This window comes from Clinocottus analis, unplaced genomic scaffold (genome assembly GCF_023055335.1).
Source record: "Clinocottus analis isolate CAN_PGR_092001 unplaced genomic scaffold, fCliAna1.0.p SCAF_6, whole genome shotgun sequence".
In the NCBI taxonomy this organism is placed as follows: domain Eukaryota; kingdom Metazoa; phylum Chordata; class Actinopteri; order Perciformes; family Cottidae; genus Clinocottus; species Clinocottus analis.
This window is the reverse complement of record NW_027176218.1, coordinates 3219931-3292019: the sequence shown is the minus strand read 5'-3', so window position 1 is coordinate 3292019 and position 72089 is coordinate 3219931. Positions and strand designations below refer to the sequence as shown.

At 45.1% G+C, this 72089-nt stretch overlaps 1 protein-coding gene across 1 annotated transcript; it reads left to right on the top strand.

Moving 5' to 3' along the window:
* Window positions 1–30145: 30145 nt before the first annotated feature.
* cspg4 (chondroitin sulfate proteoglycan 4) lies at window positions 30146–71731 on the top strand. Its single transcript, XM_068602420.1, has 12 exons — window positions 30146–30232; window positions 30323–30464; window positions 41958–42121; window positions 43756–47304; window positions 48495–48683; window positions 48850–49125; window positions 55590–55766; window positions 64110–64308; window positions 64424–64555; window positions 65451–65611; window positions 67395–67578; window positions 68545–71731. Exons 1-12 carry the CDS (start codon window positions 30146–30148, stop codon window positions 70398–70400), a joined length of 7116 nt encoding a protein of 2371 aa, XP_068458521.1. The 3' UTR covers window positions 70401–71731.
* The last annotated feature ends 358 nt before the right edge of the window (window positions 71732–72089 follow it).

Sequence of the window (72089 nt, the reverse complement as noted above, 5' to 3'; positions counted from 1 at the left end):
TTAATCAACGTATCTTGATTGCAACACTCACTCATAATAATAAAACCATTTGTGATCATATGCTTGTTCACCCTCTCATCTGTTCAGGCTATTCCACGAGTGTCATTGATTTAAAACAGATAACATTTTCAAAGTAACCTTCTTCGCCCGTATAGAATTAATATGACCATGAACTTTGCTTCTCGGTGGGACGCTTCTTCGCACAGCTCCCCATCACTGTTTACCTGTGCTGTTAAATGGCAGAGCGGCTGCAACCTGCAGCCTCTTCAAAAAGACTTTTCCACTCGTAAAATTCCTGTCCAGCAACCACGCTCGAGGCAGTATTTACCTCACGGGGAGCCTCGATGTCATGCACGTGGTTTCAGTTTATTCTCAATCAAGGATGTTGTGGAAAGGGAAAAGAAAACTACTCTGGAGTCATGGAATTATATTATGAATGGAGTCAAACATCAGCACGACCATGTACTAAACTGTACTGGAGAAACATTAGCTGTGATAGAGTGATATCTTCTGGACGAAATTAAGAATCTGTTCCAATGCAACTGTTGTAGATTTCACACAGCAGGATCCTGCCAATGCCAATAAAGCTCTCCGTCCAGAGACTTCTTCATTATGGTAGTGTTGTTTTTTTAAAGCAGTAAGACATGGTGATCAAAACAGGCCGCTGTGAGTATCTGCCATTTGGCTCACGTTCTTATCCTGACAGTGGGGGGAAAAAAAAGGTTTACAACGTTGAATTTTGCGGTTTTAATCAGGTCTGGAGCTTTGACGGCATCGCGGCGGTCTGGTGAGACGGCGGCAGCGACACACAAAGGTGATATTTGAGACCGGGCGGTGAAAGCTGAGCTGCTTTCGCTCGGATCCGGGATGACTTGAGAGGTGATGTGTCGTCGAAACGTCCCGGGACCCCGCTGCGTGTGGAGATTACATCAACACGGAGGGAAATGAGATCTGATAAGGATTCCTCCGAGCTCGGGAACGTTAGTGAGCTACGAAACTGTGAGGTGATATGGCGAGATGATAGAATCAAGACAAATACCACGGCGTCTCTTGGTGCAGAAGCAAGAGGTCAGTCTGAGTAACTGAGATCTTGTTCATTTACAATATATTGTGTCTTTATAGTACAAGATGTCTGCTTCATGTTTCAATATTTTATAATCAGGAAGCCAAAGTGTTCGACTGAGAAGCTCTTTTGTTTTTTTTTACACCTTGAGTTGTGGTGTTTTGTGGAGATTTAAATTTAGAATTTTTTTAAGTCTGTTGTGTGTCTTGTTGTCTTGTTTCATGCGGCATGTTCTGGTGTTAGTTCTTGTAATGTGTTTTTTGTCTGTTGTGCACTGTGAACCTTTTCTGTCTATTGTGACAAATGAGTTTCCCCACTGGGGATTAATAAAGGTTTCTATTTCTATTCATCTGTCTGTCTGTCTGTCTGTCTGTCTGTCTGTCTGTCTGTCTGTCTGTCTGTCTGTCTGTTTCTTGATTAAAGAAATGCAAGAGAGAGATAGTAACATAAAAAGGTTATTCCATGGTGAGGAGCTTTGAAAGATACCACCTTGACTGCTTAGGCCTTGTGGCCTTTAGGTTTAACGACTGATGTTTGTTTACTTCTCAAAGTCACATGATAGGGGCGTGGCCAATCAAGGAAGGACCTGCTGTGACGGATAAGACCCAACAAGGGAGCAAACGTGGGCGCTACCGCGTCATCCACTTCAAAAAGTCTTCTTTTCTTCGCCCGTCCGGACTAAAACGCAACCTCAGAGTCTTCAAACTGAAACGTGGTCGGCGGCGGCGGCGGCGTGTTCAAACGTCTCCGTGTTACGTCTCCAGGTGTTGGGGGCTGAACGCCATAGGTGTGAACGTGCCAATGCGTTTATCACAAACAACACACTCGTGTGAACGGCGCCTCGGACTCTACAGGTGGACAGAAAAGTCCACGTGGCAGATGTTTCCTCACCGGCTCGCAACAACAACTTCAAATGTCCGACCTCTGCAGCGCGTTGTGCGTCCTCCCCCAAAATTGATACTAAAAGCTTTTTTGTTGTGTGTTGTGTAAGTGGATAATCATTTTGTTTTCATCATGAGGACGAGGTTAACTTAAAGCTATAAAAAAAAAGAACGAGAGGGAGAAGTAAACACAGGTTTCAAAAGATCCCAAAAAAAAAGGATTTACAGATGTTTTATTAGGCAGGAAATGCCTTCCACGTGTTTAAAGACACTTACAACACATTTTGGTGTTTTATAATTTAATAGTAGTGGAAACAAAACCTTCTTTGTTTACAAAAGATACTCCACAGGACACCTTTTATCAAAGCACGTCTATGCATTATTGAGCCACCTCCCCAAAAAATATCATGAATTGCATCATCTTGCTTTGATAAAGGCGGGTTCACACACACACACACACACACACCCACACACACATCTACTTGCATCAGCTGAAGTGCTTATGCTAAGGGGGCTGCATGTTGTTTTGTGGATTACATAAGGCAGCTTGTGCGCCCGCATACTGCAGGAGCCCACTCGCATCAGTGGGTGACAACCCTCCAGGGCAATTTATGCATCCCCCAGGGAGGCGAGGCTACGTGTCATCGATGCAAACGCTTTGGCGTCGGCTCACAGGGAGCATTTTAATCGTAGCTCGTGTCACGCTGAAATAATCAGGGGATGCTGCGGTGTCAGAAAAGGTGGCCTGGAATACACGGCGTCGTGTTACAGGCGCCACGTCTTAGTTTACAGGTTTCCTTTCAGCTACACACACACACACACACACACACACACACACACACACCCTTTAGCGAAGCAAAGAGACGAGCCGTCCACTTAATTTTCATTGTGTTTGTTGTTTTTCCAGCAAATGAAGGCGACCTCAGTGTGGTGCCGTTACGCCGGCGGCCACTAGAGGTGCTGTTGGTCCAAAAAACAAAAAGATATTCAGATTTAGTTTGAAAGAGAACCTTCCTGCACAGATCAGAGGAGTCAGATGAAAGCCTATATTCCTGTGTGGGATCTTTTTTTTTCAGTCATGAGTGAGAAAAAAAACTTGTTTTTGGATGTGTTTCTGCTACAAATGTGCAAGTTTCTGAGAGCTCCACTTTATTTTTTTTAATGTAAAAATGCTCCTCATTCTCACGTGATCATATTTTATCTGCAGCCAGTAGATTTGTTTGTTCAGTCGAAGAAGAAAAACACTCCTATTGCACTGCGAGGGGCGAATCACTGTCGCGAAGTTCTTCCACAGACGAGAGGAAGTGATTAGAAAATTCTAATTGTGTTCCCATTTCAGCTGTCGGAGACAACGAGCAATAATTTGCCAACCGGCTGACTGTGAGACAGGTGAAATTGAACGTTCAGGCTTTTCGAGAGTGAACTTGAGGTTTAATCTTATAGCATCCAACCAGAAAATATGAATCCTCGCGCGTGTGTGTGTGTGTGTGAGGAGTGTGTGCATGTTCATTACAACAGCAACACAAGTGGAAAGCCAAGTGGCACCACAGTCGAGTCTCTCTGCCTGAGAGAAGTTGAGCCGCGAAACTTCCCCCTTGTCCGCGACCTATCGATTGATCGGGCAGCGAATCCACCGCCGCCACGCCGCCACGCCACACTGCAGTGGGCGTGAATTAGCTTCGGGGAGCGGGGTTTTTTTTTCCGTCGAACACAAAAAAACGTAAAGAACGAGACATTGATCGAGGAGAAACTCACACAAGGATGAAGCGCGGGGAGAGTTGGGCCACCTGATTTGTCTTTAATTAAAAGTAAAAGGTTTATCCTCGCAGAAGCCGCCGCCGGTCTCCAAAGGCCACTCCAATTACTGAGAGACACACACACACACACACACACACACACACACACACACACACACACAAAGGAGAGAGTTCCACAAGTCCGGGAGTGGTCAGACTGAGAGAGACACGCAGGGAGGTAGTGTTGCTATGGGGAAGTTTGGTTTGAGATGTGTGTGTGTGTGTGTGTGTGTGTGTGTGTGTGTGTGTGTGTGTGTGTGTGTGTGTGTGTGTGTGTGTCCTAACATGTCTTGTTCTTGAGAATGTGTAAGTGTAATGTTTAGGGACAGGAGGGAGAGAAGAGACAGGATATGATTTCCAGTCCTTGAAGATGTGTGTGTGTGTGTGCGTAGGTGTGTGTGTGTGTGTAGGTGTGTGTGTGTGTAGGTGTGTGTGTTTCTTAACAGGTCTAGTTCTTGTGAATGTAAAAGTTTAGCGACAGGAGGGAGAGGCAGAGTATGATTTTCCAGTCCTTGAAGATGTGTGTGTAGGTGTGTGTGTGTGTGAGTGTGTGTGTGTGTATGTGTGTGTGTATGTGTGTGTGTGTGTGTGTAGGTGTGTGTGTGTGTAGCTGTGTGTGTTTCTTAACAGGTCTAGTTCTTGTGAATGTAAAAGTTTAGCGACAGGAGGGAGAGGCAGAGTATGATTTTCCAGTCCTTGAAGATGTGTGTGTAGGTGTGTGTGTGAGTGTGTGTGTATGTGTGTGTGTGTGTGTGTGTAGGTGTGTGTGTGTGTAGCTGTGTGTGTTTCTTAACAGGTCTAGTTCTTGTGAATGTAAAAGTTTAGCGACAGGAGGGAGAGGCAGTGTATGATTTTCCAGTCCTTGAAGATGTGTGTATATGTGTGTGTGTGTGTGTGTGTTGAAGGGAGGGAGGCGGGGGGAGGGAAGGGGGGGTGAAAGAGGGCGTCCCTCTCATGGTCCCTCCCTGGCCCTGCCCCTTCACAGAGTATCCTGTAGCAGGTCCCAAAACTGGAGCCTCATTCAGTCCCCTTCTGAATGGAGTGTCTTTAACGTGAGAGTGGAGGACTTAACTTTTCAGCAACGACACACACACAAAAAAAAGAAATGAGAGCCACGCGTCCGGTCCTTTTCGGTGCCTTCCTGGCCCTGCTGCTCTGCCTCCCCAGTCCAGGTCATGGAGGTAAGTGCCACTGCAAATCACTCTGTCGGTGTCCTGTCCCCCTCCTGCAGCCTCCTCTTCTCACTTTCTCTCCTCTGTCAGAAATGCACAGGAGGGCGATCAGACAGCTGTCTGATGCTTCCTCAATGCATAAATCAAAGCTGATGAGTTAATGCCTCTCACTTAAAAGCACAAGAAACTTTACCCTGCACCCACCTCGCATTAAGCAGAAAAAAAAGTTAGAGTGAACTCTACTCCACATCCGATTTTTTCTTTTCTTTACTTTTTGTTGTGTTGTGTCCTCTTGCCATCTATTGCTCAGCAGTGAAACCTCCCTCGTCTTGGATGAAACTCAACACAAGAGGGGAAAGATGTGCCAGGGGTCTGACCCCGGTGCGTGGTCTGAGACAACATCTGTCAAATATTATCACTTTTTTTCCTTCGCCTTTCAGTCTGTGCCCGGCCGTGCGTGTGAAAGCATTTACCTTTTTTTTTCTCAAATGTTTGCATTGTGACCGCGTTGCCAAAAGGCAGGAGGCAGTGAAGATGAAGCCCTCTGTGGACACAGTTGGAGGTGAGCTGAGGTCCCTCTGCCGGCAGCAATGAATGGCTCTTTCAGAGGAGTGCACAGTGGCAGGCAGAGCTGCTCCTTATCCACCCAGAGGGGAGAGATGAAAGTGTGCCATGAGAGAGAAAGAGGGAGAGAGAGAGGAGAGGGGGGCTAGTAAGGGAGTGAGAGAGGTAGTGTGCTCTTTGGGGAAAGAGGGGGGATGCAGAGGAGGCCAGAGCTCGTACAATGGCCCCATAGTGCATGAGTAAAGTCGGCTACAGATGTACCTTTCCTCAGATATGATGATTCCCTCCCCTCCTCCCTTCCTCCCTTCCTCCCTTCCTCCCTCCTCCACGAGTACAGCTCCAGTCCCGTACAGTGTTTGGGGCGAGGCGAAGCCAGCACGAGGATGAGGGGTTAGTTGAAACACTGAATCCGAAAGCGGCTTAACCGACTCACCTCGGCTGCGGAAAAAAAGTGTACATATGGCGAGTTGGCGGGATGGGCTTTGGACCCAGAGCAGCTGTTGAGCCCATTGTACGCCGCACGGCTGTCAGATATTCAAAACTCTCTCTCTCTCTCTCTCTCTCTCTCTCTCTCTCGCTGCAAATTCCACTCCAATTAAGTCCGGGGCGAAAAAGCTTCTCGGCGAGAGTCTCATTGGCAGCTAAAGTGAAAAAGTGTCTCTTGATCGTGTGAAACGGGGGGGAAGTGCCGCTTTGTCTCAGTGGCACAGAATCAAAGCTCAGCTGGGGGATTCAGATCGTCTGCACTGTGATCTGATCGCTACGAGCACGGGGAGAAGAAAAGAAAGTCATCTACCCTTCTGTTTGCTCGTTCATAGATGAACCACACTGAGGACGAATCACAGAAACCTTTATTGCAGCACCTCAACGTAGACGCAGACCCTCTTCACAGCCCACGTCATCACAAATATGTCTCAGAATGTCGGCAATGAAAGTGAGGTTTTTTTCTCCCGGCTATCCAGCGAGTAAGCAACCTTTCCACACTCATTGATAGCTGATGACAGCATGATGGTTGGTCAATGTGTGGTTGTCCGAACTGATAATCCAACAGTAAACACTTTTAATGTCTATGTCGTGGTGTTTTGTGTGCGTATGTTCCACACAGATAGTTGTAAGCATGTAGCGGCATGTTTCTCCACCAAGCACCTGTGTATATATTATATATATGTACATATTGGGCCACTTGCTAAACATATTTAACCAATCCACAGACGGCGAACACATCTGGAACGTCAGTTTGTTTAGTCGGCAATCGCAATCTTTCGCCGCTTAATGCCCTCGCACATTTTGACAAGATATTGAACCGCTGGCTGTGGACGGCTCTTCACACATTACAGCAGAGTGAGCGTGAGAGGTTAGAGCTGAACGTGGTGCAGAGGGAGTTATTCTCCACTTATCGAATAGCAAACGGTCTTCTCGTCGAAATAAAATGTATAGAATATATGTGAAGAAAACGTAAGGAGGCTAAAATGCCTTCTTACCTGTTTGGAAGACTCCAAGATATGCGTTTTTTGGGCCTTTTGGTGATGTCACGGCCCTCAATTTCACCTTGTACACGTGTTTGAGTGCACCATCTTTCACCGACCCAGGCTTACAGAACACCCACCTTTAGTGACTATCATTTGACCATGGATTTTAAAAGAGACATCTCTTGTTGGCATTGGAAATAAATGCGACGCTCGAGCCTTTTTGCGTTTCTCAAATCAAGAGGTGTTCCAAAAACCGTGCAAGGGAACAATTCATCCTCATCTAATAATCGTCCTCGGTGTGAACAGCACTCATCCACTGACCCTGGAGACCTAATTGCTAATGTTGACCAGATGTACAGAGTCACTAACTAGATTTTGGCCCCCTCCCCAGCGCTCAACTAAACGCCCGCCACAAGCTGCTGGGGGACTCTTCCACACTTCCCCCTCTGTGTTTACACCCTCAGATGTCACGGGGCCACGCCCCACATGACGTCCAGATCTCGGGGCATTCGTCACCTTTCTTCACAGAAGCTCAGTACAGTTGTTCCCCAAGTGTCATCATGACACCGGGGGAAAGTCTTGAGCTTTTGAGTCAGATCGTGAACGCGGCGAGCCTTCCCCTTTAACGACATTTTCCGTTAGTTTCCTTCAGTGATGCTTCCTCTCTCTTATGTCACCGTATTCCTTCCGCCCACATGAAAGCCTCGTGAACAATTATGATGCATTGTGAGCATACGCAGCTCACCGGATCAATTCTATGATTCCCTTTGCATGGAGAACATATATGAAGAAAATGTAAGAAGGCTCAAATGTGACGTTACCCGTGTGGAAGGCTGCGTTTTTTGGGTCTTTTGGTGATGTCATGGCACTCAATTTAACCTTGTACCTGTGTTTGATTGCACCATCTTTCACCAACCCAAGCTTAAAGAACACCCACCTGCAGTGATTATCATTTTACCAGAGTATTTAAAGGAGACATCTCTTTTTGGCATTGGAGGTAAACGACTCGTGTGGTCCACGCCAGAGGCCTTTTTTTATTCCTCAAATCAAGGGACGTTCACTCCGTCATGCCTCTATCAGACATTGGACACGACGTGTCGTCTGTGTCGAGTATTCAAAACAGCCGGCAGCTCTGCAGCTCTTCAGCGGCCAGTGAGGCTGCACTTTAACCGCCACTTTACCACGGTTTGGAAACAATTGGCGGGGCAGTTATTTTCAGACCATGAATTGCTCTGCAGTGCTTACATGTTGTTTGGTTGGCCTGGTAATAGAGCGTTTTTTTTTTCTTCTTTTCCTTGATAGTTTGAAGTTGTTGTGTAAATTTATTTGAGAGTTGTGCGCTCTTATGGAAGCCACACCCTCCGTTGGTCCAAAGCTAATGACTTCTCTCTTGCCCCATTACCGGCGTTTCCACCCAAAAAAATATCCCGTTTCTTCTTTTTTCTTTGTCATTCATAACATATCGACAATTTCTAAAATCCAAACATGACCTGACGGCTGAAGAGACAGACAAACAGACTGAATGGAGAGAAAACTAAACTTCCTGTCCAGCCGTGCTGATGTGAAAAAGCTTCTCGAAAGCACCGATTGAATCTTCCCGCGCGTAATTGCGGCTGCTCGTCTCAAATTGCTCAAATAACATATAAGACTACGACGTCTACTTCAAACACTGTATAATGGTTTATGCATATTTGTGAGCGCTTTAGAGACGCCTTTGCTACCGAATGTGTTTGCATTTTCAATTGCTAAGCCTAACGAGGGGATTTGCATCCCAAGACTGCACACGAGCCCGCTATCTCCCCTGGAGTATAATGTCACTATGGTAACAGGAGGAAAAAATAAATATGAAAAATGTTCCTGCGCTTTGTGAAGTGTCTGGATACAAGACCTCCATGTGTTCCTCAAGAGTTGGCAGAGAAAAAACGGTGTGAGTACAAGTGTCTGCACAGAGGATTAATATGTCCAATATTTGCGTTGGGAAATTGATGAGATTAGTGTTGTGCTGGTTGTGCTGGTCCCACAGACACTCGCTGTGACCTCCCCTCACCCCTTAGTTTAAACACACAAGCGTAATGTTAGGACAGATTAAAAATGGGGCGTTTGCAGTGAATCTAAACAAGAAAACCTGTGTTTAAAAAATGCAGAGCCGAATGTGCAGGCACTTGCTTGCTTTCTGTTTTGGGAAACTCCTCATAATGTGACTGAATGTCCTAAAAAAAAAGAAGCGATCGCTCTCTAAGGAGAGATTTAAAGATTATTTTCAATCACTTCTGTCTACAAGTGTAATCTGTAATGAAATACAGTAACACACATTCCTTGATCGAAAGGGAGGAGGAAGAAAAAATGTCATTAGATTTACACAAAATGTGCACAAACGTTGGTTCTGTAATGGGAGAAAATCTGTGATTGAGGGATTGCTTCCACATGGCTCTCAACATGGCGATAGCTGGTGGCTAGAAGCTAACTGTGCTAACAGTGTGAACAGTGAAAAACAACTACATATCCATTAAAATTATTATATCACAAAGATCTTCCTTGTTGTCAGCTTTCCAGTTCATTTTGTAAAAAAGAAAATAGCGTTAGCTAAATAGCATTAGCTAAATAGCATTAGCTACAGCGTGTGGAACAGGCTACGTAAACGAAGCACAGAAAAGCTCGGATTACAACACGCGCAGAGGGAGAGCGACTTTTTTTGTCCGCCAACACGTTCTCATCCAAACTCGTCACTTGGTCGGAGTCTTCGGCGTCACTTTTCTGACACACTGGGTCGACCGCGAGCCGCGACCTCCACTGCTGAGAAGTGGAGCCAAAACAAGTACCAGCGACATGCGAGTGCCGTCCCGAGCCGCCATAGCTGCTAGCTATCTGCTGTGACGCGTCACCCGGAAAGTCCCGTGTCCGTTTGACCCACAACGAGAACGTGCCACCTCGGCTCAGCTCATCTATACATAGCAAAACGTTTCTTTTCTTCTACTGCATGAATGTTCTGAATGTTGTGTAGACTAATGGTTTCATAGCTCCTAACCAGCACAAAGCATTTTGGGTTGAGAAAAAATATGTAATACACAACCATCACGGTCTTAATATAGAAGATATGCAGTTTTTGAACTTGTACTTTATTGAATATTTATGAAACAACTATCTTTAAAGGATTTTTGAATGGATGACATACCCCCAGGTGTACACGTACCCTCACTTGAGAACCACTGGTGTCGAGAACCTCTAATAGAGGATTGACTGTGGTCGCTCTGCCGCAGAACAAGGGCGTTCCTTCTCAAACTTCGGTGGCAGTACGCGGATCCTTCCTGTCGGCTGGAAGCCATCCCGCTCATTTACAATCTCGTCCTTTGGGCTGCATGAAAATTTGACTTTTCTGAGCATGGAAAGACCATCAATATTGATAACATTTATAATATGATATAACCTTCCCTCACTTCTGCCAGCCTGATGTTTTATCCTGCCATGTTCAAAGGGAAACTTGCAGTGAGTCATAGTTTATTAACAATTTTTTAGAGAGAGGGGGGTTTCTGGCCCGAGGCTAACATCATTGCGAGAATCCAAAGTTTGCTGTACGGGCAGCCTGCTCCTTTCCCCTCAATACCTTCATCTTGTAACTACAGGTGGGGTTTTATATAAGACCTGCAGCAGCAGGGTGGGCAGCATGTCTGCCTGGTGATTACAGTGTCGCCCCCCATAATGGATACGAGACAGGTTTGCCTCCCGTAACATCAATAACTCCTGTCAAGACACTGGGCCATTGCTGCTCCTTCGCAGTGAGCTGCTGCGGTCAGATAAGCATGCCAGCTGAAAAAAGCCAGTAATGGGAAATGCAAGGGGCTGGCGAAAGAAAAGACAGCAATGAGGGCAATTCCACCATTTTATTTCACTGAATAGCAGGACGTCCTCACCAAATTAACTCCTCAGATCTGGGGAAGAAGAGTCAACGGTCCAACAATCAGTCGGCCGATATTTTAGCCACGTGGTCCGATAACGTTATTTGGATTTAAAACTGAAAGTGAACGCATACGAGTACGAGTTGTTGGTGTGATGGATGTTAACAACGGATAGTTTGGGTTATCATTTTAATCCGTTTCCTATATTTCCCTTCTAAATATAGTTGGCTAACCTTGGGGCAAGGCTATATAAGACTATCAGAAAGTTTTCCGCCAATGAGTAGGCTTTACGCTATTTTACTGTACTTTTCTTTCGGTACTTCGGTAATGCCAAGTTACCAGCGTATTTATTTTAACTCAAACCACAATCTTTGTTAAAATTCATAAACTTTGGTTTCCCCTTTAACTTTCACAGCGTGGTAGATGCAGTTTGGCCCATTTGTAGTATTTTAATGGGAGTGATAACCGATGATAATGACCTTTTAAACATTTGATAACGATCAAAATAGGTGCTCAGAAGTATTACTTTGTGGTAATTTGATAGTTTAAGAGTGCATGTGCCTTTAAATACAATATAACGACTCTTTTATTCCAAAGATTAGAGGATACAAATACTAGATGTAGGAATGGGGGTCAATAGGAGCCCACTCGCACATTTTTACCCTTAGGCCCCATTGTTAGTTAACGTGGCCCTGTTTAAGTTTGATCATCTGACTGCTCATGTTTTTCCCTTTTTTTAAGCCTGCCAGATCAAAGCAAATGACTTGAAGAGTCTTACGGTATAATTACGGACAGGAATAATGACCCAAAACTATTAAATTAAGTTGTAAATCAGAACCCTTTATTGCAGCAAAGCATGTGATGAAGCTATCAAGATGTCCTTCACAGGGCTGCAAATGCGCCAGACACATAAACCCTTTCAAAATAAGAGCATCTTCCTCTTTAGATGCATCACTGAGATTATTGTCACACTTAAGGCAACTCCAATACACATATAACAAGAATAATACAAAAAAAGACTTGTCTCTTGACTTGAGGACTCTGTAGTCCGCTGGCAGACGATCTTTCCCACATTGCTCTCTCTTTGAGGTTGCTGGCTGCCAACGGCAGGCTGCTCAGATTATATTTTAGGGCCATGATCTGCTTACAGCAGGCAAACAGCCCACACACAAACCTCATTTAGCCCTGGGGGGTGTACAAAAAAAGAGTTTCTGTACATAAACATAGGCCCAGATTCTCTCCTTAGGTGGAAGGTCAAAAGCCACCTCGTGGTGTTGTTCTAACCCCGGCCATGTCGATCAGATAAGACGGTGGAAGGTCTTTTTTGCTGCCATTTAATGACGAATGTTCAGTCCTCCGCCCAGATTTCAGGTCTCGCAGGTCTGTAAGTGGCAATTTGGGATTTCAAATTGTTGTTAAACTGCGATCGGCTTGTCGCCATGTAATTTGAAGGCAGTACTCGGACACAGTCTGACCTACAGCAGCAGAGAGAGAGAGAGAGAGAGAGAGAGAGAGAGAGAGAGAGAGAGAGAGAGAGAGAGTGGGGCTAAAGCTGCATGAGCGAAGGAGGAAAATAGTCACATTCAAGCATTCTCTCAACATATGTTAATACTTGGAGTTTTACAGTTACAGGCCTTGGAGACAGCCAGGATTTTTCATACGTACATATTTTGTGTTGACCCAATGAGGAGGATAATAATAACATTATAAAAATAGAACAGCTGCTGGGTTTTTTTTGTTACCAGAGTGTGGAGGTGTTACATAAATATCTATGTTCATACCGCTCACTATCGAGCTACATTCATACGATTAAGAGTCTACAGTCATGCTAGCTAAAGGTTAACTTGAATACGCTAACATGCTTGGAATGGCAATAGGTCACTGACACGCTTACGCGACGTTTGCCGTGTTTTCAACCTTAATTTGGTTAACGTTTTTATGAAATAGCGCGACATACGAAGTACGGATTACCACAGCAAAAGTGCCGAGGACGAAGTCCCATTAAATGTGCGTCCTTGACCAAAAAGCTTGACATTCTCGGAAATCTGGAAAGTAGATTTGATTTGGTTCATGATATCTTGGGAGGATATTGGATCTTCGCAGCCGCAGGAAAAAAAGGATATGAATGCATGGACGAATGAGATTAATGTCAATTACTGAACATAACGATAAAATACAACAGTACTGTGAAAAAAAAGAAGATGAAAGCGACAAACCGAGATGCGCCATCGTGCACGTCGTGCACTTTGCAGGACCACAATGGAGCCGCGACCTGAAGTGGAACATTTCAAATCCGAGTGTGGCGCTAAGAAGGACGGGCTTATACCCCCCCCCCTCTACCCCCCCGCCACACACACACATACACAAACACACACACTGCAGCAACTGAACTCTGAGTGTTTATTTTTGATAAGAGCTGTTGGGGGAGTTTTGTGCCCAAAAATGAAAACTCCAGAGAAAATTCTCATCATTGCAGAACTGCCAACTTTTCAATAAGCAGGAATTATGCATGACCAGATGTCTCGATACGAGTGGCCTTTTTTTTTTTTTTTTTTTTGACTGAGCAGTCAGTTTTATCATTTTTGGTTGAATAGGAGGGGGAATCAGTTCTATTCTGGCTGCCATTGTTTCTCTTATCCATTGGAAAATAAATTAAAAAGATGAAGGAACTCTTCCTCCCCAAAGGGCTGTTATGGAATTACTCGGTTTACTCCTTAAAAATCAACCCTCCAGATCTTCCCCTTCCTGTTTATCGTGAATGTTATCGACTCACAATATCAACAGATTGTGTTATCGCACATCATCATATGATATGTATTAATGCGTAAATCAGATTACGGGCACAATGCTTGCTTTGTTGAACACTCGCCGTCGCATGTAACTCGCATGCCCCGATGAGTGGAATCAGACGCGATGTGGCCAATGCGGTAAAGGGGGGAAAGGCGCTGGAAAAGCAGCGTGAATCATGGGAAATGTTTCCAGTGTTGGGGCTGACTCATCTGAGACGCGTTATGAAAAAGCCTGAGCTTTCCACTCCAACATCTGGAGTAGGCTTGGTGAGTTCGTAGCGAGCCAAAGCTGGAGGCTTTAATCAAATTGTCCCTCCGCTTCTCTTTCCCTAATATAGACAAAACAACGGCGGTGAAAGAATGCGTGCGCGCCACAATTAGCCGGGTTCAGACGAACGCTCAGCGTTAGATCTGAACTAGCGCTCTTGAAACAGCCAGTTTATCAGATGAGTTGCTCACAGCAACCCGAAAACCGTTGGGAACTTTATTTTCTTTGAGCTCTATAAACTGTAAGTCCAACACACACACAGTCGGGTCTGTGTGCATCAAATTAAAAATGGAAATGAATGAACTTAAATGGTGAAACGTAAATATTCATGCGATGTATATTGCATTTTACATGTGTTAAGTTCCTTTTCTACATAGCACTATCCCTGAGAAAACGTCCAGCGGGGACAGGAGCTCTCACATGAATATGAGTCACTATGTTAAATATAGAGGGATCCACTAGGGGTGCGAGGACTCCCTCCAGCCTTAAGGGTGCATGACTCATGAGCACGAGGCCGCTGCGGTTAATCATGAGACATCTGACTCCAAACTAATAGTTTTTTGTGCTTCTAATTAGTTCTCGACGCTGAGATGTTATTAGCCTTTGCGCCAGGACTAGATGACTGAGCCCCGGCCTCGAGGGGCTGCGGTACGTTAATCCCCTGAGGGGAAATGAAATGTTTTTTATTGCGTTCGGTCACGGACAAAGTTCTGACACGCTCGAAGTTTACAGACACGAACGAAGTTTACAGATCCTGGCACCTGAAACACGATGGTTCACTTCAAGCTCCTGAGCTAATTGTCTTTATTCAGCACTGTAATCTGAAGCCTGTACATCCTCCCAAAAAAATGCAATTTGTATTTATTCCGTGTGATCGTGTAAAAGTGTAAAGAGCAACAGATATCTCAGGGTGGATAAAACCAGATTTCCATCCAGGAGACTGCTGTTCGAGTCCAACATCTTTAGTTATTTTACTTTTGTTGCCTAAACCTAACAAATGTGTATTTTGAAAAAAACTGCGCAGCCGTAACAAGCGGAAATTAACACGTGTTGCTGGACATTCGTGGGAAAACGCACAAATTATAAGCGGTAACTTTTGGTAGGATAGCCAACGAAGGATGAGGATGAGGATTCACGTAAAACTTTATTAGGCGGGTTTTAATCCAACCAGCTCGTCTCCTGCTCTGGCGCTCGCACAGCGTGGCACCGGGAGGCTGCAGTCACAGTAGCCGTGCCACTTTTCACGGCACGCTGACACGAAGGCCGATCGGTGCCAACTTCCGTCCCGTTGAAGATCTTCATCGGCGCCGCCGAGGGACCGTGAAGCGTTTCGGAGTAATTCGACGCCAGGCGGCCTTCGTTGCCGGCCGGGTTCAGACGGAATCACAGGCGCTCGTGGGGCTCGCACCGGGCCTGGGAGGAGCCGCCAGATGACAAAGTCTGGAGGATAAATATAGCTGGAAAAGAGCATGTTGCTTCACATGGGGTTGACGAAAGGGGATCCAGGGTGCGGCTGTGTGTGTGTGTGTGTGTTATGTATGCACTGCGGTTCACACAAGTCCCAGTGTGTTAGGGAGCCCGAGCAAAATGTCGTCATCCCGCCGGTTATGCAGGCTTAAAATAACCGTTGGGGTGGAGGGGGGGAAATGATGTGTCACATGGAGTTTGGTTTGACTGTAGCGTGGAGCGGAGAACAGCTGCAGCAGAGGAGCCGAGGAACACGTCACTGGTCTGCACGGCCAGACAACCGAGCTCCTTGTGCAATGGCGGGGTTCGACTCTTTCGCACACTTGTGGCGAAACAGATGTGAAAAAAAGCGCTCCGCGTAATTTCACGGGATATTGTGAAGTGAGCGAAGACTCGGATCTGGTGTGTTGTGGGCGCGACGGCTCTACTGTGACCGTGAAGTTAACTTCCTTCATGTGAAGAAATGTAGGTCGGGAACGTGTTCAGGGATGTAGAATAGTGGCAGCTGTAATTGTAAAGTTCAATCGAGGTGTACGTTTGATGTAGCAGTAACAAGCTAACGTAGCAGATTGTTAGCTTAACTTAGCACGCCGGGAGCTAGCTGTTTCCTCCATAATTCCAGACTACTGTTAGTTCGCTTTATATTCGCTCCACAGATGGGAGATCAGGACCAAACTTCTCACTAACTCTCTGCAAGAAAGTATATATATATATATATATATATATATATATATATATATATATATATAAACCACTGCAGTAAATAAAGGAGCAGAAAATAGGCCTGTTCATGTTGAGTGCACTGTGAACACAGTGATTTAAAAATCCACTTATACACAATATAAGACGTTATGTCAATCAAACAATAACTGTGAGTGTCTCATCTTAACAACTCTGTTTCTTCAGCATCAAACCCCCGAACCTGAATGCATGAGGAAAATTCCCATTTCATGAGATATTGGAGAGACTACGCTCAAAAAGTGATTACATGCCCAATTAAACACACGGAGGGAGTACTCTATCTTGTAGACGAGAAAATAAATATTGTGAGAAACGTGAACAAGAGACCCGGGGATCTTTTCAGGCGACTGACGACAGCAGCTGAAGTCAACAAATGATCAGCCAAAACAGAAGAAATGCAGATGTCGGGCGCGACCGGTATTCCCGTGGCCGACTGTGCAAATCGGACGTATGGTACGGGGCCAGACGGGGCCATGGGAATGGACCCTCGGGAGTGCACAGATACGGCGTAGGGAAGCTGACCACGCGTGACCCCGGGGCATCCTGTCACTCCGGAGCGCAAAAATGCATTCCCAAACGTCTCACAAAGTGAAAACGAATCGACGTTGTTGAGTTGAGTTCAGATTTCATGAGCTTAACGTGCAATTTCTTCTTTCTTTGGGCCTCTGCAGTGGGATTTAGACTCTTTTAAAGCCAAGCAGTGACACATACGGCCTGTTCAGGTATTCCAATCCAACAGAAATGTTGTCCGACCCTTGTTTAGTGCAGCAGCCACCGGAGGCTGTGCAGCTAATTTGCAGTCTGAGAGAGCATTTTTGCAACACATAAGAATACCAATAACCTTTGGGTGGCAATTAGCATAGGTCCAGCCTACGGGGCGGCAATTGGACTTGCTTTTTTTCCTCTAATGCACATTAATTTATGAGAAAAATGAGCATGCTCCCGGTGTTTCTTTGCCCTCTTTCCATTATTCGCAAAAAAACTACTCTTATAGATGTGTGGGAAGAGAGAACTGGTGAAGTAAAAACAAAAAAGCGTTTCGTAACCGCGAGGCCACTTTGTTTAAGTTCATTTAAAAGGCAAAGTCTGGTGTGTGGCGTTAACTCTAAATACTTTAAAGTGGTCCAGGTCCCCTCAACAACACATTCTCCCTCTCACAACTTGTCCAACACCGCCGCTTGGTCAGCGCTATACGCTGACGTAGGTCTGGGACAGTGTGTGTCAGTTCACACTCATTACATGCAGTTTCTAGACAGAAGACACGTCGTGTTCACAGGAGCACGCCAGTAAATCCAGAGGCTGTAATCCTTTATTGAATTCATCCACTAATAAGCCTGCGTTCAGTCCCAAATTGGGAGAGTAAGTAAAGAGGAGACACTTTTAATCAGGTTTATAATATGACTCGCTTGAGACGTGATGGATGGGGAAGCCTTTTTTTAAGACTTTAAAAGCTTTTAAACACACCAGCGTCGACTCTACTGTAGCGGACAGTGGAAGGGAGGTCCGCGGTTTAAAATAGTGTCGTCTGGTCCCTGGAAAGGTGTGGGTCAAACGTTAACAGAGATTACATTTCATTGTCGTCTTAAAAAAAAGTCTCAACAGAATAAAGGTTTTGCAAGCCAGACGTTGTCAAAGCAGATGGCGCGACAGGTTGTTGAGGTGGAGGTCAGAGAACAGAGGGGACTAAATAAGGTTTAATACTAATCAATCATAGTAAGAGAGATATAGAAAGTTTCAATAAGGGTTTTCCTCTCTCGGAGTAACGATCTGCCTTGGGTAATTTGTGTATCTTAGTGGAAGTCTTAACAGTAACTCTCACAGCAGCTGTTCCTGCAGAGAAATCCTTCTGTCATCCGGCAGGCAGGTAGCTGCGAGCGCAAATATTTTCCTGACAACCGAAAGTGGAATTAACTGGGTTCACTTTCTTGCCAAAACGTGGATTTAATTTCCAGGCTCGAGTAGAACATGGTTGTCAAGAGGTAGAGGAGACTGCCGTGTTATCTTAAAGGTTGCGTGTGCCTGCATTTCTGCTTCTGCAATTACATGAAGTCAAAAAATAAAAAAAACAGGAATTGCAATTATCCTGGTAATTGAAAGTAAAACATCTGAAGCCAGTAAAATGAATCAGCTTGATAACAATGATTGAAATTGCACACAATCAAGAATGCGCCGGAACAACAGATCATTGATTAGGTTTTAATCATGGATGTCCTTATTAGAGGCGGGATAATCTAAAACAGGCCCACTCCAGGCTACCACTTCTGCTCTGCAGCCTGTGACAAATGACAGGAGGAAACCATGCGTCTCTTTCTCGTTACGGACTCTTTTTTTTAAAAACACGCTTCTGCTGAGCAGCCAAGTCCACCTCGCCAAAAAGAAATGTCTCTCGGGAACGCTCGCCTCCAGATCGCGCCGCAGGAGAGGCGGCACACCCCGTATCGCTGTGCCGAGAGGGGGGAAGGCCGACGCACGTTTGAATATGAAACGCGATTGGCTTGTCTTTGGACATTTGAAAAGATGTGCGTTACTGCCAAGGAACGTTCAGCGGTTACTTGCTGCCTGTCCTGAAGCATGCAGGCGAGCATTCCTGAGCCCGTCGTTGAGCCGACGGGGGAAGCAGTTTGAAAGTTACTGCAAAGCTAATTCCCCGTATCGGCTCCCAAAGTGGAAATTGGACGTAAAACAGCTGCGTGGAAGTGACAGCGAGGTTAGTTGTTGGTCTGGCTGAGAAGTCTTTGTTGTAGACGGCACTTGGCCTTCTGAAACGATGAATAAAAACTATGTTTTCTTACTGGCCGTAGAAATGATGATTCCACTGTAAGAGATGTGGAGCGAAATCATCAGTTTTTGAAAGGTTACGGGATACGCTAATTATTTAAGACAATGCAGAAATAATATGTACAGCAATACATTTAGCTTTTGTTGATGAGAAATGTGTACCAAAAGCAAAGCAACTTTACATTTTGGACAGCGAATAAAGGCATGAACGAATCGTGGAATCAAGGATTACCGGATTATTTAAAATAATGCACAATATGTACAGCAATACAATCGTTTTTAATTTTTGTTGAAAAGAAATGTATGAAAAGTAAAGCAACCTCACATTTTGGACAGCGAATAAAGGCTTGAACAAATGGTAGAAAGAGCTCCTTATTGACATCAGGATAGCAGGAAGTCTCTACATCTTCCGTCGCAAACTAAAAACACATCTTTTTCGACTACACCTTGATAAGGAAGGTAGCGCAGTAGGAGCACTTTGGCAGCACTTAAATGTCTCTGGCTGATAGCACTTTGTAGTTTGACTTTAATGAAGAAATTGCACTTTCCTGATTCTTGTGGTGTTGAGTTTGTACTCGCAGTTGAATGCACTTATTGTAAGTCGCTTTGGAGGAGAGCATCAGCTAAATGTAATGAATCACAAAAAAACTACATTGTGAGTAGTGCAGCCAAGGGTTATGAGTTGTGCCAACACATATGAGGATTATTAAACTGCAACGTGGAGGCTCCGGGGTTTGAACCGAAACGGTAAACTGTATTACGTCCTATCGACTTTGCATTTTAACATAGTTTATTCTCCGTCACGCCCCTGGTGAAGAAAGGCCTCAACTTTCGGATCGATGATTAATTCCAGAGCAGACACACTCGACCTCTCATTGAAAAGTTATAAACTATTGATGGTGGTCTCCATGTGAACTCACTGCTGACTCCTGAATTGCTTCACGGTGAGGTCATTTGGAAACAACTTACTGGCCCCGGAAACAGACCGTCTGCGCAGAGAATTAGATTAGTTGGATAATATATCCAGTAACAGGCTGTTGTACTGGATTTATGAATGAGGGTTTAACTGGGAGCAGGTGTGTTGTAAGTACAGGTTTCACATCCTCCTTCCTGGGAGTCGTCAGCTACAAAAATATATTACGGTCCCGTAGCACTGTTGAGTGAAATGTTGATATATTATGTTAAACCGCTGAAACTCAGACGTACCAAAAGTCTCATACGGGCACACGGTGCGATCGTAGTGAGTCACTGTGGAGGACACGTTGTGTGAGGAGGATGTTGTGGTGGACTTTTTTATTGCCAAATCCAACGGGAGCGCGCCCACGCTGCCCGGCGGCTCCACCCTGCCGCGCCCTTCTGAGTCGGCGTTCCTCCTCGCACGCCAAGAAAAAACCCAAATATATGTCGCCATCTGACTGCAGTCACTTGATTCCATATACAGTCCCTAATAGTAACTTTGACGTACATGATGGAGTTTAAAAAAAACAACAAAGACACCTTTTGACTTTAATGAATTCGGCGAGACAGACCTCATAGTGAAAGCTACCTTTCTTGTTTTTCTTTTGACTTTGTCGCTGCACTTTATTCCAATGACTTCGTCCCACATTAGGTTTCGCCTCATCTCATGATGAAAGATACTAATCGTTAGTGTCTTTCATCATGAGATGAGGCGAAACCTATTTTTTTGTGAGAGTACCAATGTTGTCACGCAGATCGCTTCGAAAATTCAGAGTTCATTCTCATTTTGGCGTACATGGCCGATATTTTCGATGCTCTCAATCATCCCAATCGACAGCTGCAGGGCGGAGGAGTGAACATCATCGAGGCGGAAGAACACCTGAAGGCGTTTAAAAAAAGATACCTTCATGGAAACGACGAACAGAGAATGATAACTTCGCAAACTTTCCCCATTACGAAGGGTTCGGTGAATGCACTAATGAAGCTGGCGGGGTTCAGTACCTCCAATGAGGTTAAGAGGACAAACTTATCTTATGAAAAGTAATCCCTCATTCATCGTGTGTTTTACCAGGTAAATCCTGCTAAGAAGATAGCGCAGAGTTAGGTTAGGATGACACGGCTAGTTGGTAAAGATCGTGGTTTGAGAGACATACCAAAGAAAGTGTGGGAACTAAAGTCTGGAAATTTCGTGATGAATAAATCAATGTTGACTTCCTGTTTTGCTTAAGGCGTAAACAGCGGTCTTCTCCCTCCCGCCTGCCTGACTTTCTGCAGTCTTTATACTTTCCGGTTAACGATGACTTTTGACTTTGTCGGGTATCTAAAAATAAGAAGGCATTTATTTTATGTAGCCACGAAAGCTGTGTGAGAACAGCCAGATCTAAACTCTGGTCGCCTCATTTGACTTCATGGGAGCATAGCATGAACTAAAACATCCGGACGACCCAACAAATGGGCTATTGTCTCTCTGAAGTGTTGGCTTGGAAGCCACGCGGCCAAGAATATTTTCTAAACTGCATCTTTCATGCATTCCTCATCGTGCATTACGGCGCTGTGGGTGCTTATATTTTATACGGGCCCTATTCTCAGTGAATCAAACGCATCTGTAGAACATCTGAATGCCAGCTGGATGGTATCGGATGCCTTTGGCAGGATTATCGAGAATCAGTGCAGTTAGGAACAGCGTTCATATGTAGTCAGAATATAAATATATATATATGGGTCGCTTCATTTAGCCTGTGGAAGTCAATTCCTCAGCCTCATTTAAATTCTAATAAACAACTGTGAATGTATTCATCACTAAAGGCCACAACTCATTTATGTTGGATTTACAGGGCCAGTGGAATGAATTTTTGAAGAGCCTCAACATACACACGTGTTTAAAACACATTATGATATCTGAGAACCGCTGAGGGAAGTTATCGGCTTTAATAGGTCTTAAATTTTCATCAGCGTGTAAAAAAGAAACGCGAGACATTCATTTGAAAGCAGATGTTTGTGTTGTACGACGGAAACGTAGTTATTTCTGATTTACGTTTGTTTTTGACGTGTCGAAAGTCAACGAGGATCGACGCCTCGAACAAAACAGCAGACTGTCTCAATGGATACTTCCCGTCTGTAACTTAAGTTATCAAACCTATATTTTTACGCGATTCACTCAGTACTTTCCGTTGGAAGGGGCAGCGCATTGCGTCTTCGTGACAGCTCTCGGCATGTTGTTAAGTGCTCCGAGAACAAAAGGCTTGAAGGTGCATGTATATAATTTTCTTCTACATGGCTGCAGTGCTTCAAAAGGGTTTTTTCCATAGTCGCATGGCAACGACAGACAGCATGAAATGTCTATTAGCAGCTAAGAAAGAGGTGCACGGGTTTATTCCTTCATGGACAAAACAGAACAGCGCGACTAAAAGCTTGTCGTTTTGTGTGTGTGCGCCTTAAGTTTAACTGCAGCTTCTCATTCAACGTGACTGTTGCAGTTGGCGCTGCCACATCAGATAACCGAGGCAGTTAAAAATGAAACGCATTATTAAGGTCTTGTGAAGCCGCCGTCGCACAGAGAGTGACGCTATTGGAAACCAGACCAACGCCCTGACACAACGCCAAGGCCTCCTGGTTGAAGCCTGCCGAAGAAGCTCTTTTTTTTTTTGCCCAAAATACATCTTGTGCTTGCTCACCAGAAAATCCCCCTCCTCCCACTGGGTACACTGCGTACTTTCTCGACGAGTCTTTCTTTCCATTTGTACTTTCCTCTGCTGCGCTTTAGTCAAGTGTCGGTTGGAGCCGATTCTCGAGGACACAAAGGCTCCTTTTACAGTAGCCGTCTGAAAAATAACTTCCAGTGCCATTTGTTTGGTTTTCTTTTCTTTTTTTTTGGAGGAGGAGGACTGGGGGAAGGCGGTTTTCTCCACAGCTTCTGGGTTGGACGGCCCCTCCCTTTTTTTGCAACACTCACCCCACAGCAGCTTATGAATGTTTAAAAAAAAAAAAGGAGTATTCTTCTTAGTCCGTCCAAAACCACTTCAACGGTTGCCAGAGTCAGAGGACGACCGCAGGAAAACCCAGCTAACGCATCAGCTACGCAAAAAAACAAAAAACACTGCCCGCTTGTGTCGTGTGTTTGGGAGCGATTCACCCGCCCCGGAGGTTTTTGTCGCTTACGCTTTACGTTTTGTGCGTCGCCTCGCCCTCCGGTGTGTTTGTTTATCATGTGGCGGGAGCATTACTGTTGATGCGCTCTCTGCACGGCAGGTGCGGAGGGCACTTTGGCGACTCCCGGCTTCACAATTCATGACATCAAGGCGAGTGGGAACATTCACGCTGGGGAGCCACCGGCGTCAACCGTGGCCTACGTGTCTTGCTCAAAGGCACCCCATTGGACCCGTTCAGTGGGAGGAAACGGCATTACTCAAACCCCCGGCTCATTCGGGAATTCAAACTGACATCCCTCCCCTCTCTCCTCTGCAACCTTCATGCCACCAGCACATGCATATGCTCTCGCGTAATCAGGGCGTCCTTTATCAGCATCGGAGGCTGTGCGGGTTTTTTTTTTATGCCTGAGTGGATTGAATTGAGCGTGTCTGTGGCTCATCGGGAGGATTCTTGTGAGAAATGAGGCTCCTCGTGTGTTTATATGTGTGAGTTTTCATGCGTGTGGCCGTCTGAGGCATGAAGACAGATGGATGAGTCATACATTTTAAGCTTCTCACTTCTGTTGCTGCCAAAAATATTCAGTTCCGTTGTTTCATGTTTATCCATATTCATGTCCTTTGTTGTTCTGTGGAGAAAAAAAAAACTTTTTAAACAAACCTGTTGCCAAAAAAATATAATATTTGGGGAATGAATGTAGATTTCTCACGATGACAATTATTATGCATTTGATGAAAGCAGTCATCTTCTTTTAAGCAGTTAATCTGTGCATATACTGAAAACACAGTTTATCAGGTTAAATCAAGTTAAATAAAGAAATCACTCAAAATATCCACCCAGATAGCCAAATCCGTCTGTCATGTACATGTAATTTCTCTTAAATTACCGTCTGTCACAGTTTGAAACACTTGGTTAACGTCGGAAATGTAAACAAAACCACAACAAAAATGCGACAACTCCTACTAAATTAGGATTAGTTAGAAAAAACACATATTTAAACATCATGGTTTAGCGTAAAATGACGATGAAATTGAAGTCAAAAAATAAGAAATGCAACAAAAATACTCACACTGGACATAAACAGCTGTTTCTTAGGAGAAAGAAACATTTTTTTTTTCTCATCTACCACTTCAACTATCATCTTACAACTTTTGTGGACCGATTTGAAGCGAAATAAATACCCCACAAAACATAATTCACAATGCACCTTTGTTGTTGACAACACATCCATCATAAGACTCCAGGGAAGCAAAACAAATGTACTGTAGATTTAACGAGAGAGAGAGAAACCTGCTGACCAAACAGTCTTCAGTACCTGGTCTCACTTCTCTGACAAGAAGACAGCCACATACGGAGCGACCGATTTGTAGTGATGGCTTGTTAAATGTGAATTACGCTGCCGTCACTGAGTGCTCGCACATTATTCAATTAACTCCAATGTAAACCGCCTCTGCAGGTGGGCTGCCAATATTCTGAAAAGTGTGGCTCTTTATTTCACGTAAAAAAAATAAAAAAAAGGCGAGCGCAGAGCGGCAGTGAAATGAAGCTGCAACGAAAAAGTGGGTGTTTTTTTTTTATGGGAACGCCGGTGTGGTGATCTGGCTTTTCCAACCTTTTCCCACCTCTTTTGACTTCAACGCTCAGGACGCTTCGGGCAGAAAACAAAATTGTGTACAAGCTGTGTGGCCTGAACTTTGTTTGTTTTTTTGGTGCCTTTAAATTTGTCAGAAAACTACCCATCTCAAAGACCCCGCAAAGTCTTTTTTTTTTCCAAACATGAAGCAACATTTGCGACATCAAACCAGCCATGAGAGACTTTTTTGTCTCTTTGGTTGCGCTTGTTATTAAGTCTGGGTTTAAGTTTGGGGTGCGAGCGCTCGGCGGCTTTACAAATTGGTTCAAAAGGACTAAGCTACATGGAATCAAAGCAATTCAGCAGAGATAGAAATGACATCACCCACACACACATGATGGGAAGAAGTGCGTGATAATGCGTCTATGAAAGTCTGACCCTAATAAGAGTATAATCGCATTGGGAGCTGTGAAATCATGTGTTCACCCATTAGCAAAAGGAAACACACTCCTCAGTCTCTCCGATTAGTCCAAGAAGCTCCCGAAAGGGCTGTTAGCGTGCACACTCGAGAATGTATTTAAAGCCAGAGGAATTTTAATTACACTCCGATAGCTTTTAACTGGGTTAGCTTGTGTTGTTTGGATGGTTAATTAATGGTTTCGTAAGCCGTTTTCATTTCATCCTCAAACTCAAAGCGGAGTAAACAAGCAGACATCGTCATCGCAGGTGACGTCCGGCACTTATTTTAAGCATAAAGAAACATTTGAACATATTTTTAACACATTATTTTAATACTAGTTATCTTTAAGTGCTGAAATAAAGTCTCAGACTCAAGCTGATGATCAGCTGATTTCTGTTTTTCAAGCCTCGTCGAGAAATGAGAGAAATCCACTCATTGAATTATCCAACAACAAAACACAACATTTCTCCACTTCATCAAGGGTTATGAAAATGTTGTGGCGGATGCATTTTTTACACGAGGAAGAAGAGAAGAGACTTTTTACACGAAGCGCGTTGCCAGCTTGACAGATCATCCAGATCTGTGAAATACTCAAAAAGCTAATCCTCAGATTTATGATTATCATATCCGTCGGCGTGGAATTTGATCTCCCTGTGAGGTACGAGATGTAATATATGCATGTTGAGACCATGCGGCGCATCGCTCCTCACACACACACACTGACACTCTGCGACGTTTGCTTACTGAGCACCGCTGAACACATCTGCATATGGTTTATGTTTGCTTCGTACTGTAGGAGGCGTCCTGTCTCCCCCCTTCATGTTTTACATGTGAAAGTATATCATCTTTACTTTAATGAGGCAAAACTTGTCCTCTTTCCAGACGACCCAGGTGGAACATAAAACATGATAATTCCCTCCTTTTTTTTTTTTTTTAGGGGAAAGAGTTCAAGGAGTTTTTTGTGCGGCCAACATTCAAGTAACAGCTAATGAATCGCAATGAGCGTCCCACATACAGGTGTGGAAGGAGGATTTCTGCAGGAGGTCAAACGAAGAGCAGAGAAAGCCTCACTGAAACTTTAAGCCCCTCAAAAAAAAAAGGGATTATCACCATTTTCCCGACTTTTGGATGTTTCGCTCTGTGATCAAGCTCAAGATTTTTTTTTTATACACAGATTGAAGGGCTCCTCTGTGTCTGCTGTACTGAAGTTCATTTCAACAACCATTTATTCTGTAATAGTCCTTCACACACAGACACTGTGATTATGAAGGAACTGAGGAAGTTGAAAATGTAATCCATCAATAGACATTGATTAAAGTGAGTCACTGGGAAATCTCTGTAACGTTTAAGGCTACATTAAACAAGTTAGTGCACATTAAAATATCTATTTCTTATTGGACCAATGTGACTTAAGTGGGTCTGTAACAGACAGGAATAAAATTAATTGCAGAAGTAAAATTGAGCGCTTGTGATGCAACTTGTTTATTTTCATGTGATACCATCGACTTTTTTTTTTACCCCTCACAACAATGTTGTGTATTTCTTCGAGTCATGAGCTCAAGCTTTTGTCACTAGTCACAATAGTTCTTTGTTGAATCCCGGAAAGACCTGTCGATCACGTCCACACAACGCTCGAAACGCGCCCTCTCGGCACATCCCGATATCATCTTCACGAAGAAGCGATTGTCAGAATTGACGTCTCGATTACACAATGGAAGGCATTGATACAGCGAGACCGTCCACATCTTGTGAAAAACATATATCGACTCTCACAACAAGAGCCCTCTTTCATTTCCTGCATCTCAAGACCATGCACGATTCAGTCATGGTGATTGAAACTTAAAGCAGCGAGCCGTCTGTCTAGAAAAAGAGACAGGTCTTTGATATGAAGCGATCACACACCAGTCGGTGCAGCTCACCGATTTTTGAATGCGAGTTAGACCTGAAACTTTAAAGCGTCCTTTTTAGACCATTTGCTGTGCTCCTGTTCAACATTCAAAAGGCTATGTTAAGTAGAAAATACGCACGTCACAGAGAAAAGTAAAAGTCTACTTGCATGTACAGTGTTGCGTAAATGACCTGAAAGACTGTATAAAACATGACAATTAAAGAGTGCTAATGTCGGTTAAATGGCAGCATGTTAAGCACATGATCATAAAACATGAGGAGGGAAATGGAGAAGAAAGGTGAAGGACAGAACATTTGCTTCAGTAGGGACCATTATCTGTAATGGCACCCATCATGACATACTTCCACTCGTCCACAGTGAGCAGGAGTAGACTCTTTCAGGGAATTCATTTGCATATTTTATATTCTCAGTATGCAGCGATGTGTCATATTTTATGTTCCTTATCATAATGTACAATAATCCTGGGGCTAACTCTCCAACACAAGAGCAGGTCTGCTATTTCCTTCTCCATGTATCATTGACTGTGAAGGCTTTGTTGCCTATTTAAACCCCTTTTGCATAGATCTCATTTTACAAGTCAGTCTGAGACTGTGATTCACATTTGCCAGCAACAGTTGTCATTACGTCCGGCAAAACAACATGGCCGCCAGCTAGAAATGAGGAGCCTGCTTTTGTCTATTACCGTCTGGAATGGAGGACATGTTGTTTAAAAATGTCCCATGAATTATGAATGATGAAACCGCCACGAGTTTGATTATTAACTGCCTAATGTGCAGGAATAGAAAGCTTGTTGACAGGGCAAAAGAAATACGGGGCAACGTTTCACTTCTACAACTAGGTCCATAAAATCTAATAGATTATAAAAAATAGGCAAATTTAGAACATGTGTGTCACGGCCTATATTGTGTTTGCTATGCTAACTAACGAACTAACCAAATCCAAAGTGGCAAAAGCGAGAAAACGACTAGCATTTCCGTTTCGTCCCTCCCGCCACAACAAGACTACTTTGCTGGAAGCTCCTTCAGTTAGCGGGCTCGTAGTAACACAAATCAAGCTAACGCAAACCCCAACGCCGGGGGTCTGATCCCTGGGGACTGTGCAGCTGGATCAGCAAACTTTCTGCGGCAGCTGTGACACGGGTCAGGCGCGTGACGCCTTGCATAGCTGGCCACACAGCATGCCGGGACTCCCTGTGTTTGTTTTGCTGACGAAATGCTAGTTGCTACAGCTACCTGGCAAAAGCCCGTCGTCCTCTAGTCTCCAGATGGCGGCGAGGACATGATGGAGCAAAAACAAAGTTGTTTTCTCGTTTTTATTACTTTGGATGTAATCCAAAGAACAAACAGGAAGCCCTACCTTTTGGACTAAAACGACAGACTGGACACTACACTGACTCGCCATCGCCTCAACCACAATACACAAAAGGTGCGCGGCTAACTGGTTAGCATGCTCATTTCAGTAGATATCTCTGCAACACAAACTACTGCAACTACGTGGGCAGGGTACTCTCGGTGTATTTAAAAATGTGAGCGTGGTCGAGGCTGTATTCAAGAGTAAAAAAACATCAGTTAAGAACGGCCACGTTGTGGACAGGTTTGAATTACTGACTCACATTTGGCAAGTAAAACCTAATCAATACCTGGATTTAGGAGCAGACTCTTAAACCCTCTGGGGTTTGTGGTTATTTTGTTCTCCAACACGTCAAAGTTTTCTCTTTCTGCTTCTGTTTTGTTTTTGGCTACAGGGGCTCGTGAAGGCAAGCATTGATTTTAGTCACGGGCTTTGTTTTAGTCTTCAGTCAAGTGACTGTCTCGGTGGAGCTTTCGCCTCGAGCAGTGAATTTAAAAAAAAAACACGTTCTTCACTTTCCCTTTCGCCAGTACTAAGTTCACTCGCCCCTGTTGACGATGTCTCTCCCTTTCCTCGCTCACATTGACGCCGTGTTTCAACATCGCGCTCCTCCTCCAACCTCTGGATTCATAAGAGTCTGACAGCCACGTCAATATTCACCACACAAAGTGGGCAAAAAGCCCATCCAGCGCCTCGATGAGATGAACAAATGTGTTCATGAATCTAAATATAACAGAGGAGCTGTCAGCGTTGTATGTGAAACTATGTGTAGCGATCCGGCTATAATGCACAAAGTCTGTGTAAGCCATCTGTGCCTATGGCATGTCCTATACCATCAAATTACTTACCCATGTGTGGCACTTTCATCAGTAAACGTAATTGCGCCTTGGCAAGATTAAAGATTTGTCTAACGGATGATGGATGAACGGCTCTGCAAGACGCACGCCGTGTTTGAATCGGCAGATTCATTCCAACGCAGTGTACAGAAGTTTAAAGAGCACATGCCAGAAAACATAAACCGGGTAATGGATGCCATGATAGTTTATTGATGGAGTAGCCGAGAGACACAAACGCCTTGAGAAAGTTGAGAAAATGGATTTGGTGGAGTGTCAAAAACACTGAAAGATAGGAGGAGCTACATGTCCATCCAAGTTAGATTATGTTTTCTTTTTTCTTTCATTTTTTAGCTTTTGTAACTCAGTCCTGCGGAGTTTTTGGCTTTTTCCCCTCTCTTTTTTAAACATAGCCTTGCCGTGTTTTAAGCTAAATCTACTTCTGAATTGGGCAGTGAAAGAAGACGAGACTAGAAAGGTGCGTCTGCGACAACCACTGCTGTATCGTGTGAATGAATGAACACAACAAGTGCTGTCAAGCGTCGCCGCACCGACTTTATTCAAACCTTAAAAACCAGTGGCGCTGTGACATAATACAGCCAACTTCACTTCACGAAATTCACCTCGCTAAAATCACTTCATACAACTCGTGCCAAAGGTAAACTCACCAAGCTCTATTGTCTGACGAGCGGTCGCGAGGTACGGCAATGTGCGCGCTACTAGTCCCGTTAGCTATTAGCCGTTAGCCAAACACAACAGTGTGCAAGCTGTTACCTCCACTCTGTAGCCGCGGAGTAGACAACGCGACATGCGACGTCGTGGTGTGTGTGAAGTAAATAGCGTACCAACGTAACAGAAGAACTACTGTAAATAAACAACCACCGTTAGCAAACATTATACAGCTACAGGTAGAAAAACACTTCACGTAAAAAAAGGGTAAAGTCAACGCTTACTTTTTGTCTCATTATTATTTGTCTCGTAACTTTCAATGCGCGTCACTTGCTCTGACCGCATGCGGAAACATCCACACTGAACATGCTCGTGGAAACGTACGACGCCAACATTTTCCCTGGCGACCGAGGTCGTCTGAGCGCACCTGAAGACTACATTCGGCTGCCACAGGTTAGTCCTTGTATCCAGTGTTCTGGCAATCCAGACAGATCTTCCGCTGCGTTACAATAGTTTTACTTTCAAGGGTTCACACCTCCATAGATCAGTGCTGTCGCCGAGAAGCAGTCAACCCGCAACAATAGCTGCACTGATCCGCCGTCGTCCTCGAGGTGGGTGGCGCAGCATGGGAGCGAGTCTTACCGCTCCCCGGGCGTCTGCAACACATATGGTCGCTTCCCACACGGTGAGGAAGGATTTAGCTGAATCAGCCGTGCACATTTGGGGGTTACAAAAAAAAAAAAAAAGAAGATGAGCAGCAACTTCTCTCAGATAAAATGAAGAAATAACACTGTACTCAGAGGCAAGGAGGTGCATTACTCGTAATTACATCTGTTGGAGACGCGGAGAAGTTGTTGGAACAACAAGTTCAAACTGCTCTTGTTATCACCCAAATGCAAATTGGATGTAATAAGGATCTCGTCTGTCTTATCTGCAGAAGTTTTGTGCCAATGTACAGGAACAGCAAAAAAAGAAAAAAAGGGTGTCTGATGTGGCTCTCATTTTTTTTTTTTTTTTGCACTCTCTTTGTAGTTTTTTTTCCAGCCCCAGAAGCATCCTTCCAAAGGTCTTTTTCATCATATCTCTGTCTCTCTGAACATTTTGTCTTTCTAAATTATTTCGATGTTTTTTTGTTTTTTGTGCTTTCTGTCTTTGAGGCTTCCCCCAGGTCTGGCAAAGCCGTGATGCACATGAACTCGTGGCACTGCGTCTTCAAATGTGACTCATGACCCTTGTCACAAGTTACACTTTTCTCTGAGGACACACAACACCAACATGAGTCTTCACCAAAAAAATAATAAAGGCAGCATTGGTCGTTTGTTCGAATGCTTTTGACGATCTCCTATAACCAGAATCAGCTTTCACGGCCATGGATATTTGCACATACACGGGATTTGTCGCCGGTTTCACTTCGCTATTCGTACTTATATACATACAAGAAACAAGATCAATTAAAAAAAGACATTAAAGAATATTTTCCTGATGAGCAAATAACTACTGTCCTGCCAATAGCAAAGAAGAAGACAACCTCGTATCTGCACCTTCCTGTCTTAAACAACCCCATTGGATTTTTAGGGAGGATGCAGCAGCTGCAGCTAAAGAAAAGCCCCCCTGCTTTCATCCTGGGTTATAGTGGCCAAGATGGATGATTCTGTCTCAAATGTTGCAAACTGTAAGTGAATGAAGTGCTTCCTGGTTGACGCTATGGCTGGCGGCCATATTGAAGATATTTAGACCACGAGTAAAATTGTCCGTGAGCGCTTGTTCAACTCAACAGAATTCATTGGGCACTGCGAAAAAACAGCCATCAGCAACTGCAAAGCCTTTGTTTTGAAAAACGATGACGGATAGCTGCAAAGAAACTAGCAATAATGTGAAGGTTGGTGCAGCAGTCGAACTTCCGCCGCTGCTACATCTGCCCAAGGGCGTGTGTGGCGGCGTAAACAGTGGCCTGTGTGAGAGGATGCATGTTGCCACGCCGTCCATCCAGACCCACTGCGGCGTGCAGAGCGGCTGCAGTCGGTGAACGGTTTGGCAGGAGCGCGGAGTTTCTTTCCCCTTTTTTTTCGAGCAATTTTGTCACCACATGTTTGAAAAGCGTTGCCGCAGATGTGGCGTGAGTGTTTAGGCTCAACAACACCAGTGTTTACGTTGAGTGTGTATTCTATGGTGAGGCCTCGTATGCCATGCGTAGGCAGGGATGACTTCACTGTTCTTTTTTTGGAAGGGGGGGGATTTAGAAAGTTGTCTTGAAGTTTGTCGTTTGATCTCTGAGCTGAACTAGAGAGACGTAAAAAAAAGGGGTGCTTGTTCCTTCGTCGAATTCTGACTGCCGACGAGCTCTTGAGCAAGGAGGAACTTCCCTTCTGTTGCCTTGTTGGCTCCCAGGTGTGCGCATGTAACTGCGTGGAGCAGGGCGTTCCTGGAAAAAGTAATTCATGCTCAGCGAATCTACTCTGTTTAGAGAAAGGTTAAACAAACAAAGTAGATGTTCTCACATTGAGCCAAAACGCCACTTGTGTCACTTACGGCCTTTTCACATAACCGTTCCTGCTTTGACTTCTTTAGATTAGTAGTTTAGATTAGTAGATTGTAATGTCACTGTCATAACAAAAGCTTTATTGTGGGGTTTAAAATCTCATAGATTCACTATGACAAGTCTGTAAGATACATTTGTTTGTAGGTTTCTTTAGCTTGTTTCAAAGTCAAATACCAAGAGGGTTTCCTCCACGTAAAAACAACCACCACTTTCCGCTGAAATCAGATCTATCCATCTTCACGTCTTCGATAATGAAACTGGGGTAAAATGAATGGATGTACAAGTTGCAGCCGCAACATTAGCGCACTGTTAAAATTGTCCCCGGGCTTTTCCATGTTACAGGTTTCCTCGGGTGGAGGAAGATTGAGAGTAGGGGAGAGGGAAGAGGGGGTTGGAAAGCCCTCGTAACTCCCTGAGAAAAAAAAAAGCGTCTGGATGGCGCTGGGTGGAGCCGGGCGGGGCCTCCTCATCGGTTGCCTGGTGGAAAACAGATAATATGAATGGCGGGAGACGGCGGGCTGACTCAGCCGGCCTTGCGAAGAGAAGCAACTGCCAGGTTGCGAGACATCTAACTCATAGTGGAGAGAGTGTGTGTGTGTGTGTGTGTGTGTGTGTGTGTTCACGGCCGCTAATATGTTCATGGGTGAGTGTTTATGTTTGCACGATGTACTTCTGTCTTTGGGTGTGTGCTCTGGAAAAATAGTTTAGAGTAACGCCACTGGATGGAAGGTTTTTTTGAGAGCAGACATCTGGATAAAGCATTTATCCGGCCCCGAATTCGGCTGAGTTAAAGCGAGAGGGGTGTCTCCGGGGTTCAGGGGGAGGGGGGGTCAGTCTGAGCTGAAGAGGGTCAGTCTGGTGGTGTGTGTGCCTTCAGCTGGTTCTCATTATGGGGCTAATGTGACACTCTGATCTCAAACACACACTGACTTCGCAGACCCGGGTTAAAGCCGGATAAGGGTTTTTGGGAGGCCCCCTTCGCTGCAGCTTCTGTATCACAGTTCCCCTCCTCATAGCACACGCAGGACTGAGGGCCTCATTTACAGAAAGGCCTCACCATCCAGTTTGGGCATGGGAAAGTGTGCAGCTATGACGCTTGGAACCGACGTGAGAAATGGTTTATAGACGAGTTTCAATCATTTTTTTGTGTGCATGATTTGAAATATAACATAACTATTCCTTTCAGACCCTTTACTGCGACACTGGTATCGTCTTCCATCTTGAAAGTGTGTGTGTGTGTGTGTGTGTGTGTGTCATCGTGGCAAAATGTGATCCTGCAGACATCTCCTGTAGTGGGACCGACCACAGAAGCATGACGGAAAATGTAAGGCACCGACGAGGTCATTGAGAGAAATATGTGGACAATTTTACATTTGGATCAAGAAATCCAGAAATCAAACCAACAATCCTCCCCTGAGTCAGAGCTCTCCAATGAAATGTTCATATTTCTCAATGTAAAGTACCTCTAAAAGTGTTGTTGTAGTATCTAAAAACTCCATAAAATCAAAAAATGTTGGCGCAATTTTGACAAATGAGACCCCGATGACGAGACCAAAAAAAAAAAGGGAGTTGGTGAACTTAGGAAAATCGGTCTGGGAAATATTTTGGACCCCCATCAGCAACTCCTTTACTATTACATCCCTGCACCCCGGCTGTGCGAGGTTTCTCAAATTTCCAGGTCCTACATTTCTTCCCCCGGTGTTGACGTTTCAGGGGAACGATTTATGACAGTGAGATGCTGCTTGGCAAAGTGTTTTCCAGCCCACTGAAAAAGCCAATGTCATGCTGATAATTAGCGGTGGAGTGATTGACGCCTGCGCCGCGGACTCATAACTGCAGTCGTAACGGCACTCTGAGCCACGGCTGAATGGAGCTATTGATATGCTCGAAATGACTCGCTAACGGCGAATACGGCAGACCTCGGGAGAAAAAACCCACGACGAGAGCAAACACACCTTTTCAATACCCCCTGAACATGAGCGATGGTGGAAAATTACAAGACCAAATCATAGAGCTGTCAAGTGCTCTCTGCTGCTTCATACTTAAAATTGTGGCAATTTAAATCGCGCCTTAGATGCTCTCAACAGTGAACAAGGCCAGTGTGCATGATGGAAACATTTGAACCCACACAAAAAGCTCAAAAGTGCAGGGAGCTGACATTAAGTGAAGTACCAGAGACTGCCGAGGTGCGTTTGAGTCACGACACAGGGCGAGCTGAAGAATGTGTTACTGCTCATGTTGAGGCTGGAAGAGCCCACGTTTAAGAGTCAAGGAAAAGCATTTTTGGAGGTACATCCTCTTCCCGGTGAGGGCACGAAACGACAGGAGCAAAATCACAAAGTATTTCACGAGTCAAAGTTACAAAATAAAGGGAAAAGGCCGGTACAGGAAACAAACGCATGACTGCAGCTTGAAGGCGATGCAACCACACACACACACACAGCGAAGACACACACTAAATACAAGATGGGTGTTTAAACATTGAGATCCGAAAAGTTGTAAAATCCCCCAATAGCTGAATCTAGAGTTATTTCCTTCAGCGTAATGAATATTCATGTTCCTGTGAGAGAGCCGAGCAGTTGGGAGGCGGGATGACGGGAAACACTGCGGCGCTTCTCTACGGGCCCGACGGAAGCTGAAGATCCGGGTAATTTTATGCACCAACGGGCAACTTTTGTTTGAATGAACGGCCGCTCCGCCTCCGAAGCTGTATCCAGTTCTCATATATAAAGTCACACAATAAAGTCAAAGACATATTGGACTCACCTTTACTAGAATTGATTCCAATTGGAGCCCCGAAGCCCTCCAAAAAGTGTCCAAAACATTATAAAAAGTCCCAAAAGTCCTTTAAACCGCGCCTGCCACCTCATATAACAAGATGAGGGCTTCAAACCGGTGGCCTAAAATAACCAACCTTTGTTGTTAATTATCGGTGCTAATCAGTCGATGTAGCACCAGGACACAGAACCTCTGTGCTCGCCCATTTTGTGTTGACATTGTAAATATTAGACCCTTAAGTGGCTCTACTTAAATGCTGTCTAATTTCCTCCTGCAATTAACTTGGACCGTCGGCGCCGTGGAACAAAGCCAGAGCGGTCGTGCGTCGCATGCAGCGCTCTCGGTCTTAAAATAAAGTACTGTAGGGTAATGATAATCCCTTATTGACCTTTAATTAGATTCAGTAGAAGGATAAGTCAGGGTTAAAGATGCAGAAGTACGAGATACTTTGTATTCTGCAGGACGAGAACGGCATCCTTGTAAAAAGTCTTAAGTTTAATAGTCATTTCCATCGCTTATTTGGCGCTTCTTTCGTCCTTCCTGTCCTCTCCCTCGACACACTTTTATCATGGTGAGATTTCACACAGGAATTTATTACCGGTGTGTTAAAATGTCCCACAGCTCCATTTATAAACAGCCTTGTTCAGGCTGAGGGGAAACAGAGAAAGTCACAGTTAATGTATAAACAATCACTTGTTAGAACGTTACCTTGCAGTGAAAGGGAAAAAAATGTGTGTGAGTGTGTGTGTGGGGGGTGTAGGTTTAAGGAGGAGTGTGTGGAGGGGGGGGGGCAATCCTCTGATGTCACAGGGGGGGTTATTTTAACAGGACCCTCCCACTGGGACCTTTCGCGGTTGATGGCTTCCGTAGGTCGGCCCGGACCGACAGAGGTGCGCTTTGTATGAGAAAGTCATAAACTACAGCAGAGCCCTGAGTCACCACAATGCTTCTGTTCACTGCTGTGTTTGTGTTGCGATGTTGTGAGGTGAGTGAGATCATCAGCGCCCGAGTCATTAAGACCGACGAGTCCTTCGGTCGAGCCAACGAACTGCGGATCGGTCACGCGCCTTATTTGGCTGCGATGTAGAGTTTCGGGAAAAGATGTTTACCCTGCAGCCGAAGCCTGGCTTGAACACGTGAGAATGTCCCATTGTGTGTGGTTTTGTTTTTTTGTAGCCGCACACTATTTCTTTGTCCGCACCTTGCCTTGAAATACGGTATGGCAATGTTAACACGGGGCTAAAACGCAGCCAACACTGGATGGAAATGTTTTCGCTGGCAGCCCTCGCGAGCGAGCGCACGGACCGAAGAGACGAGTTCACGGCGAGTTTCTGAAGTCTTAAAACAATGACTTGCAGTGATTTTTGTGTGAACGCTGTGTGGTCTTTACAGCCTTCCACCTCTCTGATTACCTGTTCTCAATCTCGTCTCAATCCAGGGAAAGTTCGTCGTCCCCTCGACAAAACCAGTTTGGCCCCGGAGAAAAAGAAATGTCCCTTCTTCTGTTTCCCTCCAAAGAAAGCGTGCTTTTCCCCATTAATTTTGTATAGAAAACCGGCCTTTCAGGCCCCTTCTCGCATTAACAGCACAAACCCAGACAACACTGAGTCTTTCAAATCTTTTCCACGCTTTCCCTCCTTTTTTTTCTTCTCACTGGTCCATTTTCCTAAACTGAAATTACATTACACCGCCCATTCTCCTTTCACCGGGGAAAGGTCATAATTTTTCGACGCTGCCGCCTCCCTCCCCTCCCCGCTTGTCTGTTGTGTAACTGTAAGTTTTTACAAAGAGGGAGGCCTCCCGCTGAGGCTCCACAAGCCTGTGTTTTTTAATGTATTGTACCTCTTCACTCTGGCCGGCGTTTGAGTGTCTCAGAGGGTCGGTGGGGGTTTGAAAGAGGCCTAAAATGATGTTGTGTTTGCTTTCACACTGACACAGTCTGGCCTTAGAAATGGCTCTATAAAGCTTGTAAAAGTGTGTCCCTAGTGACTTCTGAAAAGTCAGCGGGGATGGTTTGAGGGGGGGTGGACGGTGTTCCTTATAAAGCAACGCTGTCAAGGTATGTAGAGTTGTGGCTCGGCGCTCTGCTGTTTAACAGTGCTGGAGTTAGCAGTATCCTTTATACAGACTGCAGTATTCAGAGGCAGGTCTATAAACATGTTGCACCAACATGGTCACTTCCTGGGAATAGCACTTGCGACTCAAGTTGCAAGTGTTCATCATTCAGTGGTTCTCCACTTATAATTGAATATTTTTGACACACTAACCTATGAAAGCCAACCACCATAGGTATGCTCTGCAACTCTGTTAGCTTGATATATGCTACGCATTTGCTATTGCTGATTACGTAATTGCTGTAGGGATTATTTCAGGAGTATTTTATTATTTTTCTGAGATTTAAACATCGCCTTCCCCCCGGGGCAAGCTAGATTTGACCAGGTCACAACGTTGTCAGCCAATCGGCGTCTAATGCACAAGTGTTGACACGTATTGAAAAGGAAAATGTCTTTGATGCAACACCTGCAAAATAAGCACAGAGCAGACAGTTTGCATTAGCATCGAGAAAGTTTTGACAGTAAACGTTTTTAGGATATTCAGCTTTTGGGCTGTAAACCTGCCCGGGAGCTTCCTCCCACTACAAACATCCCACAAGACGTTATTGTATGTTTTACAACCGCTGACGCTGCGCCAGCCACTGCTAGTTAGAAGCTAATGAGCTAACAAACATGCATAAACAAGGAAAAGATGCTAACTGCACTAGACGTTATTGTATCTTTCACAACCGCTGACGCTGTGCCAGCCTCTGCTAGTTAGGAGCTAACGGGCTAACGAAAATGCATAAACAAGGAAAAGATGCTAACTGCACTCAATGATATGTTTCACAACCGCTGACGCCGTGCCAGCCTCTGCTAGTTAAGAGCTAACAAGCTAACAAACATGCAAAAACAAAAGAAAAGATGCTAACTTTACTTATCACTCTCACACGACAGCTAGTCGCCGATTTTGTTGCGCACAAGGCTTCTCATCTGAGTCCAACGTGGCTGAATAGCACTGAGAAAATGGAGATGCAAAAAATGAGGCGCCACCTTGATGCAAGCTGCTCTTTCACTGGTCAACCGAGCAGCGGCTGCGGCGCTGCCAGATCCTAATTTTGTATTATTTACTTTTCACATGGGGAAAAATATTTTCAGTGTGTTGCCCAACCAACAGTCCTACACACAGACTTTCTGAAGCGTCAGTTGGTTTTCTGATGCATATTTATTGCGATCCATGTTCTGCTATCTGCGATCTGCAGACAAAACTGGAAAACGAATGTTAATCAGCAGCACAAAGACTATTGACCCCGTGAGTGCTGTGTTTGCTAGTAATGGTCGTGTTACCGTGCGCTCCTGTAAATGCCATTACACCCGAAAAAAGCTCTCCAATTACGTCCCCGGTTAACGACACCCTGTCCTTCACATAATTGTCTCCAGAAGCCGGCATGTCCTGTTGCAACAGCAAAGGAAACAAATGACCATCATAACCGCTATTTATAGTGAAGCTAACCATGTCTAAGCATGGGTTACACAAGGAGGTGGTTTGTTTGGATTCTAGTCAGTGTTACTATGGAAATATTGAAGTACGGGGAACACACACACACACACACACACACACACACACACACACACACACACACTGGGTATCCTTTACTTCTGCTTTTTTAAACAAGCAAATCATATTACTTGAAACAAATGTGGAGCATCGTGTTGATGATAAAATAGAATCGTGTCTGTTTCAGTTCACACTAGCGTTAGTCAATTAAACACGATGTCGTGCTTGGAATTTCTTTTCTTTCGTGACGAACACAATCAGGGCGCCAAAAGCAACCCGGAGGCTACTTTTTACACTGTCGGGCTCATCTTCACGGCGACTTAAAATATGTCCAGAGTGACTCTGACTCATCGGCGCAGTCGAGTCACAGGACACAAAGTCGTCCGAGAGGCTGCGATCATCCCGCGCTTGTGGTCAGCTCGCCTCTCTCCCACCCGTCGCTTTTTTTCCGGACATGTGTCGCTAGATCGAGACCAAAAAGAGGATGGAGGAGAGGAAGAGGAGGAGGAGGAAAGGGAAAGACGGACAACAGGGTAATTCATTCAAGCGCTCGTGAAAGAGAGGAAGAGTCGGTTTCCTCGAGCATTATAAATACAAGCGCAGTCAGTCATCAAATTATAGCCATCTGCATTGGCCTGAGACCAGGATTCTGCTTGACGCACAATAAAGTAGTTGTGAGGAGGGGTGCGGTAGCTAAAGGGCATCGGAGGCTGTCCTCTCTCCGGTGGTTAAACCTCCACACACGGGCTGACACCAAAGTGTCGCGGCAGCTTCACTCTTCGGGTATAGCGGGGAGGATCCTTTACAGATAACGATGCCTTGTCAGCGAAAAATCACCTCGGCTAGATCCCGTCTACACCCAGCACCCTGAAAGATGGACAATATAGCTGAGTGTTATGTTGCAGGAGAGACAACAGGAGGCGTGTGATGCACGCTCTCCCAAAGCCCTTTGTGATGATGTGTTTCCTTCATCTTGTAGGTGTGAGTTACTTTTTGCATACCTGGGTGAAGACAGAAAAAGGGGGTTAAGCAAAACAAAGGAAGGTGCTTCTGTACAGATATTTAAAATGGGCTTTCCTCACATGAAGCCTGTCCTATGCAGAGCTTTACACGGCTTAGCTGGGGAACTAATGAATCCCAGGTCCAGGTACACTGCAGAGAGTAAAGCTATTGTGTGTATCATTAGAAAATGTGCTTTTTTTCTCCTTCTTTTCTTCTTCTCCTGAAGGCAACAGCAGCGAGCTGAATTTGAACCAGAAAATCCCCAGGCAGAATTGTCTTGGCATCGCTCTCCCCTTCAGCTTTTTATCCCCGTGCTCAGTGAACAATCCAACAAAAGCTCGGGTTTAAGAACCATGGAGCTCATTGCGATTTTCTTTGTTAATGCAATTGCCTGTAAGAAAAGATTCTGTTCCCCCATTTTTCAGTCTCAGCCTGAAGGCTCCGGTGCAATTAGCGCTAGTGTTTCGTTTGGAATACCTTCGCCTGACTCGAAACTCTTTGAACGGCACCATAATAGCCTCGAGCACAGTCAGAAAGCGCTAACGACAATAGCCTCCGAAAAAAAGTGACATTTTCCAAATGAATGATGTGTGACTGTGATAATTCCATTTTGATTCAGCAGTACAAATGATGTGTGCTTGTTCATCTCCATTCTTGTGTTTGAATCACCAGGAAAGATCTCACAGCTTTAGTTTTTTAACCCCCAATGTGTTAAAGTTAATTTATTAGAGTTTACCCAACTTGCTTTACAAAATGCAAAACGTGACAATGTCAAAAACTATTTCCTGTGATATTTATTCCCAACAGCCAGCCCGCGTGGCCACAGGAAAGCGGTGCTGTGCAGCAGTGTAATCAAATGTCTCTGTGTATTTGGGCCCTGCGCTGAGACAGTTCATCACTGTCTTTGTTCACGACAGAGCAGCAGCCTTGGAAGCAAAAAGCAAACGCCTCTTAGCGAAATCACGAAAAAGCACGAGAGCACCAAAGATAAAAGCTTCGCCTTCGTCCTCGGCTGACATCAAAATGATTGTCTTTGTTCACATTTCCAGCGGTTGTCGCGGATCTGGAGGGGGGGTTCATTTACGAGAAGAGAAACCAAAGGACAAATGTACCCTTCAGTGTTTTGAGTTTGGCCGCATGGCATTAATGTAGATGCAACACAGACGCGAGCTGTCCTTTTTAAAAGGTACCCACACACACACATTTGTCCTCACACAGACACTGCCGACCAGAGTCTTGAGGAAATACCTTTTCCATGTATAGTTATGAATGGGAACGTTTGGTGCCTTTTTTGTTTTCTCTCACTCAATCACGTCTGAGAAGTTATTCCGTGAGATTTTTCGGCCTCATGGCATCAAGCCCACCGCCCTGCTATGGCTACTGGATGCTACTGTTAAATTTCGAGGGAGTATTTTGGTCCACATGATCTCACAGGAATGTTCTCGCTTTGACGCAGCAATGTGTTTGCTTCACTATTCCAAAGCGTGAGCATTTTGCGATCCAAAGACTGCCTTCTTCGCTGTGTCCCAATGAGTTTCTGTGTCTTGTCCCTTGTGGGGGCGAGTGGGTGGCTAATGGAAAGCCCCTTTTCTATATCTCTTGGCTAGGGCCGTGGAAAAACCAATGCTGAGGAAATGGGGTCTTGGAGGTGGTCCAGTTTAATTTCAGAGCATGTGCACTGGGAAATAATTGACTTCCTCCGCGGTTTACATTTTGTCGAGGGCCTCTGAGAGCACGGTCCGAGGCAGGTGGCTGAATTAGCATATCATTGGAAACGAGACAGCTCAAGCCTGGGAAATCCTGCGCCCCCAAGACTCTATATGCCCGGAAAACCACCGCAGGGGTAATGACTGATGTCTCAGTGAGTGAATCCCTTTGAGGCCGGAGGAGCTCCTCTTCATCCAGGAGCAGCTGGAGGACACCTGATAATATAGAAATCAGTCCTGAGCGAGTTGCACTGTAACGTGAGACTCGGGAAAAATGCTCATATCCAGTAATTTGTTTCTGCAAAACTTCCACATTAGAATTCACGGAGTTGCAATCCATGCGGCATAGGATGAGTTTATGGCGTCATACGCATGTTATCTTTATGTTAACCCAACGGAGTGATGCATGTGGCCACAGCGTCGAGGATGCAAATTGTGAGATTAGGCCATGGATGAAAGTGGCAATAGTGTCTCTTATTTCAAAGTGGTGGCATGCAGGTATGCAGCATTTGGCTTTTTTAGCCTCTTTCTTATCTTTATATTCTTTTTTCTTTCTTCACAGAATCGTACTTTGGGGACAGCCACTGCAGTTTACAAGCCTTCCAAGATGTCTCCACCTTCCACCTGTCAGTACAGATCAAGACAAGTCGGCGAAGTGGGCTGCTGTTGCTGGCTGCAGGAATGGAGGACTACCTGTTTCTTGAGCTCCAAAACGGGAAAGTACAGGTGAATGGTTCGACCTGGAATATTTTTAGAAAAGTGTCCTGGAGACAGAGAAAATATTTCAATCAATTTTGGAAAATTTGAAAGTGTATGAGCACGGTTGATTCACTTTGTTTGGTCATAGTTTACTTAAAAATTAAATAGAAGCTGAAATATTATCACAGATTTTGTTTATTAGAGAGGTAAGTCGACAACGCTGTCTTTTAGGATGAAATAACTCGTTCCAAAAGGTACATCACTTTAAAAAAAAGTGAGGTGAAGTGATTAAATAAAGCAGTAAACACTCTCAATACTTAACAATTTAATGAGACCAATTATGAATACAAATCCAATTTTAATTGGATATTAACAGCTAATTCACTACGATATTTCCCAAGTCATCGCATGAAGTTACTCACATCTTAGCTGCAACATATCCAACACATCTTGAAGGCATTTCTAAGCTGTACGATAACTTGTAAAGAGTGTGACATTAAATGTTGTTTTGAGAGCCATTCAGCTTCAAAACTACGACACATTTCATAGGTGTCGTATGAAAAAAACAATCAAAACTGATTGGGTTGTTCTGTCGCCTTCCCTCGCTGTACCACTGGAACGAGAACTGTGACATTTTACATCTATAATTACTTGTTTGACGGCATTGAAAAGCAGCGTAATTAGCATCAGGTGTGCCATCACAGAGATTTATATCTATTTTTCACCAGAAAGCACATTAGCTCCGCAGTTTCTTGCGGTGAAGTCTAAGGGTACGTGTAATAAAAGGAGATATTACTTTTCTTAGTTTCCTTCATTCTGTGACTCACAGTGATATGAAATTCACTGGGCGAACACTCTATCAGATACGTAGCCGGATATGTCATGCATGTGTAAGAATTGTGTCATTTAACTTGTAGATACACTGCCTATATCATAAATGTTAACATTGCAATGAAATAACGCTTAAATCCAAGTGTTTTTATGAGAGGATTTGGGTTGCTAATTGTGCATTCAAGAGAGATTTTCTCAACAAACTTGGAGTGTATATACAATGGTCCTCGTTTATCGTGGGGGATATGTTCTAAAAATAACCCGCGATAGACGGGTTATTTTTTATTTTTTACCATTAATATACATGTTTTAAGGCTGTAAAACCCCCAACCACACACTTTCATACACTTTTCTCAAACAGGCATTAACATTTTCTCACATTTCCCTCTTATTTAAACACTCTCAAAGTTCAAACTTTCGCGGATTTAAAAAAATAAGCCCAAACGTTTTTAACAAATTTCATTTAATGGTCAATCTACGAGGTCCTCTGACCGCGCCTCTTTGTCCTGGCGCCGCTGTCTTTTTAGCCGAACGTATTCTGTACTGTACAGGAGACACTGCACGGAGGTGATTGATTGAAAACGGTGTACAGTACAGTCCCTTAGCCAATCAGGACGCCGAACACAATGCACGTTCATACTGTAGCTGAAAAAAACCCCAGCAAGTCTGCAAAAGGTGAACCGCGTTATAACGAGGGACGACTGTACATTTCAGGGTGGGCTGACACCCTTAGATAATGATCACATACAATTTGATTTGCATGTACAAAACCGGCAATGTATTGCAAGTTAAATATAATCCATAAAATCTGTTTGTTTGTTTTCCCTTAGGCACGAATGAACATGGGGGCCGGTGAGGTGACCCTGTCTTCATCCCAAGGAGTGCAGCTGAACAACCTTCTGGACCACAAAATCGCGCTCACGCTGCTCGACGGCAAACTCACCATGACAATCGATGACCTCTTCCCAACATATGTTCCCGTGGACGACGACAACGAGCAGCTTAATATTGACCGGGGCATTTGGCTCGGGGGCACCGGAGACCTGGACGCTTCCTACGTCAGCAATGCCATTCCCCCGTTCCGCGGCTGCATGACTAATGTCAAATTTGAGTCCCACCAGTTTGATATTCTCAGCTCGGCTTTTAAACAATGCCACGACACGAAGGAATCCTGCAGCAGTGAGTTTGAGGCTGGCGACGGAGAGGCAACGAGTTTCAGCACCCCTGACTCCTTCGTGTCCTTCCCTACCTGGAGCGGGGCGAGTGGTGCTCCAAGGGTCTTAGAAATCCTCATGAAAACCACCATTGAGGACGCGTTGCTTGTTTTCCACCCAGGCCAAGAGTCAGACTTTATTGCCATTGGTGTCGTGAAAGGCTATCTCAAAGGCATGCTGGACCTTGGCAATGGCTTGGAGATACTGGAGAATACCCAGGTGCAGCTGGATGACGATCAGTGGCATAGAGTTCGGGTTGAAGTCCGTCAGGACTCTTTTGTCTTGAACGTAGATAGCCAGTCTTCCTCCCTTCCTCTCGACGCATCACAATCATTGGACTTGGTTGGAAACTTGTATCTAGGAGGCATACAGGGGAAAATGAAGGACGTCTTTCGTGATAGCGAGTCCTTAAGTCGCACAGAAGAGGAAATGACGGCAGAATCCTTCATTGGTTGTTTGGGGGAAATCAAAGTAAATCAGAAAGAGAGAAGCCTGCAGGATGCTTTGGTGACCAAAGATGTTCACGTTAAATGTGAAGGAGAGGAATACGACTACTCAAGCTACTATGACACTGACGCAACTACGTCGCCACCTGTCCGCATCCGATTCGTTAATATGGGCGACAGCCAGCAGCATTGCTACCCAACAGATGATACGCCAGAGGTATTCAAAAATGTCACAAACCTTCTTGATGTCACCCCATTGCTTGTGCCTGAAGGTGGGGAAGCTTTTATTTCGATCAACAACCTAAATCCGACATTTGACCTCAGTGCTGTAGGAATGCGTCAATCTCAGATCATCTTTACTATCCAGAATAATCCCTGGTATGGCTTGCTCGACATAAACACGAATACAAAACGCACTCAAAAGTTCACTCTCCTTGACGTCATCAATGATAAAATTAAATACATGCACGATGGAAACGAAAGGCACACGGATCAGGTCCAGCTGCAGGTGGTCGCTGAAAGTAACGGCTACCTTCCAGAGTGTTTAAAGACTCCTCAGGAGTACGTCCTGCCAGTTGAAATTCTCCCCGTCAATGATGTACCGCAACTCGGTGGAGGAGAAATCACCGTCACGGAAAACGGCAGAACTCGTCTGAGTCCCGACCTTATCAAAATCACCGATGCCGACACCCGCTGTGATGAATTAACAGTAGCTGTGACCGCAGAGCCTTTCATGGAATTTGGTTACTTAGAAAATGGTCAGCAGCCGGGAAGGAGCATTTCAGAGTTCACTTGCAGGGAATTGAAAGATGGAAATATCTATTTCATACACCGAGGGGGTAGAGCCGCTGGAATTACCTTGGAAGTGTCTGACGGGCAGTCGGTAAGCCATTCGTCTACTTTCACGTTGTCTGTGACACAGCCACACATGACTATAGTCACCAACACTGGCCTTCTCTTGTCTCAAGGAGGCAACGCTTCCATAAGCGGTCAAAGTCTGGCCGTCATCGCTCATCCTCGTAATGGAGACATCACGTATAACGTTACGCAACCTTTGATATTTGGAGAACTGCAGATAAAGACAAGTGATGGGATGTACAAGCAGGTTACTTCTTTCCATCAATTTGACCTGGATCAAGACCACCTTAGATATGTCAGCACAGACTCGACTGACCAGGAGGATATTGTGACCGAGCGGATTCAATTCAACGTCCACCTGGGGCAGTTCTCCCTCTCGAACAACACCTTCTTGGTCAAGGTCATCCCTGCACAAGTGAAAGTTTCTACCCTGGTCCTGTTAGAGATGGAGGCGGGCAGGGAGCAAACCATCGGACTCTCGAAGCTTCAAGCCGAAGTAAAAGGGAAAAACACAGATCCACAAACTATAAAATACATACTTGTCAACCCTCCGGCACTCGGCAGTCTCAAGTTGTCGGACAGAGAGTTGAATGATGGGGACATCTTCACACAGAAGGACATTTTGGACAGTAGTATCAGCTATAGTGTGCGTGTGCAGGGATCTGTGTTTAGTCTCGACCAGTTCAAGTTCAGAGTCCTCGCTGATGATCAGTACTCTCCCATATACACCTTTCCAATTACCATCTTTGCCAATGCCAATGCTCCTGTTTTGACCAATGAGAGGCTGGTTGTCCTGCAGGGTGGTGAAAGTGCCGTGAACAACAACTATCTTTGGGTACATTCTCCAGGTTCGACAGATTTTATGTACCGGGTCACAGAAGGGCCAAAGCATGGGCGACTGATAAGAGACTCCCCACTTGGGCAGCCTAGATTTGAAGGGGCGATAAGAGTATTCAGCAACGAAGACCTCCAGTCCGAAAGGCTCATTTACAAGCACGACGGCTCCGAGACGACCGCCGACGGGTTCCATTTCTCGGCATCGGATCAAGGAGCGGAAAATGGCGACGAGGGGACGGTGTCCGGAGTCTTCAGGATATCCATCCAATCCAAGAACGAGCACGCTCCGGTGAGGGTCGTGGACAAAGTCTTCAACATCGTCCGCCACGGTCAGCGTCTGCTAACGACCGACGTCATCCAGTTTAAAGACGACGACGCAGATTTCAACGACACCCAAATTGTCTACGCCCGCGAGGGAATCCTGTCGGGCAACATCGTCTCGACGTCCAATCCCTCACAGCCGCTGTTCCGTTTCACGCAAGCCGACCTGCGAGATATGAACATCCTCTTCATTCACCACGGAGCCGACCGGGAGCGGTTCTCGCTGCAGGTGTCGGACGGCTTCCACAAGACCACCGCGCTGCTGGAGATCCAGGCGGGTGAGCCCTACCTCCAAGTGGTGAACAACACCATCATTGTCATCGACCACGGCAGCACCAAGACCCTGAACACCACCCTGTTGAGCGCCGACTCCAACATGGACATCCGAGACGACGGTGAGATCAAGTTCCAGGTCACGTCGCCGCCCGGCGACGGCAGGATTATCGTGAGCGGGATTGAGGCCGCGGAGTTCACCCAGGAGGACCTGAAAAAAGGCGTCGTCTCTTACGAGCACAGCTACGAAAGTCTGAGATCCAAGGACTCCTTCGGCTTCAGCGTCCAAGCGAGAGGACACTCCGAAGAAGGCACATTCAGGATTAAAATATTCAAGCAAGGTTACCTCTCTGAGCCTGAGGTGATAACCAATGAGGTCGTCATTTCCTATGAGGGAGAGCACACCATAATCACCCAGGATAATCTCAAGGTAACTGACGCATAACAGTGTGTAGAGCAATACAAAATTAGTTTTCAATAACTGGAAAAAAATGTTATTATGTGCTTGAAAGCTACTCATCACAAATATATTATTAATTAGCTTGGCTGACATTTAATCTATGAAGCTGTTTGTTTTTATTCATCAAGACATCATTTCATGTTTATAATAATATTTATACAACTTGTCTTTGTCTGTTTCAAGTTTATTTGTGAAATGGATCTTTCGCACGACTCATTCAAGCACACTGCCCTGTTTTGTAACCCTGCCTCTAATCTACATTATCGCCACATGAAAACAGGGCTAAATATGACTCTGCAGTTGCTGCTTTTAATCTAGTTCATGTACTAAATTACAGTCTATTAAGTGTGGAAAACAGGGCACTAAGTATCCCCCGAGGAGCTTCCTGAAGCCCACTGTAATTTATAAGATGAACCTGCCCGCACTTCATCTTGAATGCAATTAACGAGGTTTAAATTGTCCCGTTCAGAAGAGAGTCTCCGTCTAAATTTCTTAACTTTTCTCCTTTTTAAACTTTCATTTCACCAAAGCGCACGCATCCTGAATCTGCAGTATTGACGAGTACACATACTCCTGGAAAACGTAGTGAACAAATCCTATGATCTTCTGAAACGCGTGGCTGTAAATACTCCCCGGCTTCAGGCTCCAGAGAGTTTGTTAAATCGTCTCAGCGGGACGACCATAAATCTGCCTCGCGTGTAAATCTGCAGCATGTCATTAAATGTTACCAAATGAAAAAATATATATATTCTTTTAAAGTTTCATACAGTCGCGGTGTTCTAGTTTGATATTTTATGCTCTACTTGTACCGTCAGGTATTAATTACAGTAAAGTTGACAGTGTATTCATAAAACAAATGAATGTAGTGCACTAATATTAACTTAAAATAACGCTCCCGTTCTAAAAGGAAGTCAGAAAAGCTGTCCAGATGTCTATTTAAAATACCGCTGACAAAGTAAAACTTTTGTTTTTGTAGTTTATTTGTTTTACCAACTGCTGTTGTTGCGCAACCTCCTAGTATTTTCGGCAGCAGTGAGTCACTTAAAGTCAGATTTTTAGATATATTTAATTCAGAAAGCTTCCTCTTTCCACAAATCACTTTCAGATGGTACAAAAACAAGACATGAAATATCATTAACGTTGTGTACCTTTTTTTCCAGGTGGATCAAGCTGACATTGTTCCCACAGAAATGGTGTTCACCGTCAAAGAGCCTCCTCGTCTCGGCCACGTGGTCAAGCTGACGAACAGCTCGGACGGCGCCTCCTCGCCCGTCCTCGACTACATTCAGTCCTTCACTCAAGAGGACATCAATCAGGGATCCATCCTCTACGTGTCTGCATCCGTCCAGGTTTATTGTCCATTCATTTATTCTGCTGCACCGCAGTAAATCAAATGTGGCAGCTTCTTTTTTTCATAGTCGCACTTCTAGTTAAACTTGCACCCTGATGAATCTGAAAGGCACGAGGTTTGTTTTGAGCGTATCGATAACTTACTCGGACATCCGTCTCTTTCAGGGCGACGACGGCTTCACGCTCGACGTCAGCAACGGGTTCACCACAGTGGAGGACCTGCGCGTCTCCGTGAACATCGTGCCCCGGCTCATCCCCGTCCAGACCTTCAACTTCACGGTGAAGGAAGGCGCCGGCAGGGCCGTGGACGCGGAGATCGTCAACATCTCGCATCCTTTTTACACCGCGGCCAACATCGACTTTGTCGTGGAAGAGGCGCCGCGGCACGGGGACATCCGCTACCTGGACGGAGACGAAGTGACGTACTTTACGTGGGAAGAGGTACGCGATGAGAGAAACGGGGAAAAACACTCGTACATCTCCCTCGCTCCTGATTCAAACAACGTATATTTATGTGTGTACTGTTGGTGGAAACTTGTGTATGATCCTTCCCTCAATAAGTCTCACAGTTTTGTAACTAATCAACAATCAAGTTAAGTTTCATACCAACGTTTTTCGACCAATATGGTAGCATGACCGGAAGTTGGCTTGATTGGATGGATGGATGGATGGATGGATGGATGGATGGATGGATGGATGGATGGATGGATGGATGGATGGATGGATGGATGGATGGATGGATGGATGGATGGATGGATGGATGGATGGATGGATGGATGGATGGATGGATGGATGGATGGATGGATGGATGGATGGATGGATGGATGGATGGATGGATGGATGGATGGATGGATGGATGGATGGATGGATGGATGGATGGATGGATGGATGGATGGATGGATGGATGGATGGATGGATGGATGGATGGATGGATGGATGGATGGATGGATGGATGGATGGATGGATGGATGGATGGATGGATGGATGGATGGATGGATGGATGGATGGATCCACAGTGGGAAGACTCATTTGTCACCATAGACGACAAGACTTGACAGAGCCTCTTTAACTTTAGCATCAATGTTCTTTTTCCAGTTTAATTTACTGTCCAGATGGACCCCAACATATTTATATGATTTGTATATTTGCCTAAAGATCCAGCGCTTCTCCTTTCTACGCATTTCTAACTCGCCTCCACATGATCAGATGTTTAAGTGCACTGTGTTTTTGTGCATGCGTGCATCCTTTTACATGAACCTATGAAATCTGCAAAAGGATGTTTTTGGGGGTTGATTTGTCTTCCGTGCTGTTTTTTTTCCACAAAGTTCTGACATTTCTTTTTGCCCAGCTTGTGGGCAGAACCTTGTAAAATGAAACGCGAGGCTTTTTTATCCACCAAAATGGTTGGTTTCCCTAAATTGTTAGCATATGTGTCTCGCATGCATTGCCTCTTGCTAAACTTATTTTTTTTAAAGGATTAAATAGATTTGATAATTTCTTCAAAGGACATGAATTTTTTAAATGTGGATCGAGATTCTTGTTTTTCTGTCGGGCTGGGACCAAACATTTCCCCCCCGAACACCCCAAAAAAACCCCTCAATAATCCACATTTCATCCTGTCTTAATAACTCCAGGGAGCAGAACATCTTCGTCTTACGACTACATCTCGGTGGCTGTTCGGCAGGATTACCACAGCGAGGCTTCAGCATTAAACTTCCCCTTCGGTTACTTCTCAGTGCTGCTGGATTTGTTGTGTTGTGCCAGACAGAAAGAGGGAGGGAGAGAGGAGGAGGAGGGGGAGAGAAGGAGGAAGGAGAGAGAAGGAGGAGGGGGAGAGGAGAAGGGAGAAAAGAGGATAGGGAGAGAAAGAAAGAGGAGGGAGAGAAAAGGAGGCGAGAGACAGAAGGAGAAAGAGAGGAGGGAAAGAGAAGGAGGAGGGATACAGAAGGATGAGGGAGAGAGAAGGAGGGAGAGAGAAAGAAAGAGGGAGAGAAAAGGAGGAGGGGGAGAGAAGGAGGATTGAGAGAGAAGAAGGGAGAGAGAAGGAGAAGAGAGAGAGAATGAGAAGGGAGACAGAAAGAGGGAGAGAGAAGGAGGAGGGAGACAGGAGGAGGGAGAGAGAGAAAGAGGAGGGAGACAGAAAGAGGGAGAGAGAATGAGAAGGGAGACAGAAAGAGGGAGAGAGAAAGAGGAGGAGACAGAAAGAGGGAGAGAGAAAGACGAGAGAGACAGAAAGAGGGAGAGAGAAGGAGGAAGGAGACAGAAAGAGGGAGAGAGAAAGAGGAGGAGACAGAAAGAGGGAGAGAGAAAGAGGAGAGAGACAGAAAGAGGGAGAGAGAAGGAGGAAGGAGACAGAAAGAGGGAGAGAGAAGGAGGAAGGAGACAGAAAGAGGGAGAGAGAAGGAGGAAGGAGACAGAAAGAGGGAGAGAGAAGGAGGAAGGAGACAGAAAGAGGGAGAGAGAAGGAGGAAGGAGACAGAAAGAGGGAGAGAGAAGGAGGAAGGAGACAGAAAGAGGGAGAGAGAAAGAGGAGGGAGACAGAAAGAGGGAGAGAGAAGGAGGAAGGAGACAGAAAGTGGGAGAGAGAAGGAGGAGGGAGACAGAAAGAGGGAGAGAGAAGGAGGAGGAAGACAGAAAGAGGGAGAGAGAAGGAGGAAGGAGACAGAAAGAGGGAGAGAGAAGGAGGAAGGAGACAGAAAGAGGGAGAGAGAAGGAGGAAGGAGACAGAAAGAGGGAGAGAGAAGGAGGAAGGAGACAGAAAGAGGGAGAGAGAAGGAGGAAGGAGGCAGAAAGAGGGAGAGAGAAGGAGGAAGGAGACAGAAAGAGGGAGAGAGAAGGAGGAAGGAGACAGAAAGAGGGAGAGAGAAGGAGGAGGGAGACAGAAAGAGGGAGAGAGGAGGAGGAAGGAGACAGAAAGAGGGAGAGAGAAGGAGGAAGGAGACAGAAAGAGGGAGAGAGAAGGAGGAAGGAGACAGAAAGAGGGAGAGAGAAGGAGGAAGGAGACAGAAAGAGGGAGAGAGAAGGAGGAAGGAGACAGAAAGAGGGAGAGAGAAGGAGGAGGAGACTGAAAGAGGGAGAGAGAAGGAGGAGGGAGACAGAAAGAGGGAGAGAGAAGGAGGAAGGAGACAGAAAGAGGGAGAGAGGAGGAGGAAGGAGACAGAAAGAGGGAGAGAGGAGGAGGAGGAGACACGTGGAGCTGCAGCTCTCCACTCGCTCTCCGTGTGGTTTGGAGGCTCCAGCTTTAGGAAAAAATCAAAAATGCATGAGCATAGTTACCATTGAAAATAAAACCCCCAAAAGCTCATGCATTCTGAATGGACCACATAGTTTACTGGAGCTAGTTAGACGCGTATCTCTCAGCTCCTGCACCTCCCCCCTCCTTCTCCTCCTTCTCCTCCTTCTCCTCCCCTGCTTTGCTGAAGCATTGTGGAGAAACTGAGGATGTCTTTGGACCGCCCGAAGCCAAAATAAACCGGCCCGGTGTGTATTCCTATAGTAAGTGTGAGCGCCACGAGCGTCCGGCGCTATGCTGCCTCTGGAAGAGCCACTGTGCAGCTCACGTGAGGTTTAGTGCGTAGCCACGGTAGCATTAACAACGGAGCGTCAGAAATGAACACAGATATTATATTAGTATTATATGCTGCTATGGAAATGTCAGAGAGAAAAAACATTTTTACTCTTTTTTTTCTGTTTTGCTGTCTGTGTTTTCTCTGTTTTCTTTTACTGTTGTACTCAGAAAATGAAAAACAGTCTGTTCTCCCAAATGAGAACCACATGGAAGGATAAATGTCCAATCCTCAGTCAGTGAAGCATTTAAACCTGCAGACTGCATTTGTTTCAAATATTAAAGTCGGGTATCTGCAGGGTTTTTTCTCCAAGGTGTGTTTGAACACAACTGGAGGCGTGTTGTCATTTTTTTTTTGCGATCGTGTCGCTGGCTTGGTTCACTGAGGTTATGTAAGTGTACACAGCAGTGGTTCTCAAACTGTGGGGCGCGACCCTCTAGTGGGGCGCGATGGTATTACAGGTGGGGTGTTGGGGGGAGATGCGGATTCTTAGGGAAACAAAATTATGATTATTATTTTGTAATGCTCCTTTATTAATCTCACAGTGGGTGAGTTACTCTCTGCATCTGACCATCCTCAGTATTTAAGGAGCTTTGTGCTGCTGTGAAGCTCTGGGGCTTCAGTGTCTTGCTCAAGGGCACTTGAACATGAAACTATGGGGAGAAAATAGGGACCCAACCGACTTCCTTGGTCATCTTTTTAGCCAAATATTGGTTATTTTTGCACTTATATAACTTTATTTGCATTGTTTTAACAAAGTGATTGCACATGTTATTTGTTTTTTGTCAGATGGAGCAATCTGGTTTATATGAAAGGGATTTCAATTATCTTTAATCTGTTAATTAAAAAAGCACGGATGGAAGAGTCTCAAAAAGTTGCACCATTTTGTTCCCATGTTGTTGGGGCGGTGCGGCCCGAACATTTTGCTTCCTCCAAACTGCAGCGTGCCAGAAAAAAAAGTTTGACGACAGTAACATCGTGGTGTTAAACAGCGTCGACATGAACACCGACCACATGAAGCGTGAGGCCACGCCACTGCGTCAGACAATGTCGGGCGTTTGATTCCCTCCGGCTTTGAGCGGCCGAGCCTCGAACACGTTCGGCGGCACATGCGACGTCGAGTTTGATCCAACTGAAACGCTTTGCTGCGGATACAGCGTCGCTTTAATCAGGTCCAGCTCTCCATCGGGTCTCAATTAGGTCTTCCATCTGCGGAAACCTCTTAAAGTCCACATAGACAACTTTAATATTTACGTACAACACTAATTCTGTCCTCTTTGGTTTATACGACTCAAAATACAGTCGGCGCACAAAACCTTTTACACAAAGGAGCAAAGAAATGAAATAAATATTGACTCCTGCATGAAGTCTCTCTGGAGGTAAACTCTAAAGGCCACATGTCCAGCAGCCACCCCGCTGTTTATTGTCCCAGCGAGCAGACTGATCGTCTCGCTGACTTTCCCCCCCCGATCGGTAATGATGATGGGGGTTGTTATTCCAGAAGGATGCCCGTCATATGGGATCCATTTGCCACTTCCTGCTCTCTGAAGCGGGTCCTAAAAAGCGCCGCAGCTTCCCGGCTTTTTGTCCGAGACAAAAGTTCCAACTGTCCTCTTTTTGCAAGAGGAGGAGCCGGAGTGTCTCTTGTGAACGTGTCCAGTTAATCCCTTGCATATGCAGATTAAGACATGAGAAAGCAGAGCTCGGCGGCTCCTCTGAATGCAGAAAGTCTGGGCTCAGCCGCAGGTGCTGTTTTCCGTCCCGCTCGCTTGACACAGGATGACTGATTCTCTTCTGCATCTGGTTTCCCTCAAGGTTTCGTCCCACATGGGAGATTCTGCTCGTCCGTGTGCCGCTGCCAGACTTCAGGAGACGTGATTATAGGCTTTATCTCAACAGTTTTTATGAAACATATATTATCTATTTAGTGCAACAAAGGAAGTTGTGTTGACTGTACGGGAAAAAAAAGGCTGCTGGAACATAAACGCTACCATGTTTCTGTCATCTGCTGAAAAACAAAGAGAGGAGACAGTTAGCTTAGGAGACAGTTAGCTTAGCTTAGCACAGAGACTATAGGATGGCTGTCCAAACAACCGAGGGAAGGCCGTGAAAAGGGCCAAAGTTTAAGACACAAAAACCACTTAGTAAGGTTTAGAAGAAATATCATGAATTGGCTTTAAAATAAGTGCGTGAAGTGAAAAAAAACGGCAGGAAGTCGACAGAAAACACGTGACAAATATCAATAACCTGACAAAAATAAACTATGAACCAGACTCCTTGAGTGGTTGAACGTCTGTGTTTGTTTGACCTATGCGACCTTCCTCCTCCTCTTCCTCCTCCCTCGAGGTAATTCATCTTCCTCCCTGTCCATTCGACGTCACCGGCTCTGAGCGTAGCACGTTCGCGCGTATGCATTCAGACATTGCAGCGGCGTCTCGGACTACGCGGCGTGAGATGACGCGCGCGCTGAGCGGCGTGGTCGCCGCATGCCGCCTGTCATGCTAAGCTAGTAATGCTAATTGTCGCTTGGCTAACTTTCATCTCACTCTGCAAGAAAATGACAAACGTATACGTACATTCTCACATGAAACTCACAAATGTCTCACTGTTGGAAGGCCCTAAAAGATGAAGATCAAGCTAGTTAACAATTTGAGTAAACCAACTCTTGCTTTAATAACTTACATGTATTCTGTTCGGAGATCAAAAAAAGGGAGAGAAAGCGATATTAATGGGAATTTACTACTTTGTATAAAGTTGTTGGGCTAACAAGTGAAAGATTTATTAAATATTCAGGCTTTTAGTCCCAACGGCATATTTTTTGTGTGTGAGATTCTCCCTGTCTAGTAAACGCCCACGCCTCAAACTCCACTTTGTAACCCAGGTTCTCTGTCGAAAAAATGTTCATGAAATTTCTAGCCTCCGAAAACTAAAAAAGACTGAAATAATTAGATCCCCCGGAGCCACTAAAGACATTAAACATTATGTTTTCACAGGCTGAGTAGCGCGCCAGATAATTAGTAAAAAAAAAAAAATACTATTATGAGTAATGTTGCCCCGCGTCGGGGGAAACGCGGCTGTGTGAGGAAATGTTATGCACGAACACCTTTTGTATCAAAAATGTAAGAATCCGAGACAGAATCAATGTCGTGGATTTGCGTTTTCTCTGCAGCGTTGCTTGGATATGGACGCTGTGAGACACATTGTGAAATATTATTCCACCTTTCAGGCCTCTCGTCAGGTTGTTTCTTACCATCCAGGTCCGATACAGAATTGTGTGACAACTGGATGTTTTTTTAATAAGTGTATATGTGTGTGTGTGTGTGTGTGTCTTCCCTGCAGCTGAAGCTCGGACACGTCTACTACATGCATGACAGCACCGAGAGCAAGGAGGACAGCTTCACGCTCTCTGCCTCGGCCTATGAGATCGAGCGCCGCAGCCTCCCCGTCACCATCTCGGTGACGGTCGCGGCGGTCAACGACGAGCCGCCGAAACTGACGCGCAACACGGGGCTGGAGGTAATGTTTCGCTCTTTATGGAAGCAGTATGGTGAACACAGCCGCTGTCGGAAAAATCGTATCTTAAAAAAAGAAGTAAACTTTCAATTCGTCGGGTACTTTTCTTTTTCCCTTTCGCTCATTTCAAACTGGTGGGAATTCGAGCTGACCACAAGCGGCACTTTGTTTCAAGGGAAAGGAAAGAACAAACTTTTTTTATTGCGACCTTTTTCAAAACAAGGGAGTGTTTTGTACTAAAGGGAAGAAACTGTGGAGAAAACAACCAGCTTCCTTACAGGTTTATGTCAGTTCACGTTTTTGCATTTTTGCTTTTATTTGCTTGTATTTTGTCTTTTTCTCCTGCAATCTGTTGGGAAGGAGAGCCTGGGCCGTGTGATTGACAGGCTGTAGGTGTTCCCGCCTGCTGCAGACTTTTGCATGATCAGTCTGAAGCCACGCAGAATACGAGAGGAAGGCAGACAGACGGCTTTATGATGGTTAATGAGATTCTGACTGATTGAAAACAAGTTGATTCATTTAAAAAAATAAAAATAAATTAAAAAAAGGCTACCTCATTAAGCTTTACCGCTTTGCGCTTTATCTTTATTTACATTGATTCTCTGACAAAAATTGATAAATTTAGTTTTTCTGCTCATTTAGAAATCCCAAAACATGCAACCAGTCAAAAGGGCTTTTAGTTTGAAGGAGCCCCGTCCATTAAAGGCTCAAACTGATATAAAATCTTAATGAACTCTGAACTCCGAATGAACTTTTTCTCACATCTATATAGTCTTTAGCTGCGGTTTCCCAGCCCGGTGGCATGAATCCTGTATGAAGGGGAGAATTAAATTCACTTCATGCTCGCAAGTACAATGAATGCAGTGAATTTTTCACTGAGACACTGGAGGCCGCCGACCTCGCGGGCGATGATGACGCACGCCGCATCGGCACGGCACCGGCCTCCACAGCGCTTTTTTTTTTTTTTTTTTATAAACAGCCATGAAGTAGAAGTGAATTTGCATATTCTGAGCTTGACTGCTCTCAAATATTGCAAATGAATCATGCATGCCACATAAGTATATAAGAGGTCAGTGATTCTCTCCTGAATGCACTCGGCGCCGTTTACGGCATCTGGATGCATTTTAATGCAAATATGCTGTTATCTTAGTTTGGAATGGAGGAAACTTGGTATTTAGATCCATGTCGCTGAAATATTTCAAATTCCAGACGTTCAACTTAAAAAAAATAAAAAATTAATGAAATATGTCTGATTTGGAAACCTATTTTCGTCGGCCTCTGGCTGTAGTTTATATCTTCAGATGTATTGTTGTCTTTTCTCACAATATAACTAACTGAGGAGTCGTATTCATCACACCTGACTTTAATAATTGTCCATCCATTAATCATAGTCATGTAAAACACGTGTTAAGTTAAACTCAGCTTTTATTAAAAGGGGAAATATCGTTCTCATTTTCAGGTTTTGGGGTTTCTTATCGATTATATTGAAATGCTTTAATATTCCCCCAAAACACGTAATTTTGTGCATGCAGTCTCCCTGAATATCCGTGTTTTCCACCTGGGCTTTTACCCGCCTGCCTCTTTAAATGGCGACCGATCTCTCTATCAGCGGGCTGATGACAGGTGACAGCAGCGGTTAACCATGCAACGCACGCGGGGTGATAAACATCTCAAAACAAGGACACAAGGAAAGCTCTGTCGAAAATGCTCAATCTATCCATCCCCAAAAAGTGGATTTACAGAGACAATAATACATTAAATATATCAATTGGAGCCAAAGAGACTTCAAATGTATCTAAAAGTTACGCGAAATAAATCTTTTCACACAATAAAGTAAAAGTTTACCATCAAAATCTTGATTTTCCAATAGTTACATTACATTCCCATATATATATATATATTTATATATATATATATTCCTCCCTTCCTTTACCGTTTGATGCAAAAAAGAAAGGGTGTTCATTCGATAGCATCTCCATGTGATCCTCGTCTACAGTAGCGTGTTTGGGAGAGACGAGAAAGTTTTGAAGGATCGATAAAGCGGATGCTCCAGTAGGAGGAGGCAGGCGGTTGGAGAAAGCAGCCAGCAGCAGCAATCAGCTCACAGAGCTGGAAACCAGCGCTGCCGTTCAGCCCTCCCCGCTCTGCCTGCGGCGCCGCGTCTCCCTGGCAACCCGTATTTTTGGAAAAAACCAAGATGGTTTTCGACGAGACCGCGACTTTTCTGGCGGAGCGAGGGCGGCCCTCCGATCCCCCCCCCCGCCCCTCCCTCCCTCTCGCTGCGGCTGCAGAATGCAACATGATGATATATTCTGGCCCCGGCAAGCGGCACTTGGCTTGATTTAAAGCAGGAAGTGTGTGTGTTTGTGTCGTGTCGTGTGTGTCGTGTGTTGCGGTGACCTCTGCAGCACACGATCAGACATGATGACGAACATGGCCGTGATCAGGCTCTGTTCGAGCTCACCATTGATCCCAGTTGGCCCGCTGCGTCGGATGCAGCTGGTTTCGATTAGGGATTACGCTCTCTGTCTCTGTCTGGTTGTCTGCTTCTTCTTGGCTTTGCTCAATCTCCAAAAAGTTGCGCTAGATTTGCAAAAATTGCTGGCTCAGTCTATCTATCTGTCTGTAAGCTATTGTCTACCATCTTGTTGCCTTTACTTCCCCATCACAGAGTCAGAAAACCCTCTGGTGTCCTCCTGTACTTCTAAAAAAAAACAAAAAACAGCCAATATTTCGGATGCAGTGTGGGACACAGCTTCAGACATCTGGCGCCCCTTCAGAGTCTCCAGCATTTAAAAAAAAAAAAAGATGGTGGTTTCCTGTTGAGTCATCAGCAACTTAGTCGTCCGCCTACGGCAGCTCCCTCATTCCTGCCTCCAAATGAAATATCAGCCATTGTGTCCAATTAAATTGAATTTGCGGCCCATCCTCATAGGTGCTAAATGCATTGATTGTTATATAAACCATCAATTTGCGAGGCCGTTTTTCAGATTAGCTGCCCTATATTGCTTTGGTGCCTGACTGCAGTGTAGAGAAGGCTGATGGGGCCATCTAGTGCCAGGGATTAGGTTTGCACTGTGGTAACATATTTTATAATAATAATAATAATAATCAGAATTTGTAGACATATACTTGAAAATAAGGACAAATGGAAAAGTTGTTTGTCTTACAGTGTAAACTGTGTTTTCAGTTTGGGAGCCATTTTGTTTATTTCTTTGTTTAATGGTTATTTAGCAAGAACAACGTGCAAAAAAAAAAGCTAATTTTCATCTGTAATCCCTGGGTGGAGTGCTGCGCAGGTTACAGACATAAAAGATCAAAACCGTGCGCTTTCTTAAAAGCTGATGCAATAAAACGCCAATCGAAAGACAAAAACTATGAAGCAGACAACAGACGAGCAACACTAAAAGCACACTATCAGCGTGTCTCAGCTCAATGAACACAGATCACAGAGTCCTTCAGCCACGTTTTTTATATTAATTTCAGCACAATAGGCAATCACGGCTGCCGACATGGTGATTATTATCATGTACATCACAAACCAGTGTCACCATTTGTGTCAAAAAGAACTATGAGAAAGCACTGCCTCATCATCATCAGCTGCTCAGACGTATTCATCACGTTTCCTGTAAAAAGAAGGGGGGAAAAAAGCATGATTGATTTTTAAATAAGTCATTTATAATAGCAACAAGCTACATATTCAGTCAAAAGTGCTTTACGTTAACCCTGCAGGCGTTTTCAATGCCTATGTGCTGTTTTATATATATTTAAATGAGTTATTGACAAATTATTTACACAAAAGCAAACGCTCTAAAGAAAAAATTCTAAACGCGTGTCTCTCTTATGTGGGCTATTGTGCATTCTTCATTAAATTAGGTAATTAACTGCAGTTTAAAATGCCCGTGGTTGCTTTTAATAAGAAAAAAGAAGAGAACAATGTTGGATTCTGTTCATTAGAAATAAATGGAGAGCTTCTCCCGAGCCGCTGTTTTGAACTCCAGCAAAGGGAGAGTTGGAGTTCCTCGTGTGCTCGAAGTGCACACGAGGAACTCACTGGGGCTCGTGAGCGCCGACCTGTGAAATGCTGCTTTTTAAAATTGCATATATCTGCAAGAAATTGAAGCGTTCCCCAAATATTACATGAAGAGTACCGTAAACGTCGGGTTACAAGTCGCTCCTAACCGTCGGTGGGTGTCCCCCGCTGTAGCAAGCTAGTGCTACTGCTAGCTCCTCGCTGCTGCTACTGTCCGTGTCCTCGCTGTAGCAAGCTAGCGCTGCTGCTAGCTCCTCGCTGCTGCTACTGTCCGTGTCCTCGCTGTAGCAAGCTAGCGCTGCTGCTAGCTCCTCGCTGCTGCTACTGTCCGTGTCCTCGCTGTAGCAAGCTAGCGCTACTGCTAGCTCCTCGCTGCTGCTACTGTCCGTGTCCTCGCTGTAGCAAGCTAGCGCTGCTGCTAGCTCCTCGCTGCTGCTACTGTCCGTGTCCTCGCTGTAGCAAGCTAGCGCTGCTGCTAGCTCCTCGCTGCTGCTACTGTCCGTGTCCTCGCTGTAGCAAGCTAGCGCTGCTGCTAGCTCCTCGCTGCTGCTACTGTCCGTGTCCTCGCTGTAGCAAGCTAGCGCTGCTGCTAGCTCCTCGCTGCTGCTACTGTCCGTGTCCTCGCTGTAGCAAGCTAGCGCTGCTGCTAGCTCCCCGCTGCTGCTACTGTCCGCGTCCCCGCTGCCCGAGTCAGGCGTCGAGCCGGGGCTGGTGCCGCTACCTTCGGTGGTTGTCGGGTAACTAGTAGGTAGCTAGCAGACAGCTAGTGAACAGCTAGCGGAGGGCTAGGAGCAACGCTAGCTGGCTACAGCGAGGACACCAACCGAAGGTAGTAGCGGCTTGTAACCCGACTTTTACGGTAACTTACCCTCACGCCACCTGAACGTCTGGTTTTTGCTGAGCTTCACTTTCCACCTTAAGATGTACAGGGGCTCTTTAGGGTCACGTGACCATCATCATCATCACAGGTGAAAGTGGTGAAAGATGCTAAAGAGCACATCTCTGACCACACCCAACAGAACGTGTGGGCTTGAAACTGTCAACCCGGAGATGACAGCGACAAAACTGCTCTTAAATAAGTAATCTGACAGAGAACCTCATTCAGTTTGTGAAGTTTATTTTTGTTACGTTACTTTAAACACATCTTACCACGGTAGAGGTGACCAGAAGCTTTTGTCTCGACGTCGTGGCGTCACGAGAGCGAGCGCTTCTTCAAACGAAGAGCATATTTTCTGTTTCCTCTTGAAGGGGGAGATGGTTCCCACCCTCGGTCGTCTACAGCTGCAGCTTCTGGTAATAGTGGCGGGAGAGCGATGCTCCTTAATGCTGAGCAATCGGCCAGGTGGGTGGCGCAGTTATCAGCTCAGTCATCTCTGCATATCATATCCCATCCCTCTCAATAAGCAGGGGGGATAAAACAGAGGGAAGGGAACGCATCCGTCTTGTTTATGGCGCAATAGTGGCTGTCCTGCCTTAAGGGAGACAGAATCATTACTCACGTCCCGTGAGTCCATATTTGGGTCCAATTGTTCAACACGTTGTCATTGCAACTCGTCGCTTACTGACGCTTTGTCAGAGTCCTTGGCCTCGCTTTCTTTTTTCTCTCACTGGGTGGGTTAAACGTCAACAAAATCTCTTCAAGATTTGTGTTTCGGGCTTAAAATAATGTGACAACGATGTAAAATATGTACGGAATATGCATGACAAGACAAACAGCTTGAAAGGCCTTTTGTTTATTTGACACGTCGCCATCTCTCCAATCAACCCTGTGTGGGTTTTACCATTTTTTTTTATGTGATGTCATCACACCCCCAGAGCACTTTGGTCTAATAATGAGGTGGATGGGTTTAAAATTGCACACACACACACACACACACTAAAGGGTGCCTCGCGTGTCGCTTTTCAGACGCGGAGCGCGGCGTGACGAAGTGTCGACACGTGACTCCCTGGAAATGAGAACGAGCTGAATTGTTTGGGTTCAGTCCCCCTCGGGTGTGCTCCCGGACAAACTATCAGTTCCTGCTCTCCGAGACGTAAACTGCCTGGAGGATGGAGGGATTCTCCAAGGCCTGATATCACAGCATCCCTGCAGGACGCGACAACACAGAGGTGGATGAAACCGCTCCCCCTGTTTGTTCGTGTAAGCTGGTGCGACGCCGCTTTCCAAAATATCCTCATGAACACCACCAGCGATATATCGCGGTAGGATGATGTGATTCTCTTCCACGCGGGGTTACTACCCCCATTCTGTCACGGAGGCGTCTTGACACATGAAAAGGTCATTGTCCACAGAGGTAGCGCGTCTCGGCGGGGCGTGTCTCGTGTGCAGCCGGTCCCAGAGGACCCGCTGCGTGGTGAGCCGCTGACATCCGGGTATCAATCTTTTACACAGATTCCAGCGAAAGACTCTTTAGATTGTAGATTAAAAGGCGATGTGCGCTTTCGGAGGTCGTCGCCGGGGTTCCCGGTCGTCTGCAAATGCAAACAGCGGGCGCCTCAAATCCCCTCCCAGCTGATGGTCCCAAAGATAATCCCAAATTTAGCTGCTTAGCTACAAAACATTCAGCGCCTCTGCGCTCCGCACCCAAGGCGGCCCAGCAAGCATTCACGGGTAAATGACTATAGTCAGTGTAAAACAGGGAGCAACTAAACATGTAATTTAGACGTCTTAAAATATACCTTTCAACCAGACTTGGTCCTATTAATCAACTTGAACGTCTGGACATACTTCAACCTGTGAATCAGCGCTCTTCCTGTGTGAACAAAGCGTGTGCACAATAGTTTCTTCCTATTTTTGCTTCAAAGCAAAATGTTTTTAGGAAGTCACAGAGTGTAAGTGGTTTGCATATTGTATGCTTCTTGTGCGTCTTTTGCATGCGCACACATGAACAAATAATACTTTAAATGACCTCTGCAGGACCAGAAATTCTGCCGTGAACACAAACTTTTCATTTCACTTAAACTCAAAGGCTACTTGTCTGTAGAGTCTTCACCAGAAGAAAAGGAGTCAAATTGAATTGGAGGAGCAGCAAGGAGACTAGATTATACACATGTGTTGTGTTGAAGCCGTCTTGAGGGGTTTAAAATATCAGAGATGATCCACACCAGTGTGAACTTAAATACTAAATTAGGTATTTAGGCTGCTATTACAGGAAATGACAAAGAAAGCGCTCCCTAAAGTATAGTATATAGTTAACGTGATGCGATGTATTCTGGCTTGCTTTCATTATTTAGCTGTGCATATTTAATAAAACTGAATATGCAGGCAATGTGACATCACACAAAAGGTGTAGCACACAAAATAGCGGCGCCATTTTCTGCACTTTAACGTCACGTTTTACGCGTTTTGGTTTTATTTTAAGCTGCTGAACTCTTTGCTGCAGCATTGATCTGCAGAGAAATTTATATAAAAGAGGGAAAGAGAGAGACAGAGAGAGAGCTTTTTTTTTCTCACGGAGTAATATCCTCAGTATCCCAGAAGGCAATACAGCTGTAAAACCTCTGGCTCTCACGCTTTATCTGTGTTGTCTCACATGCAACACACAAGTGAGTGTCAATAGCGTTAGCTTAGAGAATTAGCAGGTTAAGAGTAACCGGACTCACCCTAAAAAAAGTCAATTACACATGGATTATATGTGCTTCTTGTAGAATGAACTAACTTCTCAATATATAACTGACACCTGGAGCTTTAATATCCACAACCGAATCTTCTTCTCATCCTCCCGCCGGAAGGCTTCCCGCTCTTCATCCTCTTCTTGAGAAAGAGAGAGGTGTCAGAGGGCGAATGGCTTTCCGGATCAATATGTGCCTCTTTACTGCGAGGTGCACCTCTCGGCTCGGTCTCCCGGCTGATTCCAGCTATTTGAGGACGTCTTTCTGGGGATCTGGCCCATTTCTTTCAATTAATGCTCCTTTCAGCCAGCCGACCATTAGAAGTCCATTACAGCGCGTCCACCCGGGGAGAGTCACTCAGCTTCTGATAACAGGAGGACTGCCACGGAGGAATAATTAACCTTTTAAATTGTGTCTTCGGGGGGGGCGCGACGGCTTTTCTTTTTTATTTCATCATTTGTTTTTCTTCCTATTGGCTGTTTTGTCACCTTTGTTTTCTCCTGGAATCGACTTCAGAGAAACATGAACGTATAAAAGTGTCTTTCTATACACGAAGCAACCTCTAATGCTTTTGAAATAAACTCCTGACCCCTTTGACTCACCTTCCTCCAAACATAAGTCAGACTGGGTGATATGTGGAGTCTTTTCATCTCTGTTTCTCTCTCACACACACACACACACACACACACACACACTCGCAGGTTCTCGCCGGCGAGGAAGCCGACATCACCTCCAGCATGCTGAACACCGATGACGACGACACCGTCCCAGAGGAGCTGGTTTACCACGTGGAGGTGCCCACCGGCGGCGCCGTGGCGCTGAAGGAGGCGCCCGAGGAGGCCATCTTGAATTTCACGCAGGCTCACATCAACAAAGGGGAGGTCATCTTCATCCACGAGGGTGAGGACTCTGACATTCATGTTTGCTTATTTCTCATTATGAATAGATTGATGTATGCGATATGAGAGGAGTGACCGGCGCGAGCCTCATCCTCAACTCTCTTCCGCTCTCGCAGGAGAGGAGTCTGGGGGTTTCAGCTTCACGGTGACAGACGGCGAGCACACGTCTCCTCTCTACCGATTCGTCGTCACGGCCAGGCCTCTCACCATCACCATGGTAACGCAGGAGGAGCTCATGGTATTTCCAGGTAAGAAAAAAAAAAATAAATAAATAAATACATCCTTCAGATTTTTTCGAGCCGGTGGGTGTTATTAGAAGGATCGTGACGGATTAGCCGGTTCAATAGTTCACACTCGTGTTTGTAAGATGATTTTTCTTTTTCTTCCAAAAAAAACCCCACAATGATTGTGCGTGTGGGCGTGCAGAAAACACGGCGTGAAGACGCTTGTTATGTTCATCTGAAACCGGTTTAAAAACACTGTGATTAACGCCCGCCATGTGGTCTCGTGCTAAAAGTAGCCACGACGAGCTACTTGTCCTAACGGACAAAGGAAGAGTGGAAAACCTTGAATTCCACCAGGCTGCATTGAGCAGGATTTGTCCATTGATTTTTTGTAAAAAATCAACGGCGTGTGACCATCTTGGACGCACACTTACGGTGTGACACTCAAATTTGGCGCCCAGAAATCCTCCCGAACACAACGAAGGCAGCGGTATTATAAAGACACACACACACACACCCAGTGGGCCGATGCATTGTCTTGAGGAAGATCCTACTCACTCCTTTCAGCTTGCTTTTCCTCTTTCGCTGCACGCTTCCTCTAAAACTTTCCAAAGCACCAACGAGGAGTTGTTTTGTTGTGAGTAGATACGGTATGTTTTCAGAGGATGAGACAATCACCTAAACTCTCAATAAACGTTACTTTCACGCATGATAAAGGAGACGAGGCGTCACGTTGTTGAAAAGCGTGAATATCATTGTTTGGAATGAAACTCTCTCCATCAGGAAACTCTTCTGTGCAGTAATGTGCATGAATTACTGCGACCGCTGAATCTTACAAGCTAAATAACACTTCCCAGAGGCCATTTTTCCACAGAACTAAGAGGGGTGTGTGTGTGTGTGTGTGTGTTCGTGTTCGCAGGAACAAGGCAGTCTATCACGAGTGCCAATCTGGGGGCTGTGACCAACGAGGATGGCAACGAGATAAGCTACTCTCTCATCCGCCCGGCTCGTTTGGGAAGACTGATCCTGGCCAGCGACAGGAACCAGTACGAGGAAATTACTCGCTTCTCACAAACACAGGTAATTACTTTTGTGCACGTGCGGCATTAAATGTGTGTATTGTTTCAGGATATATTTCCTCTCGGGAGACATTTACCCTAATTTCCCTTCCAGCTTTCTTAGAATGAACAGATTAAAAGAAGAACAATAATGAAAAAGAACAATTAAATTTCAGGAAGAGCAAATGAAAAAAAAGCATATTTTGATGGATTTCTTGTTTTATTATGACTTGCATTAAGGGAGCACTGTAAGTGCATCTTCTTTTTTTAAATGAATCGTCTCCTCTTGCAGACTTAGCATTCCTATTACCGGCAGGTTTCCTTCACTAAGCAGTCGTAGCTGTTCAACACTTGTCTTCTGCAGAGACTCTCAGACTGACATGTGAGGAGACATAATTCCACTTCTATGCATAAAAGTGCAGCTAATCCTCCTTTTTTCAACACAAACTGGTGCTGCAGAGCGCACCGCTCTCCTCGAGGTGCAAATTAAGTCATTTAAATTCCTGCGGTTGCAGCTCTCGACTTCAGCTCTCGACTTTTCGCATTTTCTTTTCTGTTATCAGCATTGACTCAATAAACTTGGTATTAATGCTCAGTTGGGTGTTGCTGCGTATGAGGCATCAACGTGTTCCTCCTCTTCACCAGCAGGGGGCCTCATTGCATTTGATTTTGTGGCATTGTGATGTTTTTCGGGTCAGCATCAACACTAATAAAGGTTTTGAGTTTTTAGCCTTGATTATTTTTAATGTTTATTGAGTCTGTGGGAGTTGATGTTAAATAAATAAATCTCTCTTTCTAAAGTACAGTGGGGGTTATACACAGGCAATTTATCTGCACAGCACATTTGGTAAAGTAAGTATTTTTAATATAATATAAAATATATTATTCAAATTGCATGCAAGAAAAATAAAAGAATATCCCAGGCCCTCTGAGTCCTGGAATATATATAAAGTCCTAAAGTTTTTAATGGTTTACACTATTTATATATTTTTAACAAAGTCCTCCATCATGGTTTTGCCGCCTTATTTCCAAAGTAAGTTGAGTAGATTTTTTTTATTTTTTATTTATTGTCTGTAAAGCAAATAGACACTTATATTTCTCACATATAACCAAATATAAAGACTATGTTTAAAAAAAAAAAACAACAGGTATGCCACTTAAAACATTGCTGGTGATATTTTGAGCATTTACTGGATATTTGGTTTAGGATTATAAACCCCACAACGTAATCTTGAGCACGAGAACACTTCTTTCCCTGCAAACTGTTTCGATTGTGACAGAAAAAAAAACATCTCACACTAAGTCAAGCTGGAAACTTGATTTGATGATTTGAGTTATTCAGCACTGTGTTTGTGTCTGCAAGCATGAACGAATGCTAGCTTCTGAGCAAGCTAGCGTGTGTGTGTGTCTGTGTGTGTGTGTGCATGTGTGCGTGAGAGAAGAGTTGAGTTTAGGACACAGAGAGCAAACACTGGGCGTCACATTCCAGTTCTCAAACCCGGATCCCAGTTTACAGCCCAGCCAAACCACTGCTGCAGTCATTTGAGCTCCCATCTTAACTGTGGTTCTGACAAACTTTAGAGGAGGAAGGAAATATTCAAGCAAACTAAAACTTCTTTGTCTTCCAAATCACACACGTCAAAACAAATGTAATGTAATTGACAAGCGACAACGGGAAGATATTTATCTTATTTCTCCCGATATGATCGTCTGACTGAAGTGTCCAGGTAAAACTCACACGTTTGCCATATTCAGAGTTTTTGAACGGCTCGTCATCTTCTGGTTTTGTTTCCCCCGACACGCAGCTGGAGGCCGGAGTGGTCTACTACGAGCACCAGATACCCGAGGAGCCGTTTTGGGTGGTGAGGGACTCCGTGGAGTTAACTCTGTCGTCCCAACCGGCCCCGGACGTCCGTCACATCCTGCCCATCACCATCTCGTACTACGCCGCTCACAGCAACATCTCCTCACAGCTGTGGAAGAACAAAGGTACCAGCGAATATTGAAGATCAAAAACCTAAATAAAGTACCACTCGATCTCTAAAATCACTTTTTTGCACTTTTATGTACAAGTAAGTCCCTTGAGATAGAAATATATTTCACGAAAGAAGACCTGGCCAAGACAGCAGACTAGTTACTGTTTAAATAGAAATGAAACGCAACAGAAAGGGAAAAACAATCACCACACACACACAAGGGAGACTTAATCCAGCTCAAATGAAGCAGTTGCATTACTTAAAATGCAGCATGGCTTTAACACAATATTATTGTTTAAAGATTTCAACAGATTTTGACACGCAGAGATGATTTTAAGAGAGAGGAGTTGCTGTAATGCTCCATTAGACGGATCCGCCTAAAATAATAGCAGTTGAGTTGCAATGGGGGAGATACCTGTATTCATAGTGTTTATAAAGGCTGAGCACACATTATCTTTTATACTGTGTTACCCTGGTGCAGTGCAGTTTGGGTGATGTATCACTTTAAATGTATTTTTGTGTTTTATTTATGTATTGTATCTTGGAGTATACAGACCGTTGCAAGGCTGTGAGTGTGACGTTGTTGTCACTTAGATGTTAGCATTGCCCTCAAAAACAAAGGCAAAAGGAGTTTTTTCATTGGATTTTGAATTATTGTAGAGAACTTAGGCTCCACATTCAGTTGAACAAGATACTCTACGAAAGCCTTTTGTCTTCATGTGCCCTCATCTAGCTTGTGGTCATGGCTGTGTCCCAAAATCCAAACCTACGAGTTGGAAAGTTTTTGCTAAAATAGTTTGTAGGAGCACAACAAGGCTGTAAAGGCAGAACAGTATTGATAATAATACATTGTTGTACATAATTTAAACAATCATTCCTTATTGCCTGATGTTGCCTTGTTGCTGCCTAGACAATATGCCCTTTGCTCTGTCTGTTTCGTACTGATTTGTTCTTTTTTTGTTTTTCTGTTTCCGCTTAGGTTTGGAAATTGTGCAAGGCCAGAGGAAAGTCATTGATGATTCAATTCTTGATGCCTCCAATCTTCTGGCTATCCTACCTGAAGCTGAGCGCAGCGACGTGGATGTTGTTTTTGAGATCAAGCGTTTCCCCGACCACGGTCGCATCACCCTGGGGGGTCAGGACCTGCCCCGCAACGCCCCGTCTTTCATGCAAGAAGACGTTACCCAGGGAATGCTGGAGTATCTCCACGATGACTCGGGGGCTCCCGGCGACAGCTTTTCTTTCAGAGCCCGTCTAAAGTCTGAGGGTCAGGCTTTGCCCCCACCTGCCAAAGCCGTGGTCCTGGAGGAGGTATTCAACATCCCGATCAAACGGCGCGGCTCTGACTCCCCCGAACTGGTCACCGTAGACATGCTCCTGGAGGTTCTTCAAGGCTCCATGACCCTTTTGACTCAGAAGCATCTCAACACTCAAGACGAGGACAGTCCTCCAGATGAGGTGCACTTCAAAGTGACCAAAGCCCCCGGCAATGGCCGTCTGGTCGACTCCCTCACGATGGACCCCATCTCCGGGTTCACACAGGAGATGGTCAATCGTGGGCAGGTGGGCTTCTTCAGCGATGGCAGCCTTGCCGACGGCTTCATGGAGTTCATCGTGTCGGATGGGGAACACCAAACGGAGACACACACGCTCCACATCGGCGTCCTTGCTCGCATCTTGTTCCTCGACAAATCTCCCGAGATCAAGGTGAAGCAAGGCGATGACGAGACCCTGGTGACGGAGGAGATGTTGAGAGCCACTACCGGGGGCCCTGTTGAGGAGGACATCCTTTACAAGATCACAAGTGTCCCCAAGTATGCAGCCGTCATGGTCGATCGGCAGCCCACATCCGCCTTCACCCAGAAACAGATCAAAGAAGGCCGAGTCAGTGTCCGCTTTGTGAAGTCCACTTCACCTCGAGACAGCGTCGCCTTTGTGGCCCGAAGCAGGGCTGCGAATGTCTCCTCGGTCCTCAACATCACAGTCCAGCCTCTGGCCAACATCGCTCAGGATCCCCTCTTGCCCCAAGGTGCTCTTGTCCAGTTGGACAGGAAGCTTCTGGATGCAACTCCCCTGGCAAACAAAACCAGAACCTCCCCAACGTTCACTGTCATCCAACAGCCCCGCGGGGCTCGCTTTGTGAGGTCTGGAGGTCCCGGTGCAGGTCAGCCAGTGGACACATTCAGCCAGAAGGAGCTGGATGAGGGCCGTGTGGCTATGGAGGTCCTGAATAGCGCTCCTGGGTCCCGAGGTAGTGTCGGTCAGGACGAGGCCCGCTTCCTGCTGAAAGCCCATGGGGTTCCTCCAGCAGAGTGTGTGCTTTCCTTCCAGACGGGCCCCTACAATGAATCTGTGGTCTACCCCGCCACTCTGTTGAGGACTCCCTCAGAAGCCCCATCGAAGGACAGTAATGACCTCCCCGACGCTGGGTCCCCTCGCGCCACTTCAGCTAGCCCCCGCTGGAGGGGCAACATGGACTGGCCCCCCACAACAACATCCACTGACTCTAGCTCCAACGGGAAACCACATGTTTCCAGACGCAGCAACTTCTGGTCTATTCTCATTCCCATCCTGGTAATCCTCCTCCTGTTGCTGCTGGCGGCCATCTTGGCCTACTACCTGATCCGTAAAAACAAGACGGGCAAGCACGACGTCCAGACCGCGGCAATCAAGCCTAAAAACGGAGAGGTGGCCAGCGCAGAAACCTTTCGCAAAACCGACCCAGCCAATAACATCCCCATGTCCAATATGGACGCCAAAGACGCAGACCCGGAGTTGTTGCAGCACTGTCGGACAACGAACCCGGCCTTGAAAAAGAACCAGTACTGGGTCTGAGACACTTTTGAAATGAGACACAGAGGGAGGTGATCCTTATGTGTTTGGAAGTCTCCTCAAATCATTCCTCTCAGTATTAAAGACCTCTTGCCACACCAGTTCAAACGAAAATTATGTTTTGACACAATTTGTTATTTACTTATCTCAACATAACTGTGGACAAATTCTCAGGCAACAAAACACTGAATACTTATTGGCAAAGAAAGGCACTTGCTTATCGAAGGAGACTCAGGCCATGTCTATTTATTTTAGTTTTACCATTCCTCTTGTCAAAGGGCACAGATAAAGACATAAACATGCCATGTGTTTGCAAAAAAGTATCGTGGGTGTGCTCTGTCATTGTATTCCATATGATATCATAGGCCAATATTATTCATTTCAGTGGATAGGTGATATAAAGTCGTTGTGATGTTTTGAATTCAATTTTTAAATCATCCGAAAAAGCCTTGTACATAGACGATGAGGTAAATATATGCTGTATTATCGAGAAGTTGAAAAACTGCCTCTTTGTATTTTCTCTTTTATTTTATTTTTTTCAATATTTTTAAGGTACAGTTGTGTTATGTTTCTCAGGGCTAAATTCAGTTAAAAGGAATAGTAGAACATTTTGGAAAATATGTGAATTTTTCCAGGAAGTTACTGTAGATTGGAAGATTGATTCCACTCCAATGTTTGTCTGTTACACACAAAGTTACAGCAAAGAGACATAGCTAAATCTAAGGGGGGAAACGTTTAAGCTGGTTTTATCCAAAAGGTAAAGAACATCCTGAAGAGCCCCTAAAGCCCCCGCTCGCACTCCCAACTCGTCAAATACTGCAGCTTGGTCAGAGGCCGTACACATCAAAGTAGTAGTTTCTTAACGTGGCCATAGTTATGGCGGGAAATGAGGAAGTTAGGTTGTGTAGTATAGAAAGAAAAATGGATGTTTCAAACAAACACCCAGGAGACTCATTTAAGGGGTCCACCAGGCAAAAAATACTTTTTTTTCACAGCTCATTCATGAAAAATTAACACTCTACCTGATTACTAAAAGTGAATTATTCATTTCCATTGTCTTTCTGTTGCCTAAACCTAACCAAGTTGTGGAAAACTGAAGTGTATTTTGAAAGGAAAGTGTATGCATGTAGTGAGAGGAAGTTGACGTACTAAAAACTGGCGCTAGAGGTGTACCTAGAGCGTTATTGTTGGACGCGAAGAGCCACTGATGGATGAAACCGGCGCAGTAGACGAGTTGGGAGTGAGAACGTGTTGCAAAAGGTTTTATGTGCCGGAGTATTTCTCGGCTGGACGCGGTGACTTCTTGAACCTGGCTGGCTGAGACAAGCTAGCTGAGACACACTTGCTGAGACAAGCTAGCTGAAACAAGCTAGCTGAGACAAGCTAGCTGAGAGACACTTGCTGAAACAAGCTAGCTGAAACAAGCTAGCTGAAACAAGCTAGCTGTGACGAGCTTGCTGAGACAAGCTAGCTGAAACAAGCTAGCTGAGACAAGCTAGCTGTGACAAGCTAGCTGAAACAAGCTAGCTGTGACAAGCTTGCTGAGACAAGCTAGCTGAAACAAGCTAGCTGAGACAAGCTAGCTGAGAGACACTTGCTGAAACAAGCTAGCTGAAACAAGCTAGCTGAAACAAGCTAGCTGTGACGAGCTTGCTGAGACAAGCTAGCTGAAACAAGCTAGCTGAGACAAGC

Bases quoted from the DNA above. Each gene is read 5' to 3' on its own strand.
- cspg4 (XM_068602420.1), top strand. From the start codon at position 30,146: ATGCTCGTGGAAACGTACGACGCCAACATTTTCCCTGGCGACCGAGGT. The intron at 30,233-30,322 runs GTTAGTCCTTGT...ACACCTCCATAG, and splicing joins ACTACATTCGGCTGCCACAG to ATCAGTGCTGTCGCCGAGAA. The intron at 42,122-43,755 runs GTGAATGGTTCG...GTTTTCCCTTAG, and splicing joins TCCAAAACGGGAAAGTACAG to GCACGAATGAACATGGGGGC.